Raw genomic sequence first — 72,089 nt, forward strand, 5'->3', positions numbered from 1 at the left:
GCGTCTAGATCCACATCATTGAAACTCTGCTTCCTTGACGTGCCGCAGGGGGGAGCCGTGTCTGGAGTCCCAGCCTGTACCGCAAGAGCACGCTTCTTCCGCTTGAGAGGTGGTGCGGACCATGAGTGGCTTACACCACTCTTGTCGGTAGGGGCTGAAGTGCAGGTAGACTGGGCACTGGATGGAGCCAAAGGAACAATAACCAAAGGTCTCACTGCAGGCATTGGCTGCTGGGTGATGTTGGCAGGACCAACCTTGGTGTGATGGTCATGGGCCAACACTGTCCCAGCTGGCTGACTCAGAGCTGGGGTGGATTGAGCTGCAGCTGCCCCTGCAGCCTCCTCACCCTGGCTACTTGGGGCAGCAGATGACATTGCTGCCCCAGATCCACGTGGCCTGGTGACAGCAACTTTCACCACCACCCGCGGCTTTGACGTGGTGACACAGAAGTCGGCCTGTGAGTCATCCCGTGCCAGTTCGGTGAATAATATGGGCCGGGTTAACAGGGCCTGAGCTGGGATGGTGTCAGCTGCATCTCCCCGACCCATTGGGGGGGGGCATAGGTGTCCCTGATTGGTCCTCCACACACTGGCCTCTTGGGCCACCCTGCACATCCTGGCCATGTCCCCTACTGCGGACACCTCTTGGAGTTCGGCCACCTTTGCCTCCCTTACTACTTGTTCACCTTCCAACCATGGCACTGATGTCCTGGGCAAGTGGGGTGAAGGGGGCAGGGTACTAGATGGAATACGTACCCTAGTGCTCTAGCAAGGCTGTCTGTGACCCCTGGGGGAAGATGACGGGTCACACAATGCTCAGGCACACCAAAAACAAAATTTCACATGCACGCGACCCCTAGTAGCCCACGTGCGTGGAATAAAGGACCTGCACTATGCTGTGGCACCCAGAAACACAAAAATAAGCGTACACGTGGTACACACAGGCTACAATGACCTCTGAATGGGTACGCGACACACAGGGCAACCACAGTTGAAAAATACATGCGCGACTCACCGTCTGCCTGGAAAAAGAACGTGCAAAAGACGCGAGTGTGCGCGTTGGCAACACCCCCGCCAAAAAAACAGTACGAACTGGAACCATTGTGAAGTAATCGCGTGTGAACTGACAAGAAGTACAAGAATCACCTGCTCGCTCTCCACAAAAAGCATGTACAAGAAAATGGTGTCCTATACGTACCTTTTAACCCTGCCCACACGTGCCAGGTCACTTACGTGCTTACGCACTAAGGGCCTTTCCTCCTATTACACACAGTGACACCCGGACATGCAGTTTGTGCACGTGTAGAATCACTATTCACCCGTGTGGAGGGAAACCCCTGTGCGCGTTATGTCACAGACGCGCTTACGCGCTAAGGGCCTTTCCCTCGAATTACATGCTGATGTGCATTTCTTTCACGTGCCAAATCACTCCATATCAAGCTGGCCACGCGACAATACTGGGAACACCACACTCCTGCCCAGAAGGCCATTTTCCTGCACCCCAGAGCCCCAAGCCCGCTCTCACCTGCCATCTGCTGCTGCCTGCCTGCCTGCTGGCCACATGCCCTGATATTTGGTACCTGCATGTCAGCCGTATGCAGGGGTCCAGTTGCTGTGACCACCCATGCTGGAACAGTAGACTCCCGACTGAAGTTCCATTGCTCCACAGCCCAGCACCAGGACCCAGTTGCCCACCCACACCTGTCGGGGGAATCACCATCAGAGACCACTGACAACTCCCAGCCAGAGATGCAGAGGGCTACCAGCTTCAGTGCCGCAGAAGTTAGTATCCTAGTGGAGCAAGTCCTAGTGCATTATGATGCCCTCTTCGGAAGACCATGCGCCGACAATGAAGGACATTGTGGCTGCCATGAACATGGAGGGGGTGGCAGCCCATGACATAGCACATGTCCGGAAGCGATGGGAGGACTTCAGGTCCAGGACCCTCAGCAAGGCCCGGCGCCTCTTGGAGGCAGCGCATGCTGAGGGGTGCCAGGTCCACCTTACCACAACCAGATCCTGGAATGTATACGCCCAGCGCTCCACCTCCAGGTCCTTCAGAGGCAGACCCGTCTGGAGTCAAGCAGTAAGTGTCCATGGGTACTGATTGGACGCAGTGCATGTTGAGGTGTGCCAGGAGTGTGTAGCTTGGACATATGTCTGGAAAGCCCCATGTATTGATGTGTATGTGCAGGGACATGAGCCTGCCACATGTGAGTCCAGTCACGTGTGAGTCACATCAATGGTGTATGTGCTCAAATGCATGATGCACAGATGCATGTGGGGATACACACATGTTGCATTTCTGTGTATGTACTGTGGCATGGTTGTGGTGTGACACATGGATGCTGGTTCCACCTTCATGTACGTGCATGACATACATGTGCATGTGTGTGTTTGACGTGTGCAAATGTGATACGCCATGGATGCATGTGACACAGACATGTAGGAGGCTGATTGGCAGATGTGACATAGTTGCAGATGATTTCACTGTGACAGGTGGTGGAGATGCACAGATGCATGTAGGTCTGGTGGCGTGTGTGTATGTGTTCGGCACTCCCGGTGTTGCATGTGACGTCGGCTAACCTTTGGATGCTCATGCTGTTGTATGTGTATGGATGTTGCTGCCTGCTGCAACATTCCTGTTAATTTGCGCACGTGTGTGGGTTAAAATGATATGTGTGTTGGGGAGTGTGATGCCATCTGTGAAGTTTGACACTGCCACTCATGTGCAACTGTCATGTGTGTATCAGACCATTGTACAGTGCCCTGATGCATGTGTTCTGTCTCTCCCTGTCTGCAGCGTCAACTGATGAAGAGGGCGGAGACGGTGCTGTGGAGCACAGCGGCAGGGTTCCCACCGCCAGCCTGAGACGCAAGGCCCAGCTCCCCTCCCGTGTTGTCATCTCTTCGGGGAGTGAGGAGTCTGGTGCTGCGTCTGCGGCCACAGCTGCCGAGGGTCGGTCCAAGATGCGGAGGTCGGAGGTGGACTCCTCATCAGCAGAAGGGGCAGCTGAGCCCCCACAAGGGCCTATGGGGGAAGATGGAACAGAGTCATCCAGGTTGGTGATGGGTTTGGTTGAGGAGGAGGCCGTGGAAGGCCCACACATGGGGCCTGGAGGGGGGCATTCCACTGGGTCTAGTGGTGCAGTCCAGGGACAAGAACCAGCACAGGCTGCCGTGGAGGTGCCTGTGTGTAATCCTGTCCCCGATCCTGTGACTGCATCATCCCGCACCAGCAGGGACGCCTTCGTCCATACCTGTTTTCAGGGAGGGGATGCGCGAACAACAACTGGCCTTCCTCTCCCTGCAGATGTGGCTATCCGGGACCGGGTTGAGCCTGTCCTGGCTGGGGTGGCGTTGCATCAACGTGGCATTCAGGATGACATGCAGGGTTCTCGTGTGGACAATGCACGTCATTTTGAATGCCTCATTGACTGCATCGACCTACTAGGATGGGTCAGAAGTGCTGGGTTCCTCCATGTGGTGGAACTTCTATCGACCCCCTTCTCAACTGAACCCCCTATGCGCCAGTCGTCGTCCATGCCATCTTCCTGCACATTTATCACCTGGGCACCCCGTAGAGCTGCCCCTGAACCAGCGGCCAGGCTGGTGGAGGACACATCCCTGCCACAGTCAGGAGTCGGAGGTCCAGCAGGGCTGGCCAACCAAACAACTGGACCACAGCAGGAGGAGGACGTTCAGGCATCAACAGGCAGGGCACATGCACGGCAGCAGCAGGCTCAAGGTGGGAGCGATAATGGCTCAGGGCCATCAACATCACAGGGGTAGGCATCGGCCAGAGGGCAGGAGGACCCTGGAATGGGAGTGTCTTCCGTGTGGCAGCGGTTGGGACGGCAAATAGATGCGGAGTGGTGGCGGGGGGAGGAGGCACGGCTCACTATGGTCAGGGCGGAGAACTCCATGTGCAGGATGTTGAAGCGGGCTGAGTGCCTCAAGGCAACTCGCAGGGAGTTGGAGGCCGCCATGACTGCATCCCTGCGAGACCTCGAGGCCAGGGAAGAGTCCCACCTCCAGGATGTTGAAAAGGAATTTGATGATGCCCTGGCCCAGAACATCAAAGAGTGAGCCGTAGGACATGCCCGCCGCCTTCGTACATAGTTCTTTAGTGTCAGGTTTCCTTTTTTTTTTTTAATTTTATTTTGGAGTTCATGGACTTTGTTCCACTTTATGTACATAGTTATTTTGTAGATTTTCGGGTAGGTTTCCTTTGGTTTGGGCATCATGGACCCTTCGGACTTGCAGTGCATATAGTTCCAGACTTGTAAATACTTTAGTTATTTTAACATCCCATGGATCAATGTTTTTTTTCTTTTTCATGTACTTTATTTGGACATTGGAAATGGACCACTCCCCTTTTTTCCTCTTGTGGATTTTTGTTTTACATTGGATTTTTTTTGGGGCATTTCATCATTTCTTAATTTACAAGTTTGATATTTCATTATGTTTTTTCATTTTGTATTTTAATACAAATCGTATATCTTCATTATTGGTGTTGTGTACTCTCATTGGTTTTGTGCATGTCTCAATGAGCATTGCCTCAGTCATGTGTTGCCACTGCTATGCATGGCCATGGTGTTTCTTTTGAGGCTCTCATGGCATGGGTAATTTGGGAGTGGGTGCAGTGGATGGTTGTGTGCTTGCACTGGGGGGCAGGGTGGATTTGTGTTGGCATTAGGCCCATGGGTCTGTTTTGTTAGAACATGGTGTTTGGTGGGCCACGTATCAGGGCCTGCTGGCAGGTGCCCGTTAATGGTGGGTGGATGACTGGGTCAGGGACATGAGTCAGGGCCTGCTGGCAGGTGCCCGTCAATTCGGGAGGGGTACATGAGTCGGAGCCTGCTGGCAGGTGCCCGTCAATGGTGGGTGGGGGACATGAGTCGGGGCCTGCTGGCAGGTTCCCATCAATGGTGGGTGGTTGGTTGAGTGGGTGACATGAGTCGGGTCCTGCTGGCAGGTGCCCATCAATATGTTTGAGTGGGGACATGAGTCGGGGCCTGCTGGCAGGTGCCCGTCAATGGTGGGTGGGTGGCGCGGGTAAGTGGGGGACATGAGTCGAGGCCTGCTGACAGGTGCCTGTTAATGGTGGGTGGGTGGGGGACATGAGTCGGGCCTGCTGGCAGGTGTCCGTCAATGGTGGGTGGGTGGTTGACATGAGTCGGGGCTCACAAGTGAATGGTGCCATGTGGGCTGCCTACAGGGCATGGTCAGGGGTGTAGGGTAGTCCCCTGTGGTGTGGGCTGCCTGAAGGGCATGGTCAGCGGTGTAGGGTAGTTCCCTGTGGTGTGGGCTGCCAGCAGGGCATGGGGAGGGGTAAAAGGGCACACCTGGGAGCAGCCACAATGCCAAATTGCATGTAAAACTCCCTGCGCACCCCCGAAATACACGTACCCCGCTGGCGCTAGCGAAATCGTGTGTGATACTCCCTGCACACCCCCGAAATACACATACCCCACTAGCGCCAGGCCTATCACGTGTGAAACTTCCCATGCACACCCGAAATACATTTACCCGGCTCGCACCAGGCCGATCACATGTGAAACTTCCCACGCACCCTAGACATACATGTACCCTGCTCGCACCAGGCCTATCGCATGTGAAACTTCCTGCGCACCCCCGAAATACATCTACCCTGCTTGCGCCAGGCCTATCGCGTGTGATACTCCCTCTGCACTCCCGAAAAACACGCACCCCGCTCACGCCAGGCCTATCGCGTGTAACACTTCCCGCGCACCCCCGAAATACAGGTAACCCGCTCCCGCCAGGCCTATTGCATGTGAAACTTCCCACGCACCCCCGAAATACACGTACCCCGCTCACGCCAGGCCTATCGCGTGTGGAACTTCACACCACTGCCAAAATACACGTACCCCACTCGCACCAGGCTTATCGCGTGTGAAAATCCCTGCTAACCCCCAGAATACGCACAGGCAACCCATCCAGCCTGGGCATGCCCCATAGGCAGCCCATTCACCCTCCCCATGCCCCGAAGGCAGCCCATCCACCCTGGGCATGCCACACAGGCAGCCCACACCACAAGGGGTACTTTTTCAATGCAATTTACCTGGCACAAGCGGGGTACGTGTATTCCGAGGGGTGCACAAGTACATTTTCACGCGTTTTGGCTGCCGTGAGCGGGGTACGCATAGTATTTTCACGCGATTACAGTGTAGCGGCCCTTTAAGCTGGTCCAGGGTTAGCGTGGCCCTTTGCGCCGTATTGGGGATTTCAATGGCTTTTCCTTGCGCAAGGGACGATCTTGGGGGCGTAATTGGCACTGCGGGATGTTCGCTGCGCCAGGGCTCAAATTGGCTTGGAAAATCCACAAATACGCGGTGCACCAGAATGCTGTTTAGCGCACACAGCTGGCGCACGCTGGCGCACGCTCCCTCTCTGCGCTGCTCGCGTGCGCTGCCTCTGTGCTGAAATCTATGAATTACCCCCCTAATTTTCAACATGGAAAAGCAAAAGTGACAAGCAGTGCCTGATTCTGAAACCAGTGTGAAAAAAATTATAGTGATGCGCCATCGCATAGTGGAACAACACTTTTCTACATGAATCTGATGTAAATTGAATCTGTTGGGAGAGTTTGAAATCTGTCAGTGTAACCATGATCATATTATGGAATCCGACACTCCTGGTGACTGCCACACCTGAAGTACAGATTGCTCAGGAGGATTTCCAACTTCCATCTAGAGAAATGCACCAAACAGTGCTCCTTTCAACTGTTATAGGTGTCCATTGCAGGTACAGTAGCCCCCCATATTTTTGCAGAATGTGCTGTGACCCATCCACAACCCCTCCCAAGGAGCCGGATTTGCACATGACCAGGTGCTTTCCTCCATTTCGCTGCCAGAGAGAAGGACCACTTAGTTCCCAGAGGCCTTCATTACAGTCTTCAACTATTCTTTCATGAAGAGAAGCACCTGGGGAAAAAGCATGTTCTGTAATGGTGGGAGCAGGGTGAGAAAAGTGGTGAATTGCATGAAGTGTTGCTGTGCAGGCAAGGTTTTCTTCTGCTGCCGAGCACTGCAGCACTCATAATGCCTGCAGTGCTACTTTTGTCTAGGGCTTCATTACAAGGTAGGAGGTAGCTATGGTGCTATTAGCACCATGGCTAGCCCCTTACCGCATTGCAGGTCCGGGTTCTCGAAATAGGGACTTTCCGGGTCATTCCAATGTTGGAGGACCCAGTAAGCCCCCATTCTGAGAACCATTCCCCATTCCCATTCGAGCACCCATATGGCTCAATGGGAATGGGGATGGAGCTAATAACAGGCCCGTTATTAGCTCCCTGGTCCCTTAGCGGCTGACTGTTTCGCCCAATCCACAGAATCTACATTTATTGTCTGTAGTGTCTTTGTTTCGTCTTATCCAAAGCATTTCTCTATTATTTAAGGCATTTAGCCTGAATTTTAGAAACCTGTTCCTGTGGTAGCGTGCAGGGCAGTCTAATAGGTATTTCGGTGGCTTGTGCAGTTTGATTTCTCCTAGTCCTGATGGAAGAGCTGTTTTTAGTTTCATACGTTTTTCTGTGTTTTGCATCCAATCCCATTCTTCTAGTTTTTTTTTGCGTGTTGGGGCCGATCGATTATCTCAAGTCGGCTTATATTTGCAGCTTCCATGACGGCTTCAAGTTTTTGTTTCCAAATTTGGATTAAATTGGATTGTGTGTCGTCGTTTCCGATCTTGAAGATTTCATATGCTGGTATCTTTTGGCTACAGTACATTTTCCTCATGGTGGAAAGAGATTTCCAAATTACTGTCATGTATAGGGAATTGAGTGCCAGTTCGTGTCTCAACGCCAATATCGGAATATAGTGAGGAAGCCTCAATGCACGTTTCCAGAAGATGCTTTCCAATCTTTGCCATAAGAGTAAGTCCAGGTTCCAACCCGCTTCAGCGCCAAACACAATAGTTGGAATGACATTCTGTATATAGAATGTCAGTATTGGTGCAATAGTAAATTTCCCGTAGTCATGATTAATTTTTGCTCCTTGTAGACCGAGTTTAGTTGTTCTACCGGTCAGATCATTAATCCATGCTGTTTCGCAGACGGAGTTGTTAAACATCACACCCAGGTATCTTATGGATGTTACAATATTGAGTTTGTCACTAGCGATTTGCCATTTGAATTTTTTTTCTGCCTTCTTGGGAGTGTGGCTGATACTCATGATTTTTGTTTTATCGGTATTTATCAGCAGCTCATTTGATTACATGTACTCATTCAATCGTGTCAGCAGGCGTTGTAAAAGTTAGTACTACATCATCTGATCATCTGCGTATATAATGCATTTGATTTGAGAGTCATTGATCTTGGGCGAGAAACATGATACAGAGTTTAGCCATGCCGGTAAGTCAGCTATGAAGATTTTGAATAGTTCAGCTGCCAACGAGCAACCTTGCTTGACACCTTTGTGGGTTATTACCGGTAGGCTCAACTTTCCTTGTTGATTTAACCTAATCTATATCATGGTGTTGGAATGAAGTGCTTTTAGTGGTTCCAAAATAGTTAAAGGACATCCCCACTTTTTTAGCTTAGACCATAGTTTCTCCCGATTTATTGTATCAAAGCTTGCCTACTCTTTGCACGAAGAGCCTCGAGTTTTAAGATGTTCAATAAAAGTAGGTTTACATCGACTCCAACCCCCTCGGTGAAACCTGTTTGTCGAATATCATATATTCCTGACTTGGAGGCCCATGATGCAAGTCTCTTTCGAAGGAAGGAACCATAGACTTTCCCGGTTGTGTCGAGAAGCGCGATGGGACGATAATTCGTCGGATCGTTCCTGTCGCCCTTCTTTTAGATCGGTACCACGATCGCCTTTGACCATGGCTTGGGAATTTTCTTATTTACCGACACTATTCTGAAGAGAGATTCCATGAACTTGGCCCAGTGCTCTTTGTTTTTCTTCAACATGATATTTGAAATTTGGTCAGGGCCCGCTGCTCTTGAGTTTTTTAACTTCTGTATTGCTATTTCTATTTCGTCGCTTTGAGGAGCTATATCCCATGGTAGTGCTGAGACACTTTCTTGAACTTGAATGTCTTCCGTGGGTTGTTTGTACACTTTCTCGAAGTGCTCTGCCCATTTCGTACCATCAATTGGATTAGAGATTTTTGGTGCAACTTTTGTGTTATCTTTATTTAGGATGGCCCAAATATTGCGCATGTTTTTTGTAATCAGCAATTGAAGCATCAACTCGGCACGATTTTGTTCTATCATTACTGAGTGCGCTTTTAGCCAATGTCGATATTCTTGACGTCTTTCTTTCACTTTGATCGCAATTTTCCTGGTGCTGACTTCAATTTCTTTATCTGCCGCAAGTCTTTCCTTAAATCCCTTTTTGCTTTTCTGATGACATTGCTGAACAGATGTTTATTTGAGTGTCCAATTACTCTAGAGTTTACAACTTCCAGCTGGCAATCTGACAACAAGGGGACATAGTTCACGTTGTTCTCGTTGGTTATGTCAGTTGTAAGTTTCTCAATTTGCGACCGGTTGATCCTCAAGTGATTTCCTGCTGCATTTGATGTGACTTGTAAGTCGTGTATTTCAGGAGGTTCTCCCCAGTCTGTCTCCAAAACGAGGCGGAGTAGATCGTGATAGCTCTGAGACATAGGTATTACGTTTAGGGAATTCACTTGGTCAAAAAGATGTCGGGAAACCAAAATGTAGTCTAGTGTGTTTCGACTGTATGGCCCATGCCATGTTGGATTACAGGGTTGGTCTCCTTTGGTTTTCCAATTGACCATGATGCAGTTTCTTATTGCTAGGGCATCAGACCAAAGGTTTCCTCGATATTCAACCTCATCAGGCTTCTTCAGCGTGTTTGTCTTTGTAGTTTTATCATATTTGTACCAACTACAGTTTATGTCACCACATACCATGATGGTTAAATTGTTGTATTTCAGTGATGTCTCGTCAATTAAGGTTGTCACAGTTCTGATGAAACTATTAGAGGAAATCTTGGCGGGGTTCCAATATCCATTTATTAGAAGTAGGTATTGTTTCGCCAACGTTGTTGTAGCTGTTATTTGTACCAAAGTGCCTTGGACAAAAGGATTCGGGTTTCGGGATTCTAGCGGCGTCAACCAATTTTGGATCTTCAGTAAGGTGACCAAACCAGAAAAAGGACGACCAGTTGCGTTTTTCCCAGCAGGATTTAGGAATGTAGTAAAGCCGTCTTGAGTCGCTGACTCGCGTAGCCATGTTTCCTGTAGGCATACAGCAAGGATGTTGTCCATAGGCACCTCAAAGTTGTTAAATAGGTGGATGAATCCTCGGGTGTTCCAGGATAGCACGATTTGGTCCGAGTTGTTCTTCTTCAATCATTGTTATTGGTGTTTACTTTTTGAGAGTCGTTCTCTGGGCCTTTTTCGGGAGGGAGAACCGTGCATCTGATTTTCGTTGTATTTTGCAGCGGGATAAGCTAGTGATTTCCGCAGGGTAGCATGTTGAGTGTCCGTTCCTTCCGCCTTTCCACGAACGTCATGCTCCAAGATGTCGTGTTGAGATTCGTGTTCAGGTTCGAGAGTTAGGTCAAAACCAAAAGTGAGTAATTCTTCTATAGCTCGTAGTAGCATGTTTTTCACCGCTGAAGAGCCAATGTGTAGTAATACTTGATCAGAAGTTAACTCAGTTGGATATTCTACGATCTTTATGTCGTCCGACGATATTGTCCGTAGAACTGGGATGCATGCAAATAATTTCATGACATTTGCTCTATTTAAGTTGACTTCATTGTCGTCAGATTGGATGTTTTGAAGTCGTAATTTCCAAAATCGATTATTGGAGTTTTGATTTTTGCCTAAGTGCACCCTGGATGTATAACGGGTTTTAGTATTTCTTTGATTATGTGTCAGTTTTGGATTTAACTTGGATGCTAGTAGAGATGTTGGGTGTCCTGACCCATGTTTGGACTATTAAGCTGCAACATTTGGTGCTGTGGGTTTAGAAAATCCAAGATGGTGGAAAAGCCCACAGTTGCGCCAGAATCTGGGAAAACCGCACAGTTTGTGCGTACACCAAAATGGTTGCCTGACCTGCCACCCACCAGTGCAAGCATGATGGGCCAGGAGAGGCATGAGTGAAATGTGTGCCAAAGGAAAAACAGCAGTGCCGGTTGGCTAAAAAAAATGCTTTAAAATCACATTAGTTTCCCTGAATGCAAGCTCAAAATGCCTATATTAAACATCACAAGATATTCAAAAATCTCAATGAACACCAGCAGACATTTGGCAGAATGTATTCTTGTGTGCATACAAAATCTGGAAAGATGAAGAGCCCAAAACAATGTTTATAACAAAACTGACTGAGCTGTGGATGTCAGCAGCTTATCTCGTCCTTGGCACTACCGAGGTAATGTCAAGGACGAGATATCTCATCCTTGGCACTTAAGGGGTTAAGGGTGTATAACCTGAAGGTGAATCTAACTGCTAAATATATGGTATCTATTTGCAATTCCACAGATGTGGCAAAGTTTTAATCTGTGGTAAATTATTGTTTAACTATGATACAGGGTACGTAGATTAGTTGCCAACTATGTGGTGCATCATGATCTTGGGTTGGGATTTGTGGCAGAAGAATTGGCTATTGAACCACTGTTCTCAATGGGCAATAGTTTGGTGCAGTTCCACTGCTATCTTGCCTCATAACACGGCCTAGCTGACTATTCTCTTGGTAAAACAGGGGAAACACTGTTTAGATCTAATTCATGAACCTGCCAAATGTATGATCTCAAATCCTAAGACTTAAGAATTATCACCAAATGAAAAATGTCATCATTAACTTTCACACTCTTGTTCATGAACACAAGCAATTGTTGAAATTGTTCTATACTAATCATTTACTTGTCTCATCAAGCTACATTTCTGACAATGTGTTGTGGGCTAAATACATGCACAAGTGATGCTTAATCACCCATGCTAGACCTAACTGCTTAACATTTAGAGCAGTAACTGCCAATTGGTCTACCTCCTGACCAACAGCTTATGAAAGCTGTATAATCTGCAGTTCACACCAGGAAGACTAAATGCACTTTATTTGCTTTTGTTCAGCATACGCCCATATCAAACAAATATGCATAAATATGTAAAGACCTATTTTAAAGCCGGGAGAAATTAAGCAATATTGGCCTTCACATTATGTTCTAGTGTACCCTTATCTAGACAATTGGCTCATTACAGGAGACACCCCACAGGCATGTATAGAGAACATAGAGACTGTAGACCAACTCTTTCAACTAGCATTCTCTATCAATGGAAATAAGTGAAGCCTTGTCTCCAGCCGAGTGAAACAATTTCTGAGAGCCATAATTCGAACAGAAGATGACCTTTTCTTCCAATTCAATGAGAGGGACCAAAACATGTTGTTCCAGATGCCTCAATACATAGCCGGTCTTCAGATAACCGTACGGAGAGCCATGCAACTATTAGGAATGATGGCTTCCTGCATTTTTCTTGTACCACATACCCGTCTGCATATGCATCCTATGCAAGAGGTGCTCTTGAGCCAATGGTGTCAAGCAAATGGTCAATGGAATAATCTAGTGGTTGTCTCGAAGGCCCTAGTTCTAGCTCTGCAGTCGTGGAGATGGAAAACCTTCTGAAAGGGAAACTGTTCAACACCCCCACGGTAGAGGCCCCACTCACCACGGCTGCATCCCTGTGGTAGGGAGCTACCCACCTCCACCAGACAGCACACAGCACTTGATCACAACAAGTAACAAACAAACATATCAACCTGTTAGTGCTACTAGCAGTGTTCAGAGCCCTGGAAGCATTTCAGCCACAACTGCAAGGGCGGACTATGATAGTCCTAATGGACTGCACCACGGCCATGTTTTACATAAACAAGCAGGGAAGAACTCACTCTCCAGGGCTGTCCAAGCAGCCGGCACAGAGCATTTGGAAGCGGGCAATCAAATACATATTCCTCCTGTGACAGTAGGTTCCAGGGGAACACAATCTTCTTGCAGACATGCTCAACACAGACATTGAGCTACCCGTAGAACACAAGCAGCGTTTATATGAACACATTTTGCACAATGCTTCTGTAGAATGGGGGCCTCCAGATATCAACCTTTTATTGTATGTCCATGGGGAACGATCTTTGGATCAAATGGTAAGGGAAATTTACTTTTTCTTTTCTTCCCCTGCTAGGACAGGTTTTCTAGAGTCCAACTGGGGCTTCATAGGACCATGTCTGAGGCAGTATGGAAGTCCACTTGTGGTGTAGGGCTGTGCCACCTGAGAACATTTGGTGGCGTGGACAGAGAGAGGAGAGACACTGAGGCACTCTGTAGTGTAGATGCCAATGGTCTATTTGAATGCAAGTGGGCTGGGAACATTATTGGGGGAGGGGGTGCTGTGGCATATCATGCAAACACAATTTGCACATTTGTGGGAACCGGCTCAATAGGTAACCGTTGTTAGGGAGATGTATCAGTTGTATGCTTATCCCCTGTTCTAGTGAGACCCCCAGCCCTTGATACTGGACTTCTGGAACTTTTTCTTGTTTTCCTGAATGCGGAGAACCTTTTCCCCCTCATACATTCTCATTTATTTATATTATGGAGTCATGCTTTCCTCCATATCCCTTAAAGTCATTTGCGTTTCACTTTTGCAGCACACAGAACCCTCTGTACAGTGTTGATGGGCACCCTTTGGGTTCTCCTTTTTATATTCTTTCATTTCCCCTAAGAACTACTGTTCTTAAGGAAATGGGTTACTTTGTATCATTCATAAAACTTTAAGTTATGGGAGATTAGCACATCCCACCTTATGTGAAATGCTAAGGGGGATATCCCCCTTCTCTGTGTTCCGGGGACTTTATGGTCCCAGTGACAACCCTAACGTTATGACTGGTGGCAGTGGACTTGTTTTACCAACCGTTGTGCACTTTCACACAGCAGACTCTATTCACAGCCCTGGTTATGCACAAAAGGGTCACCAATGTTCTAACATGTGGCTCCTTTCTTTTTTTGCCATTTCTTGAGTGGATGTCCTAGGATTGCCCTTCTTCTACCATTCTGCAAGAGGGAGGTCTGAATTTGAGTTTTGCATTTGGCGGGAACCCTTTGTGTACCTGGAAAGATTCCAGTGTGTCTGTGAATTCAGGAATCAGGGGAGTAGCCTAAAAGTCCCATCCTTTGTCTGTTGGAGTGCCTGATGAAACCAGTTCCCACTGGGGCTGGCTGTCCAGATTGGACAGCACACACCCCTTTCTGTAAACTGCAGGGAGAGTTTGCAGACGAGTGAATTGGAAAACCTAGTAAAGGTGAGTTTCCTGAGCCAGAAGGCAAGTCTACAACTGGAACACAATATCTGAAGCTGAAGATGACCAGAGATGCCAGCAGACCCTTCCAGTAACTGCAGACCCTTCCAGTAACTGCAAAGAGATCACTGCTGTCCTGATCCCATTTTCTAATTGACAAAGGAGCTCTGAAGAAGATGACTCCTTTGCTTTGGGTGGTGGGACCAACTAGACATTGGACATGCTGCAGAAAAAATCCATCCCCTGACATGCTGTCACCTTCCAGGGATGCATACCAGAATAACAGGGGACCTCGCACCCAATTGCAGTGCATCATCTTCCAGTGCACAAATCCTCCCAAATCTTTGGTGAGCTCCAGTTGGACCTCCAAACAATATGATCCCACACCCCAAAGTCACCTTAACAGAGTGCAGGACTGCAGAATCAAGGCATATTGTGCAGGCAGGGAACCGTTCACTGTTGGAGCTCATCAAAAGTCGCTGAAAGTGCAGACTGATGTGGAAGACCAAATAAATACTTGCTGATGGTCCTTTTTTGTGATTGCTGCTGCTTCCAGGGTCCTGCCTTTCATCACAAGACCAAGGAAACTGGAGAACGGGCCTGTCACTGCTGCACAGGAAAGAATCCTTCTGAATTGTCTTCAAACAACCTATGGTACAGCGGGGCTCAAGCTAGTAGATACCTCAAGCTGAAGAGTCACTCCAGTGTCACTGGAGTGTGATACCGGGTTTTTGGGTGTTCACCCATATCCCTTGCCCATGCTTAATAGCTTATGCACCCATAGTGAGTCAATTCCAAGTTTCCAACTAACAATTTATTTGACAGTAACTAAGTATCCTGAGGAACTTTTGCCTTTTTCTACTGTTACATGACTTTTGAATCCCTCCTCATCTGACTCTGTAGAACTCTGAAACTCATTATGGAATGGACTGCTAAAGTACTAAAATCCTTGAAAAGCATGACTAAATTATACATTGTTGACACCAGTGTTGAATAACCCTTTTTCCTCCTTACATCTCAACTGTTATTTGACTGTGTTGGTTGCCGGTGCAGCCCACTGCTGTTTGGGCAGTGGAGCTGTTGTTGCAGTCAGTTGGGCTTGTTCAGTGCAGTGGTGTGCCGCTGCTGTCATGTTATGTTACAGGTATTTATAGAGTGCACATTCACCACAAGCGCACCTTGGCACTGGGGCATGAATCCAGGGCAGATAGCTACAAGTCTAGAAGAGCTGGGTTTTTAACATACATCAATAGTTAAAAATGTACCTGAAAAAGAGTAGCTTGTGTTTTCTATTTGTGTTGGATAGTCTAAATAGTATGTGCTTACCTTTGCATTGTGTATATGAAATAAATCTATATTTTACTACAACTACCAGTGTGTGAGTTTCTTTAGGCTAATGTGTTTACTGGGTTCTCTGTACTGAGCTACAGCTCACATCCTCATAAAACTTCCTGCTCTGCCAGTCTACCAAACCTTTGGGCAGTGCAGATCTCAAGGGTTGGGGCCTGCATACCAAGGGATAGTTTTACAGAGTGTCACCTCTAGGTAAACTTTAGGAAAACTCCCCTAACAACCATCAGCAGTTAAGTGGAGTCAGACCTGTGAAACCTATAACACATTTAGAATGTCATTCAGCATGTCTTGGGGAGTAAAACCGATTGGTTATAACATACAGTGTTATTCACTTTCAGAATCACTTAGTTATACCAACACTACTTACAAGTATCTCTTGCAACCTATGTAACTTTCTTCTATCAAGAAGGGATACAATTACTAGACCAATGTTACTTTTAAGAACACAATTCAAACGTAGTAACTTGGCTGGTGGCAGCTCGCGCTGGTGGTGAGCACAGTTTGGTGGCTTTTTTTCAGCGGTGGTGATTTGCAGCCATACAGAGCACGTTGGCATGCCGCTGATGGCGGCTCCGCTGCTTGGATAGTGGTGGCTTGCGCCGGTGGTAGTGGCAGTTGTATGATTGTTTAATTATAACCTACTGGTGTTTCAACAATGACACTATTTCTAAGCATAGGAATAGACCGTTTAACCAATATTACTTTTCATTCCAAGGTGAGTGGGGCGGTAAATCCCCATTTCCCATTTTCCCTTCCCCATTCCCATTTTTGCCCCATAGAGCATAATGGGAGTGGGGAAGGCGCTAATTACGCCGCCGTAAATTACGGCGGCGTAATTAGCACCATGGCGGGTTAGCGACATGGATTTTAATGCCTGCTAAAAGCAGGCGTTAAAATCAGAATCAGGCGTTAAGGGTTAACGGTGGCGTTAACCCTTAACGCCTGAGTTGTAATGAGGGCCACAGTTATTAAAGTGGGTAAACCCTATTGGTAAGCTTTTACACTCATTCAGTTAAGAATAATAAAACAGTACCTACACTATTACTTTTAAGATGAGTGGAACACTATTCAACTTATATACTTTCTAAAGGAGCAACCAGCAACTTAACTTTTAAACACGTTTTGGCCTATTCTATTTCAGAGACACAGTTAAGTACTTTCACACTTGTTATTTTTTCAAGACAGAAGTGTTATCGTTCATATTTCTTCCCTTTTCTAAAGCATGAGTGATCTCAGAGGCAGAAAAGGGACCCTAGTAGTCTAGGAGCCAGCTGTAAGCATGTCAGGATAGGGTTACGGTACAGGAAAATCAGAGTTTCAAAGCATAGCTTCTTCAACAGAGTTATTTTAAAGTGTTTGGGAAATTCACAGAAGGCTCACTATATGTGTTCCAGCATTACACATGGGTGAATGGGATGGGCAAACTCCCAACCAACACAAATCACCCACTCAGCCTAACAGGATTCACACCAGGCTTAAGGTAAGTGTTTACCAAGCCAACACAGTACCTTAGGAGAGAAGAAGGGCTTCTGGGTGAATGCCTTCAGGATGCAGCAGCACAGGACCGGGTTGCTTGATTTTATGTCATGAAGACTGAAGCAATGGACACTGGATAGAAACATGCAGCAGCAGTTGCCAGAGGAGGCTTCCAGCAAAGGATTATTCATTGTTTCCTGTTGGTCTGTGGAGTTGTTTTTTTTACAGGAGCCAGATGAAGAACGGTATTCGCTGGTCGGATTCTCTTCACTGCCTCAGTCCTACACTATGGCGAGGGGACTTCAGGGATTTGATTTGTGTCTCTGATAGTCCAGCAGGTGTCCACCAAGGTTTTGGATGGATTTGGACTTTGAAAGACCTTGCACTGCTCTCAGGCTCGAGTTCCAATGGTATTGGTGGTTGTCAGCCCAGGAAGGTCACAGCATGCCAAGGGATGGCTTCTAGATCTCATCAGGTTCTGGGTAGGAGTGTTGAATTTGGGGCCCCCAGGTTTATTGGAAAGAAGGGTTTCATCAGGCTCTGGTTACACAGCAGGCTCTACGGTCGGTGGAAATGGCTAGAGATATGTGTTTGTCATCTTCCTCTTCGAATTCAGCTGCAGTGGTCAACTTGTCAGCATCTTCCAGAATCAGAGTATTTATCAGAAACAACAAGACAACTTTTTCAAACTCTCCTGGCAGTTTACAGAAAAGATTGATCTGGTTGTCTTTATTTTTTTTAAATTTGTATATGGTTTCAAAGAAACCTTTACAAAATTTGTACAAAACAATTCAGAACAATTCATGAAGAACACTACATTAACATAATTTTGCAGAAAGAAAAGAAAAAACAAGGAATAGCAAAACATGATCTAAATACGTAAATCCTGAGTTACTTTCCAATAAAATCACAATAACTGCCTTATCACAAAATGCATACATATGTTCAAGACAGGAATACATTTAAAGTGCAATTTTACGGACTTCTCCACATGTATCACACAATTAGATCAATATACATTAAAATTTTAAAAATCAAACAACCGCCATTTGCAGAGGAATTTTATTGTCAAAAAGCATATGTTTCCACAATACATCCAAGTCTACATTTGAGGGGTCTGACACAAATTGGCTAAAACAGAGATACCACCCCTGCAGCAAAGCAGGACAATCAATTAAAAGATGTCTTAATGTCTCAATGACATCAATACTGCTACAATATCTACACACAATTACTAACTCAGGAGACTTAGCTCTAGCTGACATGATTTCTCCCATTAGTAGCACATTAAAACAAAATCTCATGAATGAGTTCCTCCAACCTTTCTGCGCGAATGAGTTTTGGTACGGTTAAGGGGAAGCCAGACACTTATAAAAGGATACCATGTGACCATAAAACTTATATTGTTGTAAGTTTCTGTATTGTATCTACCCAATCACAATTCTGTAATAATAGATTCACTCTTTGTGGATTGAATAAGAGGGTACTCACCAAGGCCCCCACATTATTCAATAAGGTTTTACATATTTCTACCAGTTTTATTTCCATGAAAACTGATTTAGAAGTGCCTTGGATGAGCATACTAGACAAATAATTATACAAACTATTTCCATTGTTACTTACAATGTTCGGAAATAACATCAAACATTTCCACTCAATGATGCATTTTAGTGATTGAAAATCCAGTTCATATCCTATGGCCACTAAAGGTATACTATTGGGTAGACAGAAGACCATTTTCCGCAAAATATGCGATTCCAGTTTGTTCAAGTCAATTTTACCATGAATAAAAGGAAATTCCATGCCATATGTAATTTTAGGAATGGTTTTTAATGTTTAGTAACTTAAGAGCGGAAGACAAGAGAAAGCCCCAAATTTGCGATCTACTATTCGCATTTGGATGATGCAAGTTTTAATTTTTGTCATGTAGTGATTTATTGTTAACGTGATATTAGGAGTATCACTGACAAACAGACCAAGATAAATCATACTATGTCTAATTAAAAGCTTCGTCTTGTCAATAAACCAGTTTCTCATACAATGCTTTTTATTCAGACTGAGGCAAAGAACATTTGACTTGAGAGTATTAACCGCCATACCGTTTTCAGTCATGTATGCAAGGAAGGCACTGAGCAGGCGCTGGAGCCCCAAAGGTGTTCTATCGAAAAGAAGATAGTCGTCAGCGTAAGAGCACCAACTCATTTTTTTGCCTTCCGGTGACGGCTGAACAAATGCAGCTTTCTGCAAAAATGGCCCAATGTCTACAGTATACAAGTTGTACAAGGTTGGAGCAAATATGCATCCCTGCCTTAATCCGTTAAAAGTTGTTATTGGGGCTGAGAGAAGACCATCATTATTTAATCGAATATGGACACTCGAGCCTTCATGAAGATGTATTAATACCACCAGAATCTCTAAAGGCATACCCAGTCTAGCCAATTTGGCCCATAATTTTTCACGAATCACTGAATCGAAAGCTAAAAACAGGTCCATGCTCGCTAGATATACAGGCGAGGCGCCCTTTTTCCAACCCATCTCTTGTCGAAGAGTTATAAGAAGACCTCCTGCCATTGTGCCTATCTTTTTCCTAAAACCAAACTGCGCTGAAGACAAAATGGAATTTTCAAATGACCAATTTTTGCTTTGCCGAAGGATAAAGCTTGCAAAAAATTTTAGAGTCTGAATCTAAAAGCGCAATGGGCCTATAGTTTGAAGGAATAGCTCTATCACCCTTCTTGTATATGGGCACAATAAAGGACATATTCCAAGTTTGTGGAATAGATTTTGTGTGACCAATATCTTTAAATGGGATTGCCAGTGCTTTAGCCCATGTGTTCGGGTCCCCTTTCATTAGAATATTTGATAAACCATTTGGTCTAGCCGCCCTCGATGGACTAGAGAAAACAATTCTCTCCCTTATTTCTGCAAACGAAAAATCACATTTCCATGAACATTACATAAGGATTTTAGAGTATGTGAACCAAATCCTCGTTTTGCATAGAGAGTAGAAATGTGTTTCGCCCAGACCTGTTCATTTATTGGATTAAGATTGCACTCAAGATTAGCGACCTATGTTCTATTGACCAGTCACCAAAATTGGCGTGCTGAATTATGTGTCAGGGCAGAAAGCATTTCTTCATTGTCAGCTTGATACATCATACTTTGTGACCCCGCAACCAGTTTTTATAAAATTGTTTCAAGTATCTTGCTCCTTCTCTCTTATCTGCTGCAGAAATGTATAGAGATTTTAACATTTTTAGCAATCTGCGTAGGATAATATTGACTTGCCTAACATTTGAATCATATTTGTGAATGTGTGCTTTAGTAGCATTTGTTTTATGTGGCATTTTCACAGATTTAGCAATAAGCTTATTTAAATACTGTCCAACATTATCTTGAGAAAATATCACATGGTTATCTTCATATGATGTCAAGTTATAATCATTTCGGAAGAGCGAATTACATGCTTCAACATTTCCCACATGCCAAATGATCCTGGTCCTGCCCTGATTAGGAGCAAGATCCATCGGCATATGGGCATGGACCCCAATTACTCTAACAACAAGCAAGTCCAGCTCCAGCATTCCATGATCGCTCGTCATCATCCTGCATATTTCAAAATGTTCTACTAAACAGAATAACACTTATGAAACAAAAATGTAATCAATGGCAGAAGCCTTATCCCCAGAAAACCACGTTATATAATCAATCTCATTCCTTAACTGGTGGTGCATTGATCTCAGGCCCCAAGATTTGAAAAACTTGTTCCACAACTTTGAATCAACTTTCTTGTCTGATAAACAAACATAGGAAACATTCCTGCATGGCCTATCATATTTTCAGGCACTGAATACAGACTTTCTGTATCATCAATCAAAGATTTCATGTTGGTATTTAGATCACCCATAACCATTAATTGAACCCCCTGGATGAGACAATAAGCAGTTCTCCATAGTTAATTCAATTTTTAGGAGAAGAGCATACGTGCCCCGGAGTCCAATCTACATTCCATAATAAGATGTGAGACATGTGTGAATTATCTTTAATCCCCAGCAGAATGCCCAGAGCAAATGGAGGTTCTCTATAAGTTTCTAATACATGTATGCCACAATTGATCTTAATAGCTGTAATGATGCCAACCAATGGTCGACCCACCAAGCCCTTAGTGGCTAATAGGTGTACACATTCATATCCATCGAATTGTGCTGTACTAGTCATCCAGGATTCCTGGATGCAAATGATATGTTTACACTTTAACTTACGGCACAGCTCGATGGAAGAGGACAAATAAGAGTGCCCTCTCGAGTTCCAACAGATTAATGATAAAATGTTCTCTGTGCCTAAAAGTGGTGATTGAGTGATTGGAGCTTTGAGATCGAGTCTCGTAGGCTCAATGCAAACCATCTCCAGCTTGATTCCTGTTCTGTCACATTCTCTGTTTCTTTTGTTTGGTATGACCCCCCTGGGTAGAGAGCCCTAGAAACATTGTTTATGTCACAATCAGCTTGTTGTTGCAACCCATCACTAAATATGAGTACATCAAAACCTCTTCTGTTAAATTGATCCAATTCATCTTATAATTTGTGAAACACCACTGTGAATGAAAGACTACCCTCACGTGATCAAAACAATAGGGGTGAATAAAGTCCACCCTCTTAATATCAGAGGATGCCAACTCAGCCAAAGAGGGAATGTCATTAATAAGTGTTAGAATTCCATTTCTGTTCAAAGCAGGTTGCCTGCCGCAATCAAACAGAGGATAAAGAAGAATGCTGGAGAAATCCAAATGACAAGGTTTCCTCCACACTACATCCCTCAAATCGGTTTCCATATAGTGTTTCAGTGACCTTGTATCCGCCACCCCCAACATTACTATAGGCTTAACCGCTGGTTCCCATGATGCTTGGGGTGATCTTGAGACAGCTACCCCCAGCGGTGCCCTGTGTGGAGGATTGGGGAGGGTGGGAGCTAAGAGTACGTCACCGGGCTTAACTATCTCAGCTATTTTTCCAATTGAGGGAGGAATAGTGAGAGGATTCTCTACTAATTTCTCTCTTGCCTTCAGACTCTGCTGCTCCTTAACTGCAACCGACTCTACCTTTTCTGCAGATAGACTCTCAGAGTCTGGTGCTCTGGCAATATTGTCACAAATAATTTGGTTCCTTAACGTTTCTTCCACTGCATTACAAATCATTTGGGCCAAATCAGTATGTAACTTGTCTGCATTACCTCCTATCTCTTTCTGTTGTGCCTCTGACACAGATTTCTGAGGATTGCCAGTATCCCTTTTTTCTCCGCTCCCTAAGGACTTGCGTTGTGAAGAGGATGAATTCACCACACTGTCCTTTCCCAGCAGCGGGGAATCAACACCCTTCTGTATTAATTGCACATCCTCAGACTCTCCTCCCACCGTTTCCAAGTCTATTACTTCCATAAACGATGCAGAGTTAGGGTTTGCTAAGTTTACTCTAGGCTTAGAAAAGAGGCCATATATTTATCTCTTGGGCAAGATTGGGTGAGAATTATCCATTGAATTCATCGGGTCCTCTCGCTGAGGGCCTGCAAATATTTTTGAATTGATGGCGCATCCCTTATTACCAGAGCTCCGTTTATGGGTCATTTCATTTGACAGGAGGTTAGTCGGAATGGAGTAGGCAACATTATGACTACTTGACGGCTCATTCCCTTCCAGATGTACTATCTGTACTTGATCCGCTTCATCCCTAATAAAGGTTCTCCATGTATGCTTTCCAAATTTGTTGCAACGGCTGGTAGCGTAGGAGGGGGAAGCTTTTTTTTGTTATTTTTCTTATTTTTCGGGATGTTTTTCTTTTTTTGATCAATTAAATCCTTTATTTCCACCCGTAAACAGCTTTCTTTGTTGTGGGGGGTCAGGCTTTAGCGGATTAGAAGCGGGAGAAGGGGGGATGACTGGTGGTGCCACAATGTTGACTTCCTGTGCTCTAGTCTCTAATTTATTGTCAGGGTTCTTGTCTGCTAACAAACCCGAAGCCAGCAGCCGCATAGTCAGCTTTGTCGAGAGTGATTCCATAATTTCTGAGCTTATTTTGGACTCAATTATTTGATGCTCGGTCAGAATCCTAAATTCTGTGAAACCCAAAGAGTGAGTTTTTAATTCTTAAATATTTGCATCAGAAGTCCGGCAATGTCCGGATTCTGTTCCATATTCTGTCCCCTATTTTCTAATTCCTGTAAGGTTGAATTCTCCTGAATATGTTGGGAAAGGTTCTGCAAATCAGCATCTGCCGAAAAAAAGTTAGACGGGGTATCTAAAAAGGAACATAAAGGAACGTTACCTGTATTTTTCTCTGGAATGTTGCCAAACAAGCATGAACTTGATGCTTCATCTTGCTTACATGAAGCAATGCCTCCGGTGGAGAGCATGGAAGAATGCGCCATTACCACCGCCTCCAATATCATGGAATTACTTGGTTCCGGAGGGGAGGGCGGCAGTGGCATATTCATTGCCATGCGTAGTGTATTTTTTACCGGCGTAAAAAGTAAGGGTGCTGGCAGAATATCCTCATAAAGTCTCACCCCCGGTCCTTTGGAGCTCCTCATTGCGGGGCCCGTGAGGGTGGGGCAGTTGTAAACGTATTCAAAACTATAACACCGTCTAGACATTATAATGACGGTAAGCGTTCACATGTATTCTCAAACAGCACACCCCAAACAAGAGACTTCTGTCTGCAACACAATGATCAATCGCAGTACTAAACACAACTACGAGCTCTATATACGCTTTCCCACACAGTTGCACACAGTTGAACAAACCTCTTGCATAAGCCCGAATAGCACAACTAAGGAAATCACATTAGAGGTCGGAATAGTGCCGCCTCCAGCTGCCAGCCCGCCAGCCCAACAGGCGTAACAGGCAGGCACTTCTGGCGGGCACATCCACTCGGATGTGCGCGCAAGGGAGCGTGCGCCGGTGTTTATATCTCGGGCATAGCTCGAATCAGGGGCATGTCTCTACAAGAGAAAAAAAGTAGTTGTTAGCGAGGAAGTGGCCGCGGCACGGCCAAACAAAACAAACAACAACACCTAAGGGCTCAAGCACGGATCCAGCCTCGGGACCCACCACAAAACACCAAGTCCACAAAATCAAACGCTCCTCAATCCGACGTCCACAGTTGGGTCCAGGCGTAACAGGCAGGCACTTCTGGAGGGCACTTCCGCTCGGGCGTGCACGCAAGGACGCCTGCGCCGATGTTTGTATCTCGGGCAGAGCTTAAAACAGGGGCGTGTCTCACAAAACACCAAGTCCACAAAATCAAACGATCCTCAATCCGCCGTCCACAGTCGGGTTCAGGCGTAACAGGCAGGTAGTTCTGGCAAGCACTTCCGCTCGGACACAATTCAGGACAGCCAGCCCCCCCGTGGGAACTTACTCTGTTCATACAATGTGAGGGACCAAAGACTGCAGAGTTTTGGACTCCTCCATCACTTCCTGCCTTCTTGACACTCGGGAGCCTCAACAGGGAATACAAAGGATTCTCGCTGAAGACAAAACTTCAACCAAGGTATTTCCTAGAATGGCAGCCAAAGACCTAGCAAGCAAACAACAAGCAAACAAGAAATGGTGATAAAAGAGGAAGCCCACCATTCTAGCAGAATAGTGGACCTCCTGTGGATTACTGTGTCTGATTTGACAGCATGTGAGCAATAATGGATAAAAAATAATAAATGTCATTTCACTGCCACCAGCCATTGAAGCAAACTTGCAATTGTAACAAGAAAGATACCTGTTAAGTAAGAAACGGGAAACATTGTAGACCCCCTGCTCTTCACATAAGGTGAGGTGTGATGCTCACTAAATACAATGTAAAGGGGATGGGAATCTCATTTTACTTCTTGGGAACAGTAATTTACCCAAGAAATAATAAAATAATTAAAAAAGGAGGCAAAAACTGCATTTAAAATGCTGTGTGCTGCCATATAACTTTACAGTCAGTCCAAAGTTATAGGAAACTATAACTACAATCACACACTATGAAGAGACATAAAAAGCGTAAAAGACTAGGTGAGAGGGGAAAAAGATTACCACTCACCTAGAAATAAGGGAATAATAATCACAAACTCCAGCAAAAGGTTCTGGGGTTGACAAAGGTCAGGAAGATGTATCACAGAAATGAAAATCTTACCTTACACCCCCAACTCTTCTCCTCAATAAGATAATTTACAAGATGCACAAGGAAAAAGTTACACTAATCCTGATAGCACCAATGTGGGCTCATCAACAGTGGTTCTCACATCTCATGAGAATTGCACTTGGCCCTCCATTGAAACTGCCTTGCCCATACAACATGCTGTCCCAGGACCAGGGTTGAACACTTCACACATGCCCTCAAACTCTCAACTTAGTAGCTTGGCTCCTGAAAGAATAGAGTTTGGGTATCTCCCACTGCCTCAAAGATGTATGGACATTCTTAAGGAGGCACATAAACCAAATACCAGACACTGCTATTCCAGTAAATGGAGACATTTTTAAATTTTGTGTAGTACGCGGGCGGGGAGTAAAGACATTACTGTACTCCATTTAAAACCCTGCCCCTCTTATTATCTATTTTCAAATATAGCCTATTTGTCTAAGGTATGCATAATTTGCATTTAGCCTATTTTGTAAGGTAGACTGAACTTGCTTTACACCTTTTGTGTTGGCCAGCCATATCTCACACTTAGCCTAATTGTGTACAGTAGTCTCACCTTGTTTTTAGCCCATTTGTGTTAGTCAGCCATATCTCACACTTAGTCTAATTGTGTATGGTAGCCTCACCTTGCTCTTAGCCCATTTATGTTAGCCAGTCATATCTCACACTTATCCTAATAGCATAATACCCCACAACTCCTATTAACTAATATGATATGCCTATATGCATTTAGCCCAACAGTGCCAGTTAGCCATATTCTGCATTTAGCCTAATTATGTCAGCTAGCCATATTGTGAATTTAGCAAATGCAAGGCCTAGCCACGCATATCACGTACTTACAAGTGTGAAGATTAGCCACTCGTCATACCGAGATAGAATTAAGACGATCAAACATCCGTCACACTTAGATATAATCGGGAACATTGTACATATATGAAGAACTTATAGTGTACCCAGTGTACTAAACACCCCGATCCTGCTTCCTTCAACACACCACCCAAATACTATACACGCCCACTGGGCTAGCCAACCTTTGCACAAACACATACCCATTAGAAGAAACACGCGCGTTCAAAAAACAAACCCGGACACTTGACCTTATCCATATGGATACAACAAGCCAGTGCGCACAACCTTAAATATCAGCCAATCTACACATAAAGCACACAAACACACTCCAGCATAAAAAACAGTCACATAGAAACAATCCAGGTATTGGACCTTACCCGTACAGACACAAGAAGCCAGTGCACGCAACCAATAATCTGCAAGCGAACACACACAGACACATGTTCCTCCTGGTCCTGGGTCTGTCCTATCACTCTAGACTCACTAACCAACCCTGTCCTCTTTCTTGCAGAGCCACATGAGCATCTAGAGACTGCCCCTTGGAGGTAACAGTGCATGATATAAATCAACATAACTATGTTTCATACTGATCGCTGAATAATCTGCTATTGGCTGGGCATTGTCATGTTTTATTCAACATTAAATGTGAGGAAAAAATGTATTGGGCAGTCATGAATGTATATGTTATTGTTGATTCTGAAATGTAACTATGAATTGTATTTTTTATAGACAATGTTATGCTGATTGAATTTAAATAACCATGCTGGGAACATATTCATAATGGTTTTACTTTGATTTCCTTGTGGGTTTGTGTACAAGTTGTATGGAAATGTATGTAAAGATATGAAGTGAAAATAATTTCCAATTTGTCCTCATCAAGTTTGACAAACATGAACAAACTAAAAAAGTTCTCTACACTTCAGCATGTCTCCTTCTTTATCAAGATGTGTACGTATGCAGATAACAAGTCTGTCTTTCTCTTGTATATGCCTTAAAAATGCACATGTCACAAGGTCTAAGCCTCGACCATGCATTTGTAGACACTGACAGTAGCGTCTTCAAAGAAGGTATTAGTTAAGTAGCACTCTCACATGTGTGTACATTCAAAGGACTATTTTTACTAAGGTTTGATGCAAACAATGTCAAATCAGACATCTCCTGCAACCGTGAACTTACCGATTATGTGCATTTTGCACTCCAGACGTGGATATGTAACATATACCTGGAAAAAAAAAAAACAAGAACTTCCCGTAATCCCCATTAAAATAAGAAAACAAACTACAAACAAGTAAAATCCACCACAACCCATGTTCCTTGGTCCTTTTACATTTCAGAACATAACTGGCATGCATTGTTGCCCAAATGTAACAATAAATCTACTATTCCAATTGTCACCAATTGGGGAAATTATTTACTTGCATGGCTCCAAATAGCTAAGTTTACAATTTTTCAATCTTACACATAAATGGCACTAACAATCCTGACACTGGGCCTCATCACAACTTTGGCGGTAACCCTTAAATCCGGCGTTAGCGCTATTACCGCCGGATTTAAGGGTCCGCCAAATCAGGACTTGGGCGGATTTCGCCCCAGCTCTGAGCTGGGGGGAAATCCACCGAAAATGTGCGCTCATACCGCCGGCGGGAATCCGCCGGCGATATTAGTGCGAAATTTCCCCATTGAGCCCATGGGGAATGGGGCATTCCCGAATGGGCTCAATGAGGAATGGGGATTAACATTACCGCCATACTCGCGATCCGGCGCTATTAGCGCCGGGGAGTTCGGTGGTAGGGCAGATAGCGCCGGCGCTAATAGCACTGGCGTTACCGCCCAAGTCGTGATGAGGCCCACTATCTTTACTTTATCAGGTTTGAAACAGGTAGTGGACCCCCGATTGTTAAATTCACCATAAATACACGAGGATCACCAATTACTCAAAATTGTATGTCGGGATGCACTACTGGTTATAATATACTTCAATGGGATTAAGTAAGGTAATTACAGTTGTAAAAGTGTTTCAGGTGCTCCAGATAAGTGTCATTCAGCACTTATGTCAATAGCTATGCAATCAGAAATGTCAATCCCTATTGTAACTACAGCTTTTTCTGCCTTGGTAACCTATGACTATTGTAATGAGTTGTGACTCTCCACCTTAGAGCTCAGAAGAGATATTAGCTTCCTATATGTATAAGAAGTTATTTACCCTACCAGTGCGCCAGACAGAGAGAATTTAATGTGGAACTAACAGGAACTGTTAGAGACTTTGTGAGAAATTATTCCTTACAAACTTGATGCCTGATACTGGTTCTATACAATTTGCATTGGAAATGTAAGGCCTTGAGGACGACTTAGGTGAAAACATGTGTTGGCTGACTCTTTGGGAAGGCACTCACTAACAGATGAATATCTGGCAAATTTGATGTGTCTTTTCAATTACTATGTACAACTAACATTTAGGAGGCATAGCGCGACTCGCCATACCAATCCATTTTCTGTATCACTTAACTAGGGTATTTATGGGCAGACCTTGAGGTATTGGCAATGCAGATTGCCACTTTAATTATCGGTAGTGGTCTGTCACGACCCATGCCCCTGACCCCCTCAGGTATAACAGCCCCCTGGCAGCAGTGGGGCTAAAGCCCTTCACACTGGCCCCAAGGGACTTAAAACTAAACTCCATCAGAAACATACATGCAGTCAGTCCTGGCACCTTTGGCGCCATGCTCATTATCAGGAATAAAGCAATGCAAGTTTTGGACCTTAATCCAACATGGAGGCCTATTACACAGCTCAGTTATTTAGAACCAGGCCATGCGGTCTAGTGTTTTGGGTGTGGCTGGGCCTGGAACTACTTGGCCTGGAACTACTTTACCTGGGCTATTTAAACTACACCCAAACAGCAGAACATGCTACGCATTATTCTGCACTCCTGCAGCGTAACGCTCAACGTGTCCAGCTCCTGCTCATCTGTTTCTCCGGTGGCCCGATCCTGAAGCGCTAAATCCGGATTCCATTAATAACCTGGAAGAACAAGAACACCATTAGCTAGTAGGAACACTTACCTGTGAAGTAACCGGTCTTGAATCCATCCTGCGCTTCACTTACCTCGCCCATCTCTGGAGATTGCCGCAACAAGGACAGCATTAATAACAATTCTTACCTGGCAAGCAGTGAGTCCTGGCAGCACCCTACGCTTGTCTTACCTTGCCCATCTCTGGGTTTCAACACAACCAGCACTAGAGAAGGAACAATGTCAGCATTAACAAAGCACTTACCTGGGTAACCAGCGCTTCGATCATTCATCACTTCAAAACATCACTGCAACCTGTACAAAGAAGGGAAGAGAACACAGGTTAGCAATTAACACCAATAAACAGCGCAGTGCTCCGCGCATCAATAACTCACCGTGGTCTTTGCCAGCTGCGTGGCAACTCCGGGATCAAAACCATTCCTGTGAAAGCAAAAAGAGACATATTTAGGGAACAGAGTAGTGGAGCAAGACGCCGAGAGGACAGAGAAAGCAGAGGGAAAGAAAGAGACAGAATAAATACGGAAAAGACATTGTAACTCACCCGGAAGACAGCAAGCAGAGTCGGAGTCACAGCCAGTCTGGACTCGACATAAGGGCACACGGACCAGTGAAGCAACTAGGTCCACGGAACGCCCGCACCAACCACGCGCCCCTGCACAGTGACGCTGGACGGAGAGTTCAACGCACAAAAACCTAAAGTGAGCAATAACCCCAAGGGAGGGGGTTTGGATCAGAGGGAGTGGGAGGCCACCCATCACAGAACCAGTATCTTAACCCCCCATTATCCTGTTATAGGTGCTATCCAATGTCTGGCACATAACCAAGCAGAGAGTGGTCCGGGATAGCGCTTAGTACTCCATCCAGTATCGTGTGGCGCCCCCGTGGATACCAGGTGAGCGTAACATGGTCATAGCAAACTCTCAAAGGTTGGGACCCATACACACTTTACACTTAGGTATCTATATGGGCTGGTTCATATTCTGATTCATCATCTTAAGAGAAATTACTCCAGTACTAGTACAGCATTTTATGGGGTGGAGGCATGCATGAAATTAAAAAATAAAAACATTATTTATTTTCAGCAGCTAAAAATATGCACGAATAGGGGAAGAAGCAGGCAGATTCTAAAACACATTTGACTACACTGTTAATTCATATTCATTGACAATATTAATATCAATTAAGTCTTCTGATTGAAGAAAAAAGGAATCATAGAATAAAAGAGAAATATGCTACCCACATATGTAGATGATTTAAAGATTTAAAGATAGATTTAATGAAACACAACAGTAAAGCGTTAAGCAAATAGATTCATAATGCCAATGATTTTCATACATAGGCCCGTCATCATGGCTCAATCTACAAAATTATGGTAGATACATTTGTTGAGGATGCAGCACCAAGGGTGATGCCTCAGTGGTACTAATATATTTAAATGGCACCCTTGAGCCAGGGGCGCATTCTCTGCAGTAATCCTTACCGTGTTCACCGATTTTGATCAGTGTCTTAATTTCTGTAGGTAACTATTCCTTAAATTAAAACTTAGTGTGGTGCCCAACCCTGTCATATTTTTCTTCCCAAAATACATTTGACTGCCATATGTCATATATATATATAGATTTGTGATGTAATTTATAATCAGGAAATATATTGATACATGTTAGAAGGATGTGCCTTTTAAATGGTCTCCAGGTGTTTTGGCAGATCTGGGTGTGTTTGGTTAGTTGGGATGAGACGGAAAGGCAAGATTTCAGTGATTCGTTTTGATGATAGTTTGTAAATTGGATGCACCCTAAGCTCGTACGCATTGCACTTGTGATGTATATAATGCATTTATGGCTTTGTGTCCAGAGGTGCAGCCTCCGTCTTATAGTGTGGGTGTGTGCAGGCCAGGGATTGAGGATGTCAGTTGTAGTTAGAGGTGTAAGCCTGTGATATTTGTAGTCTATGGAGAGGTTCTTCTTTAAAGGCTGTGAGCAAGTGGCTAGTTTGTGAGTGTTATAAGCCATTTATAACGTGCCTGTACACAAGTGTTCTTCGTGCAACAAGACAAGGAAGGGTGACAAAGGGAGGACAAAACAAACAATCTAACTAGGCATTGGGCCTCATTCCGAGTATGGAGGCAGTCATGGCGCTATTTGCGCCATGACTACCTCCCATACTGGGTCCGGGTCCAACCTGGTTCAATGGGGACTTACCTGTCCATTCAGACTCTGGAGGGACGGGTAAGTCCCCATTGAAAAATCCATTCCCCATTCCCATTTGAGCCCCCATTTATTATTAGCTCTCTGGTCCCTTAGTGGCTCCCGTTTACGGCGCCTGGTAAAACCAGGCGCCCATAGCAGGACCCGCTAAGGGACCTCGGAATAGGGCGCAAAGGGATTACCGGCACCGATGTCCTTAACGGAATGAGGCCCATTGTGTCAGTCAGATCGTTCAAGGGCATGGGGAGGGGAGAGGAGAAGTGCCAGGGTGAGGGAAAGGGAGAGTTCAATAAGCATAATAAGCATAGCTCAAGTAAGTGCCACAAGGGTGGCCAGTTCTAAGTAAGTGCAAGGTGCAGGGGACTGTAGGGTTGCAGATACAGTTCCTAGTGTTTGGTAGATCAAATTGCCTAATGAAAAAATATAATCCAACCATTGCATCAAGTGTAACTTTGCGGCATGTGCCCCTGAACCTTACCATTAATAGGGACCAGATGAAAACTGTCAAAAAAAGAACAAATCAAGATCCTCTTTCTCTTGCAGATTGCACATATTTTCTACCACATCCCAAATCAAACCACTGAACCTGTAAGCATTCATAGTTCAAATCACCCAAGATGATTGCTCTCACATTATTAATCGCAGCATAGGGCTCAATTGCCTTTGAAATATCAGAGGAAAATTCTGCCAAAGCAGAAAAGGCAGGCTTATAATAGACATTCAGGACAATAACCCGTCTCCAGGCATCCAAACTAGAATCCCATCATGAAACTTTTATTTCAAGAATGTCAAAACATCCCAAAAGCCAATTGTTTACGTTCATGCCTTGACAAATCTGCCAAGCACAAATTAGACCCCCAACCGGTCTGCCCCATTGTCCTCTATGCACGGGCTTGTGGATGACAGTGAAACTGTCTACCATTGCGATATCCAACATAAATGATTCTTGAACACAGCTTTAGTCTGCCAACTCCCAGGTGTCCCTATTCTTGTGCAGCTGATTAAAACCATGCCGTTCCAGGACATCAACCTAATGGAATCACTTCTTTAGGCATCCTTTCAAACATTTTGCTCGTGAAAGGAATTCATTTTGTGGGACCAATCATATGTTACTACCTGTCTGTTGAGTTGAAGAGTCCCAGTATCTTTCACACACGATTAATCCAAGTTAACCTTAATAATAAGCAGCTCACTTAGGATAGATACGGGACAGTCATCCCCATCCCTACATATCACCGGGGCAGAAAAGACAAGATCGTCAGATAGCAAATAGCCCAACTCCTGCAAGAGAGCTGATTCAGCCAAAACCAGATCTTTAATCAACTGTGAGTAAAATCCCACTTTTACTGCATCAGGCATTCGAAAATTGAATAAGGCCGGAATATATTGACGATTAAGAGGATACATTCCATTGAGCTTAAACGTACGCCTCAGGTGTATGTAAAATATGTCATCCCTGGATTGCACAGGGCACCCCAAGAGATTTGCCCCCATCAAACCAGTTTCCACTACCCCCTTTTATGACAACTTAAAAACCAGGACCACATTTGGGTTTTTAGTGGCACATGCATTTTGGATTGTCAGGGAGAAATGCAAAGCCTGATCTTGCTTCCACCTGTCTTTCATAGTACAAAACTTGGGAGCCACTTCCATTTCCCCCTGAAGGACCTGTCTCATTGGAATAACAATGGCTGGCACCGGCTGAACATCTGTAAGAGGATAAATAGTGGGAGCTGAAGAGAGAAGACATGACACCCTCTCCTGCCTACTTGCGGTAAAAGGATTGGGTAACAATTGTTTTTGACCAGCTGATTGGATTAACTCAGCCCCATACTCATTAGAACTAACTGAATAAATGGACAGTAAGGACATATCCACCAAGTCTGCAGATGCAGTTTGAGTTAGGGATTTAAGTACTGCATAATTAAGGCATTACTCCTAATATTGGACTTTTACCGTAAGTTCCCCCTAGGTTTTTGCGCCAAAGAGTGAGCCTCATATCCCTCCTTCTTATTCAGCAAAGTAACCTTTGGTTTGGCAAAAATTACAGTTGAATCAATAGAAGTGTCACAAAGTACAGATAAATCAGAAAACACTTTTGTCTCTGCTTTAACAGATTGCAGACATTTTAAAGAAAATGTCATATTTTGTCCCAGCTGCAACATTGACTTTTTACCATTTCTGGATTTTTTCTTTTTCTTTTTAGGCCCCTATTCTTGAGGGGACAGTAATACCCCAACAGGCTCAGATTGCACACAGGGGACACCCACGTCTGGGAGCACATTATTTGAGACCACTAATGGATTTGTAACAGGGCACATCAGGGCATTTGCCACAGGGGACAGTGCAGTCATCAACTGGTTTTAGGTGCTCACCCACCTTTACCTGTTCTTTCAGGGGACTAGAGACAGCATGCCAATGAACAAAGGATGTTTGTGATGCAGAGGAAACTAAGTTAACTTCTGATGGTATGGCATCTACCTGATTTGAACCAATCTTCAGTCTCGAAAAACTGGAAGCCATTATAAAACCCTCAATGAAGTTTATTTTAGCTGATAACTCTTTATGAATGGTGCCAACCTCTCGAAGTTCGTGCAGATTGCATTCATGCCCTCTGTCCATAGTGTCGAGTTTCCTAAAAAAAAAAAAGGGAAGGAAAACGCATCTGATTGCTGATCTTCCTGGGTCAATTGGGCCTTGCTAAAGCGCTCCGAAGCCAAAGGCTGCGCAAGATTCCAGGTAGATAGCTCATAACTCAAAGGAGAAGAGCTTTGCTCAGAGTATGGGCCTAGTTGCTTTTAAAATAATTGCGCCTCCACTTGATTTGGAGATACCTGCAAGTCAGTCCTTCCAATTTCCCCATGGCCCAACGAGGCAGAGGTTAAGTTACTGCCAGGTTTATATAAATGCATCTCCTCCAGCACATTCCCAGGGCTAGCTGCATTTATTGTATCAATTCTTCATGACCGTGTGCCCAAAGAGAAACACACAGAAGAGCACTGGTGCTAAGATGGAGACATTAGACAAGAAATTTGTATCCACAAAGTCCAGTACATTCTCAGGATCAAGCCAGGAGCAACGTGGCTTGGGTAGCAAGACTCTTGAACACAGGGTTTATCTGGCTTCCCAATCACTTTACAAGCACATAGAAGAGAATTCAAATCTCCAGCGCGATCTACCCCAACGAAGCCTGGTCAGAATCTCGAGGCAGGAGTCAGTAATCTTGTGTTCAGCCCTGTTACTTTAATCCCTGCCAGCAAATTGTTACTGTCCAGGACTTTACATGCAGCATTATCTCTGTGGTCACCAACTTTCCGGTGACTCTTACTCTAGAGTCATTGTAAACTTACCTCTGTGTAAGCCATGCAGATTAATACAGCGATGACCAGCCTTTGTGAAGGTGAAAAGTTACAATAAATTCCTGCACAAAGCAGGGGTCCTACTACTTTCTCACAGGAACACAGAAACTCACTACGCACACTGTGCGCTCTGCCAAGGAAGGAGCTCTTATCAGTGGAAAGTAAAAGAGGGCTTCCAATATCGGTTACCAGCAAACAGCTCTGATTCTACAGCCAAACGGAAACACACTTTGATGATTTAGTTTATACATGGCAGAGGGGGGAGCCTTTTGCTCTTTCTCCAAACATTTTGGGGCAGGACTATAGAACAAGTACTTGAAATGTACAGTTGGAAATCCAAAGTGCCACACTATACAGATTTTAATTGTGGGGTCATAAAGTTCTTAAATTGCTAATCAAAATTGAAAATATGATTTTTAAGTCTCTCATGAATTTACCCAAGAGGTCTTCGGCAATGTGTCTTACACTTGAACTGGAAATGTAGGGTTTGAAATATGAATCCATATTAATAGTCTATTTTTGTAAACATTTAGAGCTCACTTTTTTGGCAGCCGATAGAAAGGCTCTCATTGACCTTTTGTCTCATCCAGGAACACGAGGTACTTCAGATTTGAGGTTTATCAGAAACATATTTTTCACATTTCGTATGAGTCACTTTTGAGACATTCAAAAGTGTATTTCTTCTTCAATAAATGTGTGTCCAGAGGAACTCTTAGAGCCTTGACAACCAGAGAAATGTTAGCTTTGAGTGGCTTGAACAGCATGTTCTAACTATTTGCCAATCAAACTGATGGCATGGACTGAGCGCTACAAGATTATGTTGGAACAGTTTGAGATGAAGGTAAAAATGAGATTGCAAATTCTCCAACTAGGCCACCACATTTGTGTAAAGTAGTCGATGTGTTCAACATCTGATCGACTGGAAAGCAATGCAAACATGTTATAATGCCCTTTAATCTGTTTGACGGATGATTCAAATGCTGCTCTTTTTGGAGTCATGAATTATGGTTTGGGAACCTGCAGAATAAGATTCAAACTTTAGAGGTCCAGTGATGAGCTACAATGAATTGTTGCTAATATGTGACATCTGTGGATTTGTGTCATGCATTAAGCATTGATTTGTATAATAGATTTATTAGAAATGTAATACTATTCTGGAGTGACTTTTTGCATTATTTGAGTGCATGTATTATGACTATAATGTTAGCTTTGGGTTGCATACTATTGATTAATTTCTTTTTTATCAAAATGACTTTGTATTAAACAGTAACTAGTGGTACCACCCGGTCTTGCCCTGGTATGTAACTGACATGCACATGGGGGTCTGCTATAGTCTTGTGTATATTTTCATGTGTCATAACTTCCTATTTTTGTAAAATCATTAATCGTCAGTCCCCCAAAATTGCTTATACTGATAGCCCAGGGCCAGGCCCTGCTCCACCCCTGTGCAGGGAGAATGGGTGGGGTTGGTAAAATGTCACTATTGCCAGTACACCACAGACTGGTATGCCGACCTTGTGTCCTAACTTTCTATTTTTGAAAAAGTCACGCCAGCTCCTGAAATCGCCTATGCTGCTAGCACAGGGCCTGACCCGGCCCTGTGCAGGGCAGATGGGTGGGGTTGATCAGATTTCACCATCGCAACTACACCCGAGACTGGAATGCCAACATATCTGCCCACCAATTTCTGTTGTGGGGCTGGAGCCAAAAATCACTAAAATGCCTATGCTGATAGCACAGGACCGGAACCCACCGTGTCAGGGTGAATGGGTGTGGTTGTTCTAATTTCCCTATCGCCAGTACACCCCAGACTGGTATGCTGAGCGTGGGCCAAAATGTCAGCCCACCATCAACAACAAAACAAAACATTATTTGCTAATTGTACCTGGTTTGTCATCCTGTCTGAAAAGAAAGAATTAAGGGCATGCCATTTGTTTTACCAAGTAAGTATAAAAAATAATAATAATAATAATAATAATAATAATAATAATAATAATAATAATAATAATTATTATTATTATTATTATTATTATTATTATTATTTCACAGTTTCAATAGTGATTACGTCTCTGACTTCTCTCACTTCTAAGCGCTGTATGACTCACTGTTACTACTGTAACACACGTTCAGTATATATAGACTTCTGCTTTGTTGTTTTACTTTTATTTTTTGTAATTCCTTGTTCTATAATTGCGTCACTCCCATTAACATTTTGTAAATATATACACAGGACAATCATTTTGTATTAAAAGTGTATACTTCTGTTGTTTTAGCACTAAATGATAAGCAACACATAATCCTTTTCAGCATCCTCTGGTATGGGGTACATTTGGGTATGGCATTATGATCAGTCTGATTTTATTTCTTCTTTCTCCAATTGATATGGCAGAGGAAAGAGTTAATAACCAATGCATATCCGCGTTGCTGCTTACCTGCATATTTTGCGATAAAGCAGCTTTAACAATAACATCATGACCCCTTTAGGGGTACAGTTGCATATTTTCTGGCATGTTGGAAGACAGCACATATATTAGAATCAAGTAAATAAATAATTGAAATAACAAGTCTACTTCGGAGACCTGTGTGAAATATGAAGGTCAAAGGCTCGACCCTGGATGGACGACTTGGCATCTCACCATTAAAAGATTGATCAAATTAGTGTGGTTTCCATAGGGTCATAATGGCAGCTGCTAAACACAATTTAGCACATTCATGAGAATTTAAAAACCAATGAAATGTCCTTTCCTTTTATTTAGCCAAGTTGCAAGATGTTCACCTCTTCCGTTTAATAGTTTCAGCAAGAGGGGAGGCTCTGGTGGAGTTGTAGCTTTCCTGATCAGCCCATTAAGTGTGGCTGAAAAAAGAAGAACAAAGAGACAGAGAGAGAGAGATCCAGAGCGAGCGAGAGAGAGAAAATAAAGATTACCCTCTTCCTCATCACAAGCCTTATTAATTAAGGTGAACACACCTCCCAGACAGGTGATGCAGTTGTCGAACAAACCAATCATGTTTTCTTCTCTCACTGTGCATCTCACAAGCGGCTACTGGCAGAGAGTCCAATCTGCTATGCACGGCGGCTGTTCTTCTCTCAAAGCCAGGCAAGAGGTTGCATGCAAATATCCTCTGGGTGTGGTGGTGGTGTGCTGATGTGATGTGTGTGTGTTCACTCCATATCCATACCGAGGCAGGTTCTGAGAGCACTGATGTGGGCGGGCATGCTCAGCGCATGCACAGAAACCCACGATGAGAGTCCAGTGACTTCTCTGCACCCCATGACAATGTAGGGGTGTGATGGTGATGACCTGTGTCAATCCGCGACACAGTGTGCGTCACATTTTTAAACATGCGATTCATAATTTTGGAACAGTTTCTGTACATAATAGAAGGCAAACGATCTGATTAAAAAAGGCACTGAATGTGAAGCACTTTAGATGTTTGAGTATTTTTGGTTTGTTTCTTTTTCAGTTATACAAAAAGAAATGTGGTTGTTTTAATCAAGAGACAACAGACTAATGGCCAGTGTGCTCTTTGGTTAGAGGCTCGTGAAATATTTTCAATGATGTTAAATGTGCTACCAGTTCTTTGTGAAACCCCACATCATCCACATTGCATTCTTAAGCATATGGCTGATCATTTCTGCCAATCCAGGTTGTGTAGTTCTGTAAAATATCTCAGCTTCAGTAAAAAACTCAACACAGCCAGGGCCACCATTCCAAAGTCAGGTAAGGTTAATAACACATGTTCGATATGTTCCGCAAATTATTGTACTGCTGAGTTGCTACAAGACCAGCCAAAGCGTATTGGAACTTAGGGTCTGACTATGAGTCCTTTTATTCCAAACTAAACAGCCCATAATATGTGCTTGGAGGTTTGTATGTAAGTTCAAAATATATGGGTCCCTTCCCACAAAGCCCCACATACAACACATAGGGCCTCATTCCGAGTACGGCGCTAACCAATGGCGCTATTAACGCCTTGGTTGACGCCGTACCCGGACCGGCAGCGCCTTGGTGGATGGCGGAATCACCGCCCCATTCCAAGGTTGGCGGGGCGGTAATTCCCCATTCACCAAGGCTCTTCCCCATTCCCAAATGAGCCCCCATAGGGCTCAATGGGAATGGGGAAGATGCAAATAACGGTGACCGTTCATTACGGTCACCGTTATTGGCTTGGAGGCCCCTTTGCGCCCTCGACTTTAACACCTGCTCAAAGCAGGCGTTAAGGGCGAGGGCGCAGAGGGAACTCAGAGTATGGCGGTAAGGGATTACTGCCACCGGTCTCGTTACCGGTGGCCGCTATCCCTTACCGCCATACTCGGAATGAGGCCCATAGTCGCTGCAAGATACACTGCTTTCCGATGTGCGGCCACACTCCATCCATTGATTCAACACACACGGATTTATGATAACACACATGCATCATCTTTCTTCAGGCGTGGCCTATTTCCCACAGCCTGGCCATTCCAGGGACACCCACAAGACCATTACCACCAAGGCTCAGCCTCAAAGAAAACAGTATGCAGAAGAAGGATTCGCTTGACCTGTCTGCACCTGCATCAAAGAACAGTAGCCACGTTTCCGCTTGGGCTGTGTCATAATTGGCCATGCAATGGGTATCAAAAATGTCCCATGACACTGAAAGTAGACACTGGCCAAGGCAAACTTAGCCAGAAAGTTCAAATAGAGACACAAGAGACGCATTAATTAATTTGATGAATTAATGTATTGTTTAGAATGTGTTATATTACCAGAGACCAGTCTCTAAGTGTGGGACTCAGAATTGAACCTCTGGGCGAAAGTGCCAACAGGAGCAGGTCCCGGTGTTATGTTGGTGGAAAAACCTCAAGAGCCTAGGAACAACGTTTATCAAGGTTCATGCTCATCCTCAATTGATCCCAAACCCTGCCATCCTTTTGCTGCAGGCGGGTGGGGGACTTTTTCAACATCTTTTCAAATCATCCCTTTGCAAAAAACACTGTTATGCCCATGTCTTTCTTAATGTAAAGGAGCTGTTGGATAAGGGGGTGAGACAGTATCAGGCACATTATGGGATACATAGGTGCTGGCTTCTTCAGTCATTGTGCCATCTACTTGGCACACCATATATTCCTCCACCAATCACACTCAAACAGAAAACACTTTTGATAATACACAAGTTCATCTTGTATCTATTGCAGCTGATCCTGTAGCTAGCTCTTCTACTCTGGTTTTTGTGTCAAACACTGATCTCCTGGTTGCAGAGCAGTATTGCTCATGTTCCTCATATTCATTTAATTAATCACCTCCTTTTTAGCCTGTGCTTCATCTAAGAACTTTACACAATCTCTCGCCCTGACCTCTTTTACATGCCGTACGGTATGAAATCCCCTCCATCGAGCTTATAATTCAATGTTCTCTCTGTTCTTCATGGGTAATGTCAGGTCATCTGTATTTGGAATCTCTACCAATATCATGCCTTAAGTCCCAGGACAATATCAACATGGTCCTATACCATCTCTACCAACCTTATCTGCTATTCAACCCGATATAATGCCCTGGAATCTGTGTTCATCTCCCGGGTTGGGGAAGTAGCGGCCTCGATGCCATCTTGTTCTGAGCCAGCCCACCAAAATCATATTGGTCGGTCACTGCACTGGATCTCACAGCACGCGTTTTGAATGTTCAAAGTCAATTTAAGATGCGTTTTGTTTCTCTTGAGGTTCTCAGCACACCACCTCAAATGCACACACATTGGACAGACACAAATAGTTCACTCATTAAGTTCTCAACATCCATCTCAATTTGGTTCCCAATGGGAAATACATATATACAATATTTCACTCATGAGAGTTCTCAACACACCATTCGGTCTATATATTCTTATACAGTTTACTCATGATTTCAGTTGGACATTCATGTACAATTATTCCGTCAGTAAGTTATTTCGGATTCATCACAGGAGTTAAGCCTCTCCACACAAATCCTCCCTAAAAATGTGAAGGTAAAGTAGCTCTTACCTCTCACTCAGTGACAGACATAGTATGCTGGCAACTCCACTGCTGCCACCAAATGTTAGTTAGCCAAATCCAGTGAGCAAGCAGGTCATTTCCTTCTAGGAAGGGGTGACTGGCCTCACCCTCTACAGGGCACGCAGCTCTAAGCTGAGCATGGTGTCTGATGCACTCAAGAGGGGCTGATACTTTTCAGATTCATGGAGGGATCAGATGTTATGTTATGTTATCTTACTTCGCATTTATATAGCGCCTTATGTACCATTGGTAAATCTGAAGGCACTGGTAGGTTGAACGCCCTCGGGAAACGTAGTTCAAGTCAGTAGAGAGAGAGAGTCATAAGGTGCGCGTGAGCACCGGATATGTGTGCAGCAGGTGTGGCACTCGTATGATAGCTGCTTCTTAGCGGTAGGTGTGGTGGTTGGGAGATCAGGAGTTTGTGTTCTTTCTGGCAGGGTGATACCAGATTGATTCTGGCTGTGTTATGCCTGAGGAGAACGCCTAGGCAGGCGGTATGCAGCTAGCTGTGTTTAGTTAGGATGATGGGGAGTATGTGGCAGGTGTTGGTATGAGAACAGCTATACCGAATGTGTCATAGTATCGCATGTGTTCTAGTTGAGTGGTGGTGTATAGAACAGAGTAAGCGTGGTGATGTGATATGGTTGTTTTCAGTAGGTGCTTGAGTAGTTGCTTGAGGTTGAGCGCACTACTGAACCATTTATTCTAACTATTTTATTCACTCAGTCTGTTCAGTCGGATTTGTCTGTTCAACTCCGTAGTAGTAGTGACTACTCCATGCATTCCAACCGTTCCATGCACTCCAACGGTTCCATGCACAATGTCCATTCCATGCCCTCTGTCTGTTCCATGCATTGCATCCGTTGCATGTACTCCCTCAGTTCTATGCACTTCGTCCGATCTATTCTACCCACTTCATCTGTTCCACCCACTCCATCTGTTCTATCGGCTCCATCTGCTCCGGAACACCATCCATCCACTCCGTACACTCTCCATCCACTCTGCGCACTCTTCATCCACTCCGCACACTCTTCATCCACTCCGCACACTCTTCATCCACTCCGTACACTCTTCATCCTTTCCATATGCTTCATCCGTTCTACCCACGTCATCCGTCCCATGCACTCCTTCCGTCCCATGCACTCCTTCCGTCCCATGCACTTGATTCATCTATTCCATTCATTCTGTTTCTTCCATGCACTCTGTCATTTCATGCCATCTATCCGTTCGATGCACATTATATATTCTGTGCACTCCATCCGTATCATGTACTCATCCTTTCCGTCCTCTTGTCCACTTTATTCCTCTCGTTGACTTCGTTCCTCTCGTCCATTTTATTTATTTCATCCATTTCCTTAATTTCATCCACTTTGCTGCTTCCAAAGTTTATTCCTTTCAACCATGTCACTACTTTCATCCACTTCACTTGTTCTATTCAGTTTATCCGCTTTACATTAGCGGTTATTAGTTTTCGATTTCTCGCTCGGATCATGATGCTGGATTGTTATTTATGATATAGCAGCTTCGGACTAAGGTCATTGATTGCTGTTATCCAGTTTGAGTTAAGTGTCGATTTTAGGGGATGAGCCATGTTTTCAGTAATTTGCAGAAAGACATGAGGTCCTCGGTGAGTCGAATGTGGGGTGGAAGTGCGTTTCACAGAGTGGCAGGGCTGAGAAGGATGATCAACCTAACCTGACTGAGTTTGTTTTTGGTATAACTAGGAGGCCGGCAGAGCTTGATCTTAGAGTGCGAGGAGGATGGTATGGTTTTAGTTTGTCTTGAAGATATTGAGGTCCAGTTTTATGCATTGCTCGGTGAGAGATGCATAAGGTTTTGAAGGTCACTCTTCGGGCAACCGGGAGCCAGAGCAGAGTTTTGAGGGCTGGGGAGATGTGATCTCTTGGACCAAGTGCTAGAAGCAGTTTGGCTGTGGAGTTTTGTGCTCTTTGTGGTTTAGTCAGCTGGTACGCGTGGACTCAGAGGTAGAGGGGGCTAGAATAGTCCAGTCTTGACATAAGAATTGATTGAACCGCGGAGAGTCTGTTGGGAAAGGAGAGGTATGGAAAAATGTGCCTAAGAGTTTTAAGGTTGTAGTGGCAGGACTTGGAGATGTTGTTGACTTGGAGCGAGAGGGTTAGGTCTGATCTAGAGTGCATCCAAGGTTTTTTGCTGAATTTGAGGGTGTCTGGGAATTGCCCATGGCAGATGACCAGGGTAGCGGGTGTGGAAGAAGTTCGGTGTTGCCGCATAACATGATTTCAGTTTTGGGTGGGTTTAGTAAGAGGTGGTTTGTGGTCATCCAGTGATCTATGTGGAGGAGGCAGGAAGCGAGGTCGGGTTGGCAGTTGGGATTTGAATTCAGGAGTTTTAGGATTAGTTGTGCGTCATCGGCATAGTTGTAGCACAGGATGTTGTACGAGCGGATTATTAGTGGGAGGGTGGACATATAGAGGTTAAACAGGAGGGCTGATAGGCATGCTCCTTGTGGAACAACAGTGTTAACAGGTCGGGCGTGGGAAGCATAGATGGAGAGTAGGGTTATTTGGTCCTATTGTTGAGGAAGGATGCTATCCATTTGAGAGCGTTTCCACGGATTCCCAGGGAGTGGAGGCGGTCAAGGAGGATTGAGTGGTTGATTGTGTCAAAGGCGGTGGACAGGTCAAGAGGATTAGTGCGGCACATCCCGCAGAATCAGCAGTGTTTTTAAGGTCATCCCAGATTGAGGTTAGGGTGGTTTTGGTTCTGTGTCGGGCTCTGAAACCTTATTGAGCGGGGTCTAGGAGTTTGTTGGCTTGGACAAAGGCATTTAGTTGGGAGAAGGTGGTTGTGTCAATGAGTTTGGCAAGGAACCTGGTGTTTGAGATGGGGCAGTAGTTTTTGGGCTCGAGAAGGTCGAGGGAAGGTTGTTTTTTTAGAAGAGGCTTGACATGAACAGTTTGAATGCGTCGGGAAACATTCCAGAGGAGAGAGTCATTTATGATGGTTCTTGCGTGTTCTCCTGGACAGGTAGATGCAAACATTTCTTTGAGGGTTGTGGCTGGGCAGGGGTCAAGGGGGGAGCTGGATGGTTTGCAGGCAGAGAGAAGTTTGAGAAATTGGTCAGTTGATATTGGAAGGAAGGAGTCGAAAGTCGGTTGGGTAGCGGTCGCAGGTGGTGGGAATGCAGGTAGGGTGGGTGGATTGCGTGGTGGGTGTAAGAGAGCTAGTTTGTTGGTTAGAGAGTTTGTTCTTTCGAGAGCTCTGGTGTAAAAGTATAGAGAGAGTGAGTCGCACAGTGATTGTGAAAGGGTGTGAAGGGTGGTGGTACATGATGGTTTGGTGAATTCGGCAAAGATTTTGTGAAGTTATTTGCTGGGGTTTTTAGAGTTTAGGATTTGGGAGTTCTAATGGGCTTTTTTAGCTTTCCAGGTTTCGGCCTTGTAGTGGAGATGGCGCCGGGCCAAGGTGGATCTGCTCAGGGCTGTTTTGTCTTCCCGCCATTTCTTTTCTAGGGATTTATATAGTTCTTTAGTGCTTTTCAGTTCTGGTGTGAACCATCTAGGAAAAAGGCCATGGTGAGCTGATGGTGTGCAAGAGGGGGGAGTGGGATTAGTGAGGTGTTGAGCCATGAGTCAAAGACGTCAGTAGTTAGGTGTTCATTGGGTAGGCGAGTAGGGGGAGGAGACTGAAGGAGTGCATCGGCTAGGTCGGGAAGGATTTTTAGTTTCTTCCAGCATTTGCATAGATTCAGAGGTTCTGGTTCGGGTAAGGGGAGCGGGTTGGGTGAGCGAATGGCGAAAGAAACAATGAAGTGATTGGACCAGATGGTAGGGGTGGGGGGTTTAGATGTATCAGGTTGTGGGAGCTGAAGATTACATCAAGTGTGTGTCCTTTATAGTGAGTCGGCCCGTTTATGTGGGTATAGAGGGTAATCGCGTCTAGGCCGTCAACCAGAGAGTGAGTCATAGGGTTGGTGGGGATGTCAAGCCATATGTTGAAATCTCCTAGAAGGGTGAGGGTGGGATGGTTTAGTTGGAGGGTGTCAATAGAGTCGCAGAGGTTGTTGTAGAATTGTCTGTCGTAGCCAGGGGGTCTGTAGATGATTAGGAAGCTGTGGGAGAATGAAGGGGGGAGGGATAGTTTTATGAGGAGTGATTCGCAGGAAGGAATAGATGGCTGGTTGTCGATGATTGAGGCGTAGAAGTGGGACTTGAAGGCGATTGCTATTCCTCCTCCTCTAGAGGGACGGTTCAGTGGGATGAGGGAGTAGTCTGAGGGGAAGGCTTCATAGGCGATAGGGACAAAGTCATCCGAGAACCAGGTTTCCATGATAAAGACCCAGTCTGGTTTGTCAGAGGCGAGGAGGTCAAAGATGCTGTGTCTGTTTTTTGCTACAGATGGGGCATTAAAAAGGATGCAATTTTCTTTGTTATTGGAGGATGAACAGGGAGTTGCAGAGGTGGGGGGTGGGAGGGGAGAGGGTGGAAAATGGGGAGCGAGAGGTGGGGGTAGTTGATGGTCGATGGGAAGAGTAGGCGGGCAGTTGAGTTGGTGGGTTTGGGGAGGGAGGGGTTGTACTTGTGTGATGGATTTATTGGATTTGGGTTGGAGGATTTGAAGGTGGGGTGTGGGGGGTTAGGAGTTTCAGTTGTGGTCTGTGAGAATTTGAGGGAAAGGGGTTTCAGATAGGGTGAGGCAGGGAGAAGGTGGTAATGATCGAGATTGGGAGGATGAGGAAGTGGGTCGAGACAGGAGTGGCGATGAGTACTGAGAGATTGAGGGAGACCAGGTACGTTTTCTCTTCAGTGTTTTTGTTGTGGTTGGTGTGTGAGAGAGGGCAGGGGGTTTGGAGGGGGGAAGGGAAGTGGGTGGAGGGGATGCAATGAGCAGTGGTCTTAGGATGGTTGGCTCACCATCGTGCCCCTCTGGCTTGGTGTTTGGATAGGGGATGGGTAGGGGATGGGTAGGGGATGCGGAGGAGGGCAGGATGGTTTGGGGAAGGAGGGGATGGGAGGTAGAGCGGGCGGGATTGGAGGTGGGCGCGAGGGGGTCATTTGCAGTGGAACTTGGTGGGTTGGGTGGACTCATGGTTTGGTTTAGTTTGAACTGTGTTATAGTTGGTGTTGGAAGATTTCGTCACACCTTCCCTCTTCAACTATACCACCGGATGTTAATTGTACACACTCTCTATGATTAACTGTACTACGGCTGTACCACAGTGCCTATTCACACTTTCTAACTTCAACTATACCATCGGGTGAGATTATTCACAATTTCTAAGATCAATTATACCATTGGGTTGGATTATTCACAGTTTCTAAGTTTAACTAAACCACAGGGTGAATTTCTTCACATATTCTAAATGGAATTGTACCACAGATATGCTATTAGGCACACTTTCTAGATGCTATTACACTACAGATATGTTATTCAACACACTTTCTAAATCCAATTACACTACAGATATGTTATTCGACACACTTTCTAAATGCAATTACACTACAGCTATGTTATTTGGTGCACTTTCTAAATGCAACTAGACCACAGATATGGTATTAGTTGGATGTTCTAGATGTAATTACTCCACAGATATGCTATTCGGCACACTTTCTAAATGCAAACTAGACCACATATATGCTATTAGGTGGACTTTCTAAGTGTAAACTAGACCACAGATATGCTATTAGGAAGACTTTCTAAATGCAATTATACCACAGAATATGCTATTCGGCACACTTTCTAAGCGCAACTACACCACAGATATGCTATTTGGTGGACTTTCTAAATGCAAACTAGACTACAGATATGCTATTAGGCACAGTTTCAAGACGTAATTACACCACAGATATGTTATAAGGTGGACTTTCTAAATGTAAACTGCACCACAGATATGCTATAAGGTGAACTTTCGAAATGTAAACTACACCACAGATATGGTATTAGGTGGACTTTCCGGATGCAATTACACCACAGATATGCTATTCAGCACACTTTCTAAATGCAAACAAGACCACAGATATGCTATTAGGTGGACTTTCTAAATACAATTATACCACAGATATGCTATTAGGCGGACTTTCTAAATGTAAACTACATTACATATATGCTATTAGGCGGACTTTTTAAAAGCAAGTATACCACAGCTATGCTATTCACCACACTTTCTAAATGCAATTACACCACAGATATGCTATTTGGTTGACTTTCTAAATGCAAACTAGACTACCAATATGGTACTAGACACACTTTCTAGACGCAATTACACCACAGATATGTGATCTCGTCGGGGAGTGAGGAGTCCGGTGCCGCTTCCCAGGCCGCAGCTGCCAGGGGAGGTCCAAGAGACGGAGGTCGGAGTTGGACTCCTCGGCAGCAGAAGGGGCAGCTGGGACCCGACAAGGCCCAACGGGGGAAGATGGCACAGAGTCATCCAGGTTGGTGGGGGGTCTGGTGGAGGAGGAGGCCGTGCAAGCGACAGAGACAGGGTCTGGAGGTGGGGATTCCACTGGTGCTAGTGGTGCAGTGCAGGACCAGAGACAGGAGGCAGCACAGGCCGCCGCGGAGGTGCCTGTGTGCAATCCTGTCCCTGATCCTGTCACTGCATCATCTTGCACCAGCAGGGATGCCTACGTCAAGACCCGTTTTCAGGAAGGGGATGAGCTCACAACAACTGGCCTTCCTCTGCCTGCAGACGTGGCTATCCAGGTACGGGTTCAGCCTGTCCTGACTGGTGTGGCGTTGCGTCAATGGGCCATGCGAGGTGACCTGCAGTCTTTTCATGAGGAGACTGCACGTCATCTCGAATGGCTCTTTGACTGCGTCGGCCTTCTGGGACAGGTCACCCAGGCCGGATTCCTCCGTTTGCTGCAGCTTGCTCCGACCCCCTCCTCAACTGAACACCCTATGCGCCAGTCGTCCTCCGTGCCATCTTCCCACCCATTTGTCAACTGGGTGCCCTGTGGAGCTGCCTCTGACGGTGCGGCCAGGCTGGTGGAGGAGGCATCCCTGCCACAGTCGGGAGTCGGACGTACAGCAGGGGTGGCCACATCAACGACTGCACCCCAGCTGGTGGAGGATGTGCAGGCAGCAGGAGCCACGGCACGGGCACAGGCACAGCAGCAGCAGCAACGAGGTGGGAGCCATGATGGCTCGGGACCTTCGACATCGGAGGGGCAGGCATCGGCTAGAGGGCAGGAGGACCCAGGACTGGAAGTGTCTTCCGTGTGGCAGCGGTTGGGCCACGCCATAGATGCGGAGCGGCAGCGGGTGGAAGAGGCACGGCTCAGGATGGTCAGGGCGGAGAACTCCATGCAGAGGGCCCTGAGGCGGGCCGAGTGCCTCGAGGCAATCCGCAGGGAGTTGGAGGTGAACATGTCGTCGGCCCTGCGGACCCTCGAGGCCATGGAGGAGGACCACCTCCGGGACATTGAGCAGGAGTTCGATGATGCCCTGGCCCGGAACATCCCGAAGTGAGCCGTCGGACTGGCCCGAACTCTAAATAGTTCTGTAGTTAGTGTTAGGTTTCCTTTGCTTTTTTATATTTTTTGGACCTTTTGGACGATAGACCACATTTTTGTATATAGTTTTTTTTATTAGGTGGTGTTATTAGATAGGTTTCATTTCTTCTGTTGGGATCATGGACCCTGGATTGTTTATCTGTATATAGTTGACTGTTGGGAATTTTTATTTTTATTTTGATTTTACCCATGGAGCAATGGTTTTTGGTTTTAATTTTCCATTGGATTTACTTTTGTGAACTGTGACTTTGGACACCTTTCCTTTGGATTATGATTTGTGGTTTTACATTATTTTACGGACATGCTGCTTTTTGTTTTTAATTCCCATTTTCGTTTGTTTATTTTGGATTCCATTTATGTTGCTTTTAATACATATGTTTTCATCATACTTCAATGTGTAGTATCATCTCATTAGTTTCATGCATGTCATGATATGGGTTTTGAAATTCACTGACACCCATTGTGTGTATGTGAGGGACATGTCTTCATTTACATACTTGCCATTGGGGTTGTATCATGTAATTGGCATTTCTAAGTGGGTGGATGCAATACTTGGGTGGGTGTTTGGCATGTGGAGGCTGCCCATAAGGGCCAGGGATCTAGATTGTGATGACGTGTTGGCTGGGGGACATGTGTGGGGGCCTGCTGGCAGGTGCCCCTGACTGCTGGGGGGTGGTGGTGCTGGGAGACATGTGTGGGGGCCTGGTGGAGGGTGCCCCTGGATGCAGGGGGGTGGGGGTGCAGGGAGACAGGAGTGGGGGCCTGGTGGAGGGTGCCCTACAGTGCTGGGGGGTGGGGGTGCAGGGGGACAGGAGTGGGGGCCTGAAGGAGGGTGCCCTACAGTGCTGGGGGTGGGGGTGCAGGGGGACATGAGTTGGACATGAGTAGGGGCCTGGTGGAGGGTGCCCCTGAATGCTGGGGGGTGGGGGTGCTGGGAGACATGAGTGGGGGCCTGGTGGAGGGTGCCCTACAGTGCTACGGGGTGGGGGTGCAGGGGGACAGGAGTGGGGGCCTGGTGGACGGTGCCCTGCACTGCTGGGGGGTGGGGGTGCAGGGAGACAGGAGTGGGGGCCTGGTGGAGGGTGCCCTACAGTGCTGGGGGGTGGGGGTGCAGGGGGACAGAAGTGGGGGCCTGGTGGAGGGTGCCCTGCACTGCTGGGGGGTGGGGGTCCAGGGGGACAGGAGTGGGGGCCTGGTGGAGGGTGCCCTGCACTGCTGGGGGTGGGGGTGCAGGGAGACAGGAGTGGGGGCCTGGTGGAGGGTGCCCTACCGTGCTGGGGGTGGGGGTGCAGGGGGACAGGAGTGGGGGCCTGGTGGAGGGTGCCCTACAGTGCTGGGGGGTGTGGGTGCTGGGAGACAGGAGTGGGGGCCTGGTCGAGGGTGCCCTACAGTGATGAGGGGTGGGGGTGCAGGGAGACAGGAGTGGGGGCCTGGTGGAGGGTGCCCTGCACTGCTGGGGGGTGGGAGTGCAGGGAGACAGGAGTGGGGGCCTGGTGGAGGGTGGCCCTGGATGCAGGGGGGTGCGGGTGCAGGGGGACATGAGTTGTACATGAGTAGGGGCCTGCTGGCAGGTGCCCCACAGTGCTGGGGGGTGAGGGTGCTGGGAGACATGCGTTGTTGATCAGTGGTGCAAGGTGAGATGTGGGTTGGCTGGGGGGCATGCCCATGGTGGATGGGCTGCCTGCGGGACATGAGCAGGGGTAGAGGGTAGTCCCCTGTGGTGTGGGCTGCCTGCAGGGGCCATGGAGGGTGTAGAGGGAATCTCTGGGAGGACCCACACGGCCAATTAACGTGTAGTACTCCCCGCGCACCCCTGAAATACACGTGTCCTGATGGAATCGCATGTGATACTTCCCGCGCACCCCGGAAATACACGTACCCTGCTGAATTTGCGTGTGATACTTCCCGCGCACTCCTGGAATACACGTGCCCTGATGGATTTGCGTGTATAACTTCACGCGCACCCCTGATGTACACGTACCCAGGACATTCGCGTGTGAAACTTCCCGCGAACCACTGAAATACACGTTCCCCGCTTGGCGTTTGCTGTTTGGCAGCCCTGTAAACTGGTCCAGGGTTAGCGCAGACATTTGCGATGAATTGGGAATTTTGATGGCTTTTCCTTGCGCGAGGGCGTTCTTGGGGGAGTAACTGGCTCTGCTGCAGGGTCGCTGCGCCACTCTGCGCCACGGCTGGTTTTGGAGGCTAAAAAACCATGAATACGCTGTGCGATGAAATGGATTTTTTCGCACGCGGATGGCGCAGTGTATCGCACGGGGACACTGTGCGCCAGCCGCGTGCGCCACTTTTGTGCAAAATTCTATGAATTACCCTGTATATCTTCTAGGGAACATTTCCAACACACGTCATCTTCAGGAGCCAGTGTTCTCCTGTAGTCTTCATTATCCTCATCGGGCTCCTCACTGTGGATTAATTCTGACACATGCTGACTCGCCCACATCCGGCCATGGAAATGGAAGAGGTACTTCAGGTGGAGCTCCAAGTACCTTTTGCATGGAGGCCTTCATGTTTTCATTGTTTTACTGAGCTGAACATTCTGTGCAACTCATGCTTTCCAAAATATTTCATACCAATATGACAAAGTGGTAATAATAATAATGGCTCATTAATCTGGCCATTAGCAGGTGATGATGGAAATTGGACCTTTTTAAAGGTCCTCGTTTCATTCAGGTTTAACTTGGACCAAAGGCCGTTACCATCTAGCAATGGCTCTGGTAATGTGTCATGGCTGCCTTCCTCTGGCAACTGCCTGGTGACAAGAATGCCCTGCCCTAAACTCATCAGAAACTTCTGTGTCCTCTGCACTGCTGCCAAAACCACCAATTGAATTTCTTGAACAGAACCATGAGCTGCCCATCCACAGTATGTTAGGTGCTTTCCAGGATGTCGCTCCTTCCAACAAGGTGTGAAGACATAATATGAATTGGGTTGAGATTAATGATGATCACCAATGTCTATTTGTATTTCTTAATTAAAAACAAACAAAACTAATATAAAGTCCAAAAAACAAAACAAAACCACCAAAACAACCCTACAATATAAAGAAATGAAGTACAAAAATGATGAAATAGCAAACAATCTGTACTCCCTCCTTAAAAAAATAAAAAATAATAATAATAACTCTCTGTGCCCTGCTGCCTGACTGTTGCCTCTATGTCGTTTGGTGTGACTATTTGTTCCCTTAGCGTATGAATATGATATGATATGTTATTTATAACGCACTTAATACCCAGAGGTTTCTAAGCGCGAATCCAGGGATCTCACATGGATATTGATAACACGTAAATTCACCTTTCCACTCACTGAACATCAATTATTCTGTTTACTAATCTTTCCTGAATATCCACGGAAACATGGACTTTTACGCATGCTCACTCTCGCTCACCGTCAGTCTTGACGGTATGGGCAATCTGTTTGACTAGTTTAATTGTAAACAACTTGGCATGTGCATTACCTCAAATCGACTGGAATCACATGGGGCTCATTTTGCGAGATCACGTACATTTCAAAAGTTATGCTCACACTTACATGCACATAGGGCTGTTTAATGTGCTTTTAGTCATTTTCACCATCTATTGCATAATAGAAGTGTAAACGTAGTCCGGATCACCTGTACACTTTACATTTTGCACCTCATAGTGCAAATTGAGTAAATGCTGCCTGCCATTTCCGCATGGCAGGCAGCCTATAGAATGGGTTCCTACCTAATGTGTCTCCTTTAAGCTGGCCTGAGAAGCAGGCAGGTCTCAATGGAATCCAAAGGATTTGCTCCAGCTTGAAAATAACATGCTGTTGTAAATGCTTGTGGATTTGCATGGCACAATGATCACAAAAATGTGTAGTTAAGTAAAAAGCAGGCATATGACTTTTACGCATGCATTTGACACCTGCTTTTTACTCTACTGAACAATGAGCATGCCACTGATGTCCCTGTACCCCTGGCAATCATCTCATATCTGTAACATAGAGTAAAATAGCCCACCTTAGGGCACCTCTGTCAGAAAATGGCATGCTACCAGCAATGTCTTTGTCCTAGTTCTCCTGAATGTTACTTTCAAATAACGGGTAGTATGAAATGATAGGTTATGTATAAAGTGCTTAATACCCAGAGGTTTCTAAGCTCGGACATGGGGATCGAACCTGTGTTGCTCTGTGTCGTTCTTGCTTCCAAGGTGAACACGTTGCCCCTGAGCTATCCTACCAAGACAATAATGCACTAAGACAGTAAAATAATCTGACAGTGAAGATCTGTATTCATTGGTAGAAAACAAGCAATTGTATGGGCTTCCAGAATTAAATGTAACCTTAAAAGCACCGAGGACCGCAAACCCAATTGTTATAGTAGAACAGTAACATAACTAGGCGTCCCTAATGTTCTGCTATTTTGTTTTTCCTCCAGGAGTGAGAGTGTTTACATTAAGGTTATACTTTTTTTCTATTATTGGTGTTTTCATCTTAAACCATAGTTACACTTAAGTGCTTCACTTGCATAACAAACAAAAAAAACTAGAAACAGTATTGTTGTGATAGACAGCTCGACTTATACGTAGACCTACAAAGAACCAACAACAAGGGGGGACTGGGACAATTACCTGAAAGTGAATCCTCGAGTGATTTACATCATTATTTTTCAACACGGCGCCCAGTTTATTTTACAGTGCTCCCAGCTGTTTCTTTGAGGCATTTGTTTTGTCTCTTACCTAGATGTTTTGAATAATTGGTTACATACTGCCAAGGCATTTATCTTTTTTTCGCCTCAAAACAATAGATAATGTCATTGATTCTAATCAAAACAAATCCAAAATATACTGCACTAAATTCTATATGTATTTGCAGATATTGTTGAATAGATCATTGCTTGAACATTACCGTTTTTGGTACTTTGTGATCATATCGACTCTTTATTGGCATTGTGAGAAATAATGGATACGGGTTGTGCTACTGATACTGGAATAACAGAATAACAGAATAACTGTATCTGAAACATGGTAGGGAATTGACTTTCCTCCAACACAAGCATATGCATCAATTTTAAATGAATTAATAACATACAGTTATGAAGGAGAGGGAGAGACAGATTGACAAGTTAAACGCATATGGTAGTCTCTGGCATACTGCCAATTAATATTTGGTTACATTGTCTTATTCACTGCTTTCGAAAAGCTGGCAACCTCGGGCACAGTCACTTCAACGTGCCCACAAAGCAAGGCAGATAGGGAAGAGGAGTATGATCTTTACAGGGTTCGGAAACATTCAGTACAAGGGGAGGGGAACAGGGTGAAGAGCTTGTTCGAGGGCAATTAAATACTGTATGACTAAGAGCATTGAATAGGCAGATACAAGTGCCTAAATAATATAAGCATTGACAATGACAACAGTTTGGGCGTTTGTCTAGCCATGGGAAAGGCACTTGCCAGGCACTGCCCTAGTGGTATTTACTGGCTATTGATAGTAACAGGTACAAAATGGTGCAAGTAGATGGGCATTTTATAGAAGTGCCTGCAAATACCTAATACTTGTACAAAAACCAAAACGTTTGGCTTTGCCAATGCTTTTTTATTTTAACATGACTTCAATGTAGAACATGCATTGTGCTTATAAATAGAGTGGCTGAAGCCAGGCTGATTAAGACATGTTTATTACAGCAGTAGCGTGTTTACAAATCTAATTACGCCATTAAGTCATTAACTCTCAGGAGACTACTTTGAAAAAAACACTGACAGGAACTTTGAGTGCAAAGTTTGATGGTCAATCATGAATGAAGCGAGCTCAAAGTGTTTCCATGAGGAGGTGTTTTCGGCGGGCAGGGGTAGGAACTCGGTGGGAATGGCCACAGGGATTTGCATGGCCATGAGCAGTCAATAGTTCAGCAAATAACCAAACAACACCGAGAAGCTTTGTGTCCCTCCTCATATCCCATTTCTCCCTATCTGTACTCTAATGCAATAGTTTGGGGTTACAGGCGGTGCTGCCACCTAATAACCCACACTAAAAAACAGAAAAAAGAACACGAGAGTAGAGGGGGTTAACTGACTGACCTTCCCCCAAACCGGTAATTCGCAGATTCATAGTCCAATCCTTAGATGTTCCTATAGAGAAATGCTTTTAGCCTCTGCAGGAGTGCTGGTGATTATCCACAGCTCTGACAGGACCAGGAAATGTGTTCCAGAGAGAGGCTCCAGCTGCATTAAAGTGTTCTACCAGCCGGCTTGTTTTTCTCTGAAGTGTGTGGCCACTAGTAACCTTGAGCAAACAGATCCCAGCAGCCCAAAAGAAAAGTATGTTTCCAAGGTAAAGATGCCACTTGTTAGGCCTTTGAATTATGCCAAGAAATGTGAAGTTAATTATTGAACTGACAAAAAGCCATTGGAAGCAGATGACAGTCGGTCTGATTGGGTCCCAAGTTTCAAGGCCTAGGACAATCCTATTCATCTCTTCCATATGGTTTGAGATTTTTGAATGGGGAGGAAGTATAGCTCAGGGACAATGCAGCACAGCACAGCTTTGAAACCTGATCCCATGCTTAGAAACCACTCACCGGTATTAAGCGCGGTATAAAAGAACAATTATAATTCAATGAGTTTTGTAGGGAGACTTTTAGGAAGGCTTAGAAGATGTTATTTAGATAGTTTCCATAATGTTTAAAATGGTAAAAAATGCATTTTCGGATGCAGATATGTGTTTCTTGTTCCTATTCCCGTATCCGTGGTGCAAGAGTTAGGCCATTATGAAAACAACAAATCCAAGTGTTCTTTGCTGATGTAGAGAAGGTGGCAAGTGTCAGAGATGGGTTGGGGTTGGGGACATGGCAGGGACCACGCAAAGGGGTATATAAAAAGACTGTTAAAATGTGGGGGGATTGTTTGGCAACTTGCCTCTTTTGGAGTCTTCAGCAGCAAATAAAAAGCAACACATTTGCATCCTCTAGCATAGCAGAAATAGGTACGCATAACACTCACCAGTGCAGACTCTGGGAGTTAAAATTGCAAGTACGAATGTCTTTGACAGGAATATAGGTCAAACAGAAGCATAGCTGCAGATCCACCTACCAAGTAATCAAGATGAATTTGCTCTTTTCCACCACAACCTGTGTGCCATGCTGTACTATGCAGTCACTACCCTTCCTGTTGCCTCGCAGGCTCTTTGCAATGCCCTTGCCTCTCACTTCCTTTAAAAAACCCAAGACATCATGTCCACCCACTCCACCCCCACCCCCACCCCTCCTCTACCCTCTCCATCTCTGCTTGCTGACCCTCCTTTAGCCACCCCCACCATCCTTCTCGTCCGTCCCTCTTTTCCCCCATGACGAGGTTGCTAGACAAGTCCAATCTATCAATGCCTTGTCAAAACAGGTCCATCCCTGTTCCTCTAAAACCATCAAGGACCACATTGACACCCTGGCTCCGGCCCTTGCTGATTTTTGCAACCACTCCTTTGCCTCAGGATCCTTCCCCTGCCCTCTGAAGCACTCCCACGTGCATCCTCTTCTCAAGAAACCCACAGCTGATTCTTCCTGTCCAGCTAACTCCCAATTTCCATTACTCCCTTTCTGGGCAGAATCCTGGAAAAGTTGGCCATCTCTCAGTTTAACCTTCACTCCAATTCTATTGGCTGTCTCCATGACCACCAGTCTGGCTTCAGAGCTGCCAGAAGCATGGGAACTGCTCTCCTGAACATCTGTGAAGATCTGCTCTCCAACCTTGACTCTAACATTCCCTCTGTCCTCATACTCCTCAATCTTTCGTCTGCCTTCGACATGGTCAACTATACCATCCTGCTCAACCATCTCCGTGAAAACCTGGGTATCACTGATCAGTCTCTGGCCTGGCTGACCTCTTTCCTCTCAGATCAACCCTCCCAGGTCCAACTTGGGTCCTTCCCATCATCTATCTTCCTCTCTACCTGTGGTGTTCCCCAGGGATCTAACCACTCACTCTGGCTTTTCAATCAATACCTGGCAACTCTCGCCCACTCATTGCATTTTCTGCTCAAATTTCCAGTGCTACGCTGACGACACTCAACTCATTTTCAGGCTGCCCTTGGCCACCTCCTCTCCCTCTCTCATCTCTGATTGCCTAACTGATATGATAGTTTATTTATGATATGATAGTTTATTTATATAGCGCCTATACACAATGTGTTTCAAAGCGCTTCAAGGCAAGGGAGGGAACAAGGGAAAAAACAATGACATTCTTACAGGCCATGAACAGTAAGGATGTGAAATTAACTATCGTACTCGGCCTGACGACATTTCAGATAGTGCAAGAGCTAAAACATAGATAAGGAAGGGAGGGGGAGAGTGGGAAGGAAATGGAAACAGACAGGCGACTACTGTACTAGGCCTGACGATATTTCTGGTAGAGCCGGAAAAAATACAAGAGGTGAGGGAGAGGGGTGCAGAAAGGTAGGGGAGGAACAAAACAAGCGACTATCATATTAGGCCTGACGACATTTCAGATAGTGCTGGAGGGGGGTAAGGGGAGGGAGGAGGAGACAGACGAGGTTGCCATCATACTAGGTCTAGAACAATTCTGATAGAGTAAGTGCATAGAAGAAAGGCAGGGGAGGAGATAGGAAAAGGGAGAAGGGAAAGGAGGAGAGAACAGAGAGTTAGTAGTCAAAAGAGTGGAGAAGCAAGAGGGGAGAGTGATAACAATTGCAGAAGTCAGTAGTAACACATAATGTTGCAAACCAGGATACAAGATGAAGATGGGAACATCATGATTCAGGGCCACCATGAGTACATGATGCAAAATAGGTTCAGCATGAGAGTTGAGAAAGGGTGACGCACCATGAATGAATGAAGTCCATAAAAGTCAAATCCAGCATTGTCCACAAGACGGTGATGGTGAAGTGAACTGCCATTCAAGATTGGTGTGCCGCCAGTGATCATTGTCTGAATGCCAGCAAGACAGAAATACTCCTCATCGGCACACATTAGCCATCCTTTCCCCTCACTCTCTGGCCGGCTTCCCTTGGCCTCCTACCCCCACCTGCGAGGCTAAGAACCTCGGGGTCATCGTCGACTCCACCCTTTCCTTCTCCATCCACATCTCTGAGGTCTCTAAAAAGTCAAACTTCTCACTGCACCTCCTCAGAGGTACTCTGCCTTTCCTCTCCTTCCCCCAGAAGCATGTGGTATCCCAAGCTCTGGTTCTCTCTAGGTTGGACTATTGTAATAGCCTCTTTCTAAATCTACCTGCCTCTACTCTCTGCCCTCTGCAACTAATCCAGATCAGGACTGCGAGACTTGTCCTTGGCCTCAAGCCCTGGAATTGTTTCTCTCCAGCTCTGAAATCTCTCCATTGGCTCCCAGTGGATGCAAGGATTGCATTAAAAACCCTCTGCATTGTCCACAAGGCTGTCTGGGGCTGGGCCCAAAATACCTTCAGCTATCCCTTCGCAAACAAATACCTCCCCTCTCAAGATCTTCACTCCTCTACCTCTAACTCCCTCAGGGTCAGTCATTTTTCAAAGAAACAAGCTGGGGGTAAATCTTTGTCTTCGGCTGGGGCCTCCCTCTGGAACAGCCTCCCTGCCACTCTAAAACTTGAGGCGAACCATCGCCGGTTCCGGAAGCACCTCAAGACCTTCCTCTTTTCTTCTGCCTTTGCTCCCCTTCTCCCCAGCTGATCTGTTCTCTCTTGGCACCGTGCATCTGGCCACCCTCTGTCCTCCGGGCCCAGGTATCTGCTCACCCTGCCACCCACCCGCACTGAACCCGGGCCACCCCTTGCACTGGGGTCTTTATCTGTATCCATACAGCCCCCCTTTTTCTTCCAGCACTTATCAGACCTACCCTGTCTGCTGCCTTAAACCTAGCACTTGCAAATTGCTGGCTGCACTACCACTGTTTGTTGCCTTTATTATTCATGTATATATTATTATTTATCTGTTCTCCTCTGCTTCGCACTTTCCACTTCTCCCCCCTTCCATGCACTTTTCCCCTCCCCCTCTCCCATGCACTTGCGCGTTCTCAAGGTCACTGGGCCTAGTAAGATCGCTGTTTTGTACTCCCCTGCTCCCCTCCCTTGCCTTGTCGTGCTCTGAAACACTTGTGTACGAGCACGAAAGAAATAAAATATCAATATAAATACTCCCCTGTAAACCCTTTGCTCAGATCCTGTCACGTGTACCCTTATTAGTCTATCCTTCTGATTGCAACTATGCTATTGCAACCGTTTACTGTATCCTCCTGTTGTTCAGTGATCCATTGCTTTAGTGCACAATTCCCATGGGGTAAACCCTAGTACATAAAACCTGCAAAATAATGACCGTGTTTCTAATCCAAGGAGTCATGTAAAATTTAGATCCATGCACTGCATCATTTCAGTTACATGTTCCCGTGAAGCCGTGGTATCTGTTCCATGCACCGAGCATCATGGTCAGGATACACTTGTTACAATTAATGACCGGTATAAAAAGCTCTGTCGGTAGATCTGTTTTATGCCTGAAATGGATGAAGCAATCTGAGATTATAATATAAAATGTATACATCTGTTTGAGTTAAATGATTCTTACATGGGGAAGGGGAATGAGAATGAGATTGAAATGGCTCTTTCGATACCTTAACGCAGTAGGTATCAAAGAGGGATTTGACTGGTGAGACTATGGTATCAAAGGGCAGGAAGTACAAGATGTCCCTTTCACCATTAATGTTGAGGCATATCCAATTCCTAGATTAGTCCTGGAAACTTGATTCTGCCCATCATCATCTCAGTGACTTCCATGGAGACATGAAGCTCTTGATAAAGTCTGCACCATGAAGAGTGGCCATGGAAGTCCTGTTTAGTTACAGGTAACCTCGTAAAGATTCGACCTTTGCTGAGATCTGCACATTGTCAGAGGGTTGGGAATTTCCTATCTATTTTCATTCCCAATGTGTTTCCCCATTTTGCGGAGTCCACCATTTTGGCAGTGTATTTGGATTACGGGTAGCTTGCTTCCCCGTAATTTACATTGAAAATGTTTAGAATACATCCTGAAGCCACTGCCCAGTAGGGGGATGGAATGTGGGTTTTATAGCTATGGACATACATCATCATATTATGGGTAGGCACATCTTGTTGAGATATGACACAGTTACCCCGGGCAACATAGTGGAATATTGATTCAGGTGGCCAGGTAGCCAGCATAAATCCTTGCTAAAAGAGCAATGGCAGGCAACATTAATTGAGTTTGCCACTTGTTTTCTAGTAGTCGCCGCGCTCACTGTACAACTACACGTGATGCGTTTCAATAAGCAGTAAAAGAGAGTCCCACTATTTTAGACCTCCTTTCTTTTTAAAAGAACCCTCACTGTTCTGCAAGGGCTAAATGGCCATGCATCACACAACAAGAGCACAAGCGAGTGGACCAGATGGGTGGATATAGGAATCAATGGTGTGTGCTGCAACAGGAGTCTCCAGCATCGTTATTTCCTGCTCATTATTCACGCCGCAATGTTACTTGCTTCAGTGTACAAGTGCACATGTAGTTTTCTTGACCTTCCTACTCCCCAGCTAGCTGCCTTTTCCGTTTCTCCCCACTTGCAGAGTGTCACCACATTTTCAGCAGTCCTTCAGTCCATCGGTCACTTCGAATCACCCGTTCATTTTCTCATGGGAACAGAGCCATTTTAGCCTTGCTCCACCACAAAAAGCACTTGCCATTGTATCGCTATTGGCACAGGCATTCCAAATTAAAAAAAAAAAAAAAAACGATTTGACTACCTGTGTGAATGTTGGAACATTTAATTTTGAATTCAGTGTTGTTTGAAACCCCACATGTTTAAGAAATTGGAGGAATACATTCATGCATGTTTTTTTTCTTTTTTTATTGACACTACTTTAGAAAAAGAAAACAAACTTTTTTGTCATATCATCATTTCTAAAGTTTCTGCCAAGTCAACTGAAAATTCCTAATACGATTATTGCGAATCCATCACAACCATGTCCATAAAATTGATGACACTGCATGTCAATTGTGAATTAGTTCTGGAAATTAGGTAACTCCATCACTCTTCCATGTTACCATTTCTCGGTGCAAATTGTCCCAAGTGTAAAGAGTGCTGCGCCATAATTTCTGTGCAATAAATCACTAAATGTTTTATCGATTTCACTACCTTTGTGCAAAAACAATAGTGATTATTTGGCGTATTAAAATCGTGCCTCATCTTCAGTATCTCTTTAGTGTTATAGAGATTCAATCGAAGTCTTATGAATTGGTCGCAATGGTATTGCAATCGAAATTTAGACAAATATTTTGGAGGCACGCCAATTTCTTGCATGGAGGTACCAAAATCTAATGCTGTTGCCAACTTCCTTTGTTTACTATCCAGTTCCATTGACGGATCCTTTTTTTGCAATTTGTGGCATTTGCAATACTTGATTCATTGTAATATCTGCCTCGTTTAATATCTTTACTAGTTTCTCTTCCCAAGTATTAAGTAAACCGGCAGATATATCCTTACTCTTCTCGCTTAGGATCATATAAGGATTCACTGTAGGATTAAGGCGCATTTTGCGCAAATCTGAGATTGATTTCCAGAGAACTGTGCCATACAAGGGTTCTGTGCAAAGTTTGTAACGAATAGCAGTGATAGAAACCTTCAGGGGGAGTTTTAGTACCTTCCGCCAAAACTTCCCTTCGAGTTGACACCAAAATCTTGCATTAATGTTCCAGCAAGCTTTGCTACCAAAGGTTACTGAGGTACCACTTTTTGAAGATAAAATGTGAGCACCGGTATCAATGTAAATTTACCATACATTGGGCCTCATTACACGGATGGCGGTAAGGGTTTACCGGTACCGGTAAATCCTTACCGCCTTACTACGAGGTCCCTTTGCGGGTTGGGGAATTTAACGCCTGCTTTTTGCAGGCGTTAAAAACCAACCCGCAAAGGGACCAGGGAGCTAATTACGGTACCGCAATTTGCAGTACCGTAATTAGCGCCTTCCCCATTCCCATAGAGCCCTATGGGGCAAAAATGGGAATGGGGAAGGGCAATGGTGGAAGGGGGAATTACCGCCCCGCCGACCTTGGAATAGGGCGGTAATTCCCCTTTCCACCAAGGCAGTGCCGGTATTTTATCGGCATGAACCATGGTGCTAATAGCGCCATGGTTCATCGCCATCCGTGTAATGAGGCCCATTGTGTGTAATTTGGCCCCTTGCAGGGCAAACATCCACATTTGAGAAGATACATCTTGCATCCAGCTCAATTCTCGTATTGAGATGTTAAATATCACGCCCAAGTAGCGAATTCTGTCTGTTAATTCTATGGCTTCTTTGTTCACCCACCACTTGAAGATCTTTCTCCTTTGGTGAGTGTTTGGACCAATAGATATTATTTTTGATGTTCTAACATTTATTTCCAAATTGTTGGTCAGAAGATATCCATGTAGGGCTGTCAGTAGTCTTTGAAGCCCTATTTGTGTAGAGTCCAAAAGCACAATATAATCGGCGTAAAATACCCAACTTAGAGGTTCACCATTTGCCTTTGGTGGAAAGGTCCTGGGATGTTTTAGGGCCACTGGGAGCTCTGAGATGAAATGTTTGAACAGCAACGCTGCCAATGGGCAACCCTGTTTCACCCCTTTTTTTATTTTTATTACATCTGTTACATCTCCTTGTATATTCAGACTCACGCTAATCGAAGTGTTTGAATACAGTGCCATAAGTGGATGCGACAAATTATCAGGACAGCTGCAGGCTTTCAGCTTTTCCCAATAGATCTGACGATCAATACTGTCAAAAGCCTGTTTTTGGTCTATAAAGGCAAGAAATATTCGCTTCTTGCGTTTTAGGGCTTCCAGTTTTACCATGTTAAGAAATATCAAATTCAATTCTACACCCACTCCCTTCGTGAAACCAGTTTGCCGGTTGTCGACCAAATCAGCACCTTGTGCCCAGATTGTGAGCTTTTCTTGCAGAAAAGTGGCAAATAAGTTGTCCATGGTGTCAAGGAGGGCAATGGGGTGATAATTCACCGAGTCATCGTGGTTTCCCTTCTTGAACACCGGAACGACCACCGCACCTCTCCAAGATTCAGGGAGAGCCTGCGTCATAGCAATTCAGTCAAATAGAGCTTTGATGAAAATGGCCCAATGAGACTTGTTCTGTTTCAACATCATATTTGATATACCGTCCGGGCCGGCAGCTCTTGAATTGTTTAAACTTTGAATTGCCCTTTTGATGTCTTCACTGGACTCACTGACTCTCCAACTGGTATTTGCAGGCAGGTTTTCTTTTCTTTCTGCATCTCCGTGGGCATCAAAGACAGCTGAATATTGCTTCACCCAACTCACTGCGTTCACTCCGTTTGACATTACAAAGGCTTGTTTTAGCTGTCCAGTGTTTATTATTTCACAAATGTGTCTACTATCTTTTTGTGTAATCAAACGTAACATGATTTCAGCTTGATCTTGTTTGCAAATTAATTTAAAGATGTTACCCAAGTTCAATATTGTTGACGTCATTTTTAATCAATTGTGCTTTATTAACGACTTGTTTTTTTTTAGGAGTCCCAATTCCTTTAGTAGTAGTTTCTTTGCATCTCCTACTGCTATACAACATTGGATGTTTGTTTTCGATTGTTTCAATTTTGTCTCTGTGTTGTCTCGTTTTAAATTGCTTCAACAGTGGTGCATAATTTGTCTGTTTTTTGTCATCTTCCAAATGGATACATTTGTTTGTCAGCTCATTGATCTGAGTTACGTTTATGCAGAGTCTATTCAATCCACTGTTGATGGATAGGGTTATATTATATCTTGCGGGAAGTGTGTCTTGCGCCCATACCCAAGATAACAATAGGGGGTCATGATCTCTTTTTGTTGTCTTCAAAGTTGTTAACTCAGCGATTTGACATAATATGTTTCTTGAGGCCCAGATGTAATCCAGCATCTTTTGCTTGACCGCCGATGCCAGGTATTGGCAGCTGGAATGTCTCCTCTTGTGCAGCCATTCATCATTTCGCATTGTCTTAGAGCCAGTTCATATTCCCATTTACAACAACACAGGTCAGACCATTGGGCGGGGATGATGTGATCTTTTAATGCTATATGCTCTTTCAAGTTGTTGAAACATGAAAAGTTTAAATTTCTGCACACTAAAATGAAAGGCTCATCAAAGGATAGAAGGCAGGTGTCAATTTGTGCTGTTATTGTTGAAATGTATTTTGCGTGAGGAATTATGGCTGGATTCCAGTATGTATTTATGATCATTAGATGTTTTTGTTTATGAGGAAAGCTCTGGTTACTTTGCAGAATAGTCACTTGCACAAATAAATTCGGGTTTGAAGAAATAATCACTTTCCAGCTAAAATTATGTTTGATCATTGTGATTAGACCAGAAAAAGGACGACCAAATAAGTTCTTTCCAGCTGCATTTAGGTAGATTGAATAACCATCACAGATTGGTGTTTCCCGCAGCCAAGTTTCCTAAAGGCAGATTAAGAAATTTGTGTCATTCAGTAGACAGTCATCTTGGAACAGGTGAACAAAACCTCTTGTATTCCAGGAAGTCAACAAATGGGTCGGTCCGATGAAACAATTTTTTTGCTAATTGTTATTATTTTGCTGATTCAGTTTTAGACAAGCGCTGTTTTGAAATGTACCTATTTGCTGGTTTGCAGACACTGATTCTGAATTTTCTTTAAATCGCTTCCATAAATCTGCTCTTTTTTGTTAATTTGCAGTTTGTTCTTGTTGGAGCGTATGTGTTGAGTCCTGAGGTTTCATCGACTTGTCATTTAGAGTTAGGTCAAAACCGAAGAATATCAAATCTTCTTTTCTTCCATTGAGGGCTTTGCAAAAAACGTTGATTTCATAAGTAGTATCACCCAGTCTGTGCGACTTTGAGATTTGTATTTGACGATTGGAATATCATCAGATCTAATTGTGTGTAATGCAGGGATGCTGTGCAATAACTTCATTAAATTTGACCTGTTTAAATTGACCTCATTCTTTTCCTGTAGAATATTTTCTAGCTCAAGTTTCCACAGGGCCGTTTTTAGGTACTGCCTGTCGCGACATACCGACCTCTGGTGATCGATGTTTATGTTTTTGTTGGTGAGCTATTGTTTGTTTTGGATTTAGTTTTGAAACAATATTTACTGCTTTTTGGATTTCATTTCTTTTTATTTGGCTTTCACGTCCACTCATAACAGAACTAACTCAAGCTTCTAGGTTAATGTCATTATTTGACATACCTTGTGGTTGCTCTACTCGTCCTGCTAACTTCCATTTTCCTGTTTTGCACGGTTTTGCATGAAATTCTTGATTACTGCCGGCAGTATCGGTTTCTGCATCAGCTGTGTCCTCCTCCTCATCTATTGAATATGTTGAGAGATTGCACAAGTCAATCGAAAAATCAGAAATCGCTTCAGCAGAAATGTCTGGATCAGCTTTCGCTCTTTTGTTGGACTTTAAAGTCAATAACGTCGCTGATGTTTCATTTAGAGATGTTCTTTGCACTGCTCATTTTTCTGCGGCTTTGCCACTACGGACAAATAAATCCATCCGCGGAGGAGTAGTCAGATTACAAATGAATTTCTTTGCTTCATTTGAATGCACACGTTTTGCAGCTGGTCCTCTATTGGAGTTTTTTAAAAGACTAATATTTTTTCAACAAGATTTGATGGTATTTTCAACTGTCATGTGGATCGATTTGGCAGGGCCTGTGAAGATTCCAAATGAAACTTTGTTTGCTACAATTGGACTTTCAGAGGTGATTAAATTTTGTTTGTCTTTGATTGCCACTTGGGGACGCTGCACCTTCTGGCCCCTCTGTTTCGAACTTGCCGCCTTTTCATTGTATTCAAGACAGCTTTGTTTACCAGGGCCCCCATTGGATGTCCCACCAAACGCATTGGTGCACTTTGATTTTGCATTTTTTGGATCTTTGCCTTGATTTTAGATTCTTGAATTTCTGGGGCATTTGTGACTTTTTCATCAGAATTTTCCTTAGACAAAAGATGAGTCTGATTTTCATTTCCCTTTTGCGATGTTATTTGTACTTCATCTACAGACATCGTTTTACTTTTGTCCCCACAAGCACACCTTTGTGCATACGAACAGCAATTTGTTCTTGTGGAAACATTATGTCTTATCCATTTTGTACATTCTATCACTGCTTCAGTGAGATCTGATTTTTCGTGTGTTTCACGTCTTGTTATCTCGTTAAGACGTGATTGCCATTTTCGTGAAGATTCGGTTTCGTAGTCAAGTCTATGGGCCTCATTATAAGGCTGGCGCTCCCGTAATGAAGGGGGCCGGTACGGGACCGGCCCCCTTCATTCTGGGAGTGCCGATTACGAGCTTCCCATCGCGTGACCCGGATTGCATGCCTGGTAAAACCAGGCATGCTTTCTGGGTCCCACGATGGGAAGTGGGAGGCAATTACGGGCCAGATGTATGGGGGCACAAATGGGAATGGGGATGGGTTCCTGCAAAGAGGAATTACTGGGTCCTCCTATGTCGGAGTAACCCGGTAAATCCCCATTGCAGGAACCCGGTAATGGAGCCCGGAACCGAGGCACCCATGGAGTTAATAGCTCCATGGCTACCTCCATTCTGGTAATGAGGCCCTATGGGTGACATGTTCTGTACATTTTTCAAGGGCTAACAACTTGTTGTTTGCTGTGACCAATAAGGAGCCTTGATCTCGCACAGCATCATTCAATGACTCATAGAGCTTCATAAAGGGTGGGAGTGCGATTGACTTTTCTGCTAATACGTTGTTGTGGATTTGTTTGACCTTTGGTTGCAGCCGGTTGCAAGCAAGGTGTTTGGATTTTATTGACATCATCACCATGTACTTTATCAGACATAAAACGGTTTGTCTCGACGCTCTCTTTCTTCATTTTGACTACCGTCTGTCAGATCCAAGTTTACACACACTGTAGGTGGAAGCTGAGCATTGGAGTGTGGCGTACTTCTATTTAAATAGTGAGTCTCTTGTTTTGTGATACTGTCTTTTGATCTTTTTTCAGGCGTTTGCGTATTTTTGTGTAAAGCTGGCATTAAGTCACTCGCGCATTAGCAGGAAGTCCGCTTTAAGCCTTTCAGTCAAGCGTGTGTCACGAGCTGCAACATCAAAAACCGCAGAAAGACTAGGTAGTGCGTTTGGTAAGCGTAAATTCACAAGCAGTTTGTCACTTGTTTTTTGTTGTTTGTTTCCGCTTCCTCGTTTACATTAATAGTCACAACTTGAGCCGTGATTGTTGATTCATTAACAACGGCCATTTCTTGGTTTGAAATCCTGTCTGTATTATCCTCAAGATCTATGCGCGGTGTACTCTTTGTCAGCACCGCCTCTGAGGATGAATATGAATTAATCACATGACACTCGTGAAGCATTTGTTTCGTCTAGGACGCTATGCTCCAATGATACTTTTTCAGGTAACTCTACTTCGAGAGGAAGCCGCATTTCCAACAGGTCCAAGTCAGTAATGTCAAAATCAAACGGAATGTCAGGGGCGTCCATATAGACTGAAGAAAGGGGAAGTCTGCGCTCATTCAGTGCATCCGCTGAGATGACTGATGTTTCAGCACGTTCATGGTTAGGAGAAGTTAACTGAGGGCATACATCGCCACCCTCAACCTCCAGGTGCCCCTCCACTCGTAGACCCAGAGCGACCGAGACCAACGCCACCAAAAATGGCACTCTGTGGGCATCACAGACAGGACCGACTGGACCAACAGCACTCATGGGGCCAGCCACAAGTTTGCAAGGTGTCACCAGCTGTGCGCTTACCTTTTGTTGAGAATCCTTATCACGCAGACGCCGATTTTGCAAAGATTTGTTGCGCGTTTGGGAGCCCACCGCCGCATGCTTCATCACCGCTCGGATATCTGGGGCGGACTGGGGCAGACTGAACTCTGCAACGAACTCCGCGCTGCACTTCATGCGGGAAGTCGGGTTTTAAAGGCAGTCTTTAGAATTAAAGAAACAGGCACCAATTCTGGATCATGGCTGCAGCTCCTCTCAAGACACACACCAAGCAGGGACTGGGGCAGACTGAACTCTGCACCACACTCCGCTCATACATCTTAATTTCCAAGACAATGGCAGTCTGGGTAATAAGTAGGGTGCCCTGTGCCACTGTGAGTGGTAAGGGCTGCTGTATAGAGGGTGAGAATAAATATTGTCAGATCGCTGAATACAGAGATTTCGTAAGGATCCCCTCGGCAGTGCCAGTGCAGAGGATGATAGCCACTATAGTGCCTAGGGCTCTGAATGCAATATTTACAGGTGTGTTGTTCTAAATACAGGTAGTCTACGAAAAGGTGGACCTTTGTGATATCAGTATGGATGAAGACCATGGGAGGATAGCTCAGCTGCAACATGCTCACCTTGGAAGCAAGGCAACACGGAGCAAAACAAGTTCAATGCTTAGAAACCTCTTGGTATTAAGAGTGTTATAAATATCATATCAAATCATGTGGGATACATGTGGGGTCATGTCCATAATTCCCCATCGTATTTACACATGACTGCTTTAGGCATGATGCATGGACTAGAAAGGCCCCTGAAAAGGAAATGGGAGGAAAGTGCAATCTCCTTCGTCCCTGCCTTTATTTTGTCACATTCTGGTATCACAGAAGGTAGTGAGTGTCTTCCCCTTACAGCTTCTGTTAAGCCTCCTTGTCAGATGAACAGGGAAACTACACATCTTTTGAGATGTTTGAATGCTTTCTTTGCTGTAGAACACAAGACAGGAGGGCACCATTCCAATGATATTATGTCTCTCTTTATTCTCCACAGGATTACAAGGACCTATTGAAGATTGCTTACTCCATCCCATAACGGTTGATTGGGTGGTTGGGACATTTGTGAGGGATTCCATCTACTCCTTAGTGAATCCTCAGGCTTCTGGTTGACTTCTTCCAACATACCTACCTCCAGTTCCCAATGCATTGGGGTGGCGTTAATTCCACCCAGATGTGCCTGCACAAGAATAAATTGCAACTACTTGACAGATCGCTGTACTTAAAATCTTCTCCAGAAATATGATCACCAGTCAGACTGTTGGCCCTTCTTATGCTTTCACAACACACTGAATGTGTGTCTGCTCTGAGAATTTGTAATACGGAAAACATATGGAATCCCTGTGAAAAACATGTAAATACATGCAAATAAAATCGGATGCAGACCTGCTCTTCATCCATGTGTTCCACGATTCCCAGGTCGTGCACAACTGCATGGTCTTATTCCAAAGCAATCTAAAACACATAATCTGGTAACTTAAACAAAAAAAACAATAGGCTGCGCTGCTAGGTATGTACATGAAATCACACTTCCACTGACATGCATGTCATTTCATACCTCTATATGTTGTAATATTACCTTGTATCACTCCTTGCACATAGCTCAGGGAGAACACAGAGGTTATAAGGCATGTCCTGCATGGCAAAGAAAATGGACACTAGCCTGCATGCCCATAAAACCAAAAATCCATCAATACCAAATCATAGAATCGTTGTACATCATTGGGACATAAACAACAATATCGCCATTATGATGATTTGTAGTGTTCCCATGTAAGACACTTAGGAGCTAATTTGTGATGGCATGCATTTTCATGCTGGTGCAAATGCTGGAGATCCCTACGGGGTCCTTATGCACCAACATGAAGTAGGCAAACCCCATAGGGAGCCCTGTGAGCATGGCCGGGAGCTTGTACAGTTACAATTAAACCCACCCTGACATGCTGGCATGCCAGGCAGTGTACTCTTTAAGTTGGGGAGCGTTTCATTGGAATTGTGATCACTGCTTGCCATGCTCACATGGCAAGCAGCACTTACATTGAAAAGTAAATGCTGCATGGCATGCCAAAGTGAAAATGTGAAGGGCAAAAAGTGACATACACCACCTCTTGCACTTTACATCTGCACCCCATAGTGTAAATGATGAAAATATGGGGGCAGAGAGCTTGCTACCCCTGAGTAAAAATGTAACAGGTCCCGCCATCAAATACCGTTTTTGATGATAAGCATTCTTAGCATTATCATGGCCAGGCCTTGTTCGTGTCTAACAGAGAAGTTTCACCGGTTGTCCAAACACTTCAAATTTGCATGTGCATCATCAAAGAACATGCTCACGCTGGGTTTAAAATTAGGAGAGGCAAAAGCATACACATTTTGGAGCACTGGTATTGCCTGTCTATTATGTACAGCACATGTGCATTACACCCTTAACTCCTTATTGCAGAGGATTCCGATACCTGATAAGATCATGGTATGTTGGCAGTGGTAGATCAGCCTATGACCTCAGGACATTATTGCTTTAATGGGGTACATATCAGTGCAGTGAACACCTTTGATCAGACATTTGGTGTGCTCAAGAATATATACCAATGTCTTCATGGATTGGGGTTGATCTACAAACCAGACAAAACACAATGTGTTGTACACGCTACAACATTGTCATCAGGTACAATGTTCCCATATCTGCAGAGGATGTGGAGGAAGAAGACCCTGACGAGAGATCAGATGAAAATTGTGATCGGCTTCTACACGAGAGAACCTAGTTCACAACAGTTTCGATAGTGTTCAGTTTCAAACTATTAGTGAAAAATAAAAACACAGGGCCTCATTACACGGTATGCGGTAAACCAGGTGCTATTAGCACCATGGTTGCTGCCGGTACCATACCGGTACCACCATAGAGAAAAGGGGAATTACCACCCTATTCCATGGTTGGCGGGGCGGTAATTCCCCCCTTCTCCATGGCCCTTCCCCATTCCCATTTTTGCCCCATAGGGCTCAATGGGAATGTGGAAGGAGCTAATTACAGTACCGCAAATTGCGGTACCGTAATTAGCACCAAGGTCCCTTTGCGGGTCCCAACTTTAAGGGCTGGTCTACACCAGCCGTTAAGGTCGAGTCCCGCAAAGGGACCTCGTAGTAAGGCGGTAAGGGTTAACCGGTACCGGTGACCTTACCGGTACCAGTAAACCCTTACCACCTACCGTGTAATGAGGCCCACAGTGTCCATCTACAAAGAACCTCAACAAGCACCTAAGATAGCCAAACACAATTAGAGAAAACAAAGAGTGCTTCAAAGGGATATGATTCCTAACTGAAAGGACATTTGTGATGGGAAAAATATATTGGAAGACAAGTAACAGCATATCAAAAATTAAGTTAGAAATGTCATCAAAAATCAAATAATGCAACCCATGGAAAATAACCATTCCAAAATCATTGGTGGGATTCTCCAAAAAAAATAAAAAATGATTTGGGCCACACCAACAAAAAATAAAATGTAGTAGGTAGAATACGAATGAAATTAAAGGGGGCCAACATCCAATGTAAAATCCAGAAAAATACATCATCCAGGGGAGCAGAATCAATGCACATCGGGATTGGCAACATTCAAAACACAGAGAAGGAACATTACATTCCTGCCTGGGAAAAGCCTATACAAATACACTTCTCAAACAGAGACTGAGTAGGACGGGGGTTGTTGTGCTGAAGAGAAGGTACTGGCAATGAAGGAGAGCGAAGGAATAAAGGGTATCCCATCACATCTACTTACAGTACAGGGACTGGGGACAGGACATCAGCAAAAGTGGTATGTGGTGGTCAATATAGCACGAGGAAACTGCAGTAATGAGGGCAAATGTTCCAGGTCACGATTATTTTTAAACTCTTGTTTTCAGAGTGCCACTCGACTCTACCTGTGAATGCTCACAGGCTCCATGGCTGGTACTCCAGTGCATCCATCATGACCTGGGATTTGCCGTCTGAAGTCTGTGCCGGAGCAGCAGTGGCCTCCTGGTATGGTCTACCTGTGACCCGCCATGCCTCCTACATAATGTCCTCCTTCACCATGTTAGTGGTTCACACTGTCTGCTCTATGAGCCCCAGGAGCTGTGCATCTGTACCATAACCAGCCCCAAATGCACCAAAAGAAGCAGCTAGAGTCCTCCTTTTCTACTGAACCTGTGCCTGCTCAGCTTCCATTGAAGGCAGTCTGTGATTTCCGGTGGGAAAAATTGTATCTACCATGAGATCTCATAGAGGGCTAGTGGGATAGGGACTAATGCAGCATGCACTTTCTGACAGACAGGTCCCTAGTACTGTAGCAGTATGATAAGATATGGAATTTATAATGCACTGGTACACAAGTGTTTCTAGGTGGGACAAGACAAGGGGGCGATATAGGGAGGACAACAATCTTACTAGGTCATGTGTCATTCAGAGCGTGCAAGTGCAGGGAAGTGGATGGGGAGAAGAGCCAAAAAGGGGGTTGGGGTGGAGAAGTGCAGGTAATCAAAGTGCAGCCAGCTAGTGTGGCTCAGTGCATGTGAAGGAAATTGCAACCAGGGGACTGTAGGGTTACAGATACAGACCACAAGTTCTGTGGGGGCCAAAAGGCAGTGTGAGGTGGAACTGGACATGCAGGGACCTGGGCCCTAGTTCAGAGGGTGATCAGATTACCAGTGCGCGGACCAGCCGGGTCATCAGCCTGGCACAGGGAGAGAGAAAGTAGAAGCGAAGAGGAAGGTCTTCATTTGCTTCCAGAACCAGATGTGGTTCTGCTCAAGTTTGAGAGACACAGGGAGGCTGTTTCAGAGGGAGGCCCCGCCCAAAGAAAGAGATCTACCCCAACACTCTGCTTGGAAAAGAGACCGACCCTTAGAGAGTCGGAGGTGGATGTTCGGAGTGATTGAGAAGGGAGATGTTTAGGAAGAGAGTGTTGGAAGTGGTGCAGTCCCAGGCCCCAGAAAGCCTTGTGGACGATGCAGAGGGTCTTGAACTTGATCATTGCTGCCAGTGGGAGCCAGTGAAGAGATTTCAGTGCTGGAGAAATACAATCTCTGGGCTTGAGGCCAA

This window comes from Ambystoma mexicanum, chromosome 8 (genome assembly GCF_040938575.1).
Source record: "Ambystoma mexicanum isolate Mex_15411 chromosome 8, UKY_AmexF1_1, whole genome shotgun sequence".
In the NCBI taxonomy this organism is placed as follows: Eukaryota; Metazoa; Chordata; class Amphibia; order Caudata; family Ambystomatidae; genus Ambystoma; species Ambystoma mexicanum.